This window comes from Equus przewalskii, chromosome 1 (genome assembly GCF_037783145.1).
Source record: "Equus przewalskii isolate Varuska chromosome 1, EquPr2, whole genome shotgun sequence".
In the NCBI taxonomy this organism is placed as follows: Eukaryota; Metazoa; Chordata; class Mammalia; order Perissodactyla; family Equidae; genus Equus; species Equus przewalskii.
In genome coordinates, this window is record NC_091831.1 from 163,120,402 (window position 1) to 163,192,490 (window position 72,089).

Genomic DNA, 72,089 nt, shown 5'->3' on the forward strand with positions numbered 1-72,089 from the left:
TGGTGTCTGGAATATGGCATGATAATAAGCCAATAAATGTTAGCAAAATATCATGATCATGTGGCTTTGTGACTTTAAAGCTGTTCCTGGTAGTATCCTAGAGGCTCTCTGCCTCTAAAAGCCACCCTTTCCTCATACTCCTTTCTGGCCCTAACTATTATCTGTACTTGCCATTACACAGAGGGAAATTGTCCCTCCAGTTTTCAGCCTCAGGTAATACCTGGGGGTTGGTTCAGGTAGAGTCTGAGGACTGGTTTAGTATCTCAAGACCATAATCTCCTGGTGACCACAACTTCCTGTCTGAGCCTGCCTCCCTGTCTGTAATCCATGTAATTCTCTTCTCATCCTTGTCGCTAAAATGACCTTGGATAACTTTCCCACTCTTCTTTTTTGCATTCTGTCTCACTGTCTAATACAATGCCAATTGATTTGACTAAGATGACAGCTTTGTCATTTGGAAAAAATTTTTTACATGTTTCCATAATGCTCTTTCTAAAGCAAAAAGCAATTTTGTCATTAAATCCTCAAAGTTCTCTTTAGTTCCATTTCAAGATGGCTTTCCCAGAGCCAGATGAAACTCTTCAAAATGACTTCTGACAGCGATCAAATGACAGTGTCATTCCTGCCACCATGTTGTTTCTAATCTACAGAGAGAGAGTGACAGACATTAAAGAGAGATTTTAACTACCTTCACCAGAGAATTGTTAATTTTGTAAGGTTATCAAAACCCCCCAAATTAGCATTTTGAATTCTTTCTTTTAAAATTTTCACTCTCCAACTTAACACACACTTTGGGAGCAAGGGTTATATTAGTTTCTTATGTCCAAATAATCAAGCCTAAACATCTGTTGACACTAAATTGGACCACCCTATATTTGGTTAGTGGTATGGCAGAGGAGCTCATTTTTATATTAAAAAAACATGTCTGATGGTTAATGGATGTGATGGTTTGTCTTTTTCTTAAACATCTGAGAAAATGCCTTTAAACTACTGTTCCTTTTCAATTTTAGCTGATAGAAATGTGCAATTAAAATTTTACTTGAGTATTTAAAAAATACACTTAAGATTAGTATCCACACAACAGACCAAGCTATTTGGAATTTTTCTCTTCAAGTGTTTTCTCCATTGTTTCATTGATGCTGTAGGAAAAAACCTGGGCATCTGGGTGCACCACACTTGTCTCTGCTATCTGGCTCAGTGTAATCTACTAATGAAAAGCTAGGCTATGATGGTACCACTACTTTCATAGAATTTCACAGAGGAAGATTAATAGGATTTATGAATATTACCATCTTGTATAGACTAGTGAATCTTTTATAAATGAATGACACTCATCTAGAAAAAATGTTTAACTTCATTTTGTCTAGTAGTGTGAGTAATGCTCAAAAGTCCCTAATATTTTGGAAATCTGATTTCATCCAGTGAGGAGCTCTAGGGTTCTACCCATACGCTTGTGTGTCTCAGGCTTGTGGGTTTCTGCGAATGAAGAGAGGCAAAACAAAGGCTGCAGAACTAAGTTGGAGGTAACATAATAGTTAGAAACTTTTCTTTCAAGACACTAGTAGTTAGAATGATCAAAGAATTTTTCTCTATGATTTCATTTCACAGCATTTCACCATGGGTACATAGGTATGGTTTTTGTTGTATTTACCCTGCTTGAGTTTTATGACACTTCTTGAATCTGGGCTTGAAATTTTCCTTATTTTTGAAAACTTCTCTGACAGTGTCTCCTCAAATATTGCTTCTGTCCCTTTTTTGATGTCTGTGCCCCTGGGACTCCAATTATGTTCACACGTCACCTTTTCATTGTGTCCCTATGTCTCTTACTCTTTTTTCTATCATTTCTAATCCCTTTTATCTCTGTGCTTCAATCTGTGTATCCAGTGCACTAATCTTTTCTTCAGCTGTATCCAATTTGATGGAAAGGAGGCTTTTTCTGAGCAATTGTACTACATGTCAGGCATTATTCTATGCATTGGGGGTACATTAGTGAGCAAAACAGACAAAATCCTATCCTTGTGAAACTTACGTTCTTTTGGAGGGAGACAGACTATAAACAAAAAATATCATAAATAAGTATACTGTGTAGTATTTAGAAGGTGTTAACACTATAGAAAAATAGAGCAGGGTGATTGTCTCAAGTCAGGCCTCATCAAGTGGTGACATTTGAGCAAAGGCTTCAAGGAGATGAGAGATTGGATGACAAGGGGAAGGGGGAAGGCCAATGCAAAAGACCCTATATTTTAACAGGATCATTGTGGCTGCTATTGAGAATAGATTGTAGGAGACAAGACTGGGAAAAATAGATTAACTAGGGGCTCCTGGCTCTGACGAAATGATCCTGGCTCTGAGCAGGGTGGTGGCAGAATAGGTAGTGATAAGGGACTGGACCCTAGAAATATTTTGATTGTAGGATCAACAGGATGTGCCAATGGACTGGATGTGTAATGTGAGACAAAAAGAGATGTCAATGTTGACTCCAAGCTTTTTGCCAGTAGCTGAGATGGGGAAGAGATGTGAAGGGCAGTCAAGAGTTGCATTTGGGCATAGTTATAAGACATTCAAGTGCCGACATAGTTAGGCAAATCACCACACTCTTAACCGCTTTACTCAGTTTTATTTACTCATTGATCTTATTTTTTTCATGTGTTGTTTATTATCTGTTTCTCCTATTAAAGTATGAGCTCCAAGAAAATGGGCATCTTTTCCAACTTGTGTACCATTGGATCCTAAAATGTTGCCTGGCAAAAAGTAAATGCTCTATAAATATTTGTTGATGAATTAACAAATGCATGTAGTTTTCCAAATTAGAAAGTAGGAAGATGGATATTTGCCATGGCTAGTTCTTCAGGGTAGTTGTGAGGGTTATATCATGTAAAAACACGTAGATTTTTAAGCATAATATAGACGGAAGTTCTCTATATGTTTGTGACTTTTAAAATTAATGTTGACATCTCTATGACTTGGGAAGCAGGCTGGCATAGTGACTAAAAGCCTGGCTTTGGAGCCAGGGAGACCTCGGTTTGAATCTCAGTAGAGCTATTTTCTAGCTGAATGACTTTGGGAAAATTGCTTAATTTCTCTGTGCCTCCCTTTCTTCTGCAACTTGGGAATAATAATATTATCCCTACAGGTTTGCTGAGACTATTCAATACAATTATGCTCAGAAAGGGTGTGGGCGACATAGGAAGTGCTCAAAAGTCAGTTACTGTTATTATTCTGTCTCCTAGTTGGTATAAGTGACTGAATATTCACAGCGTTTTCAAAGGCCTCATTTTATCTTATGCTGTTTTACGTCGTCTCTGCACACTTCATGTCTTCTCCAATGCATTTTGTTTTTTCTGTTCAATACCTTCACTTTTATCAGCCTTTTCTTTCCCAAATTAACTCCATACGGCACATTTTTGGATGGTGATATTTTCAAAGGATTAGTAGGAAGGATAGTTAGGGGAAAAAGTAGCCAGATATGTTAGGCAGTAAAATTGAGCAAAAGTCAGTTACCTGACTTTAAACTCAGGATTAGGGATTTTCATTCCTGAACCAGTAAACATGCTGGAAATTTTATCTTAAGGAGAAAGACGTCCTGGAGGTGAAGTTCTGTCCTTTTGCTTTACACGGTTACGGATGGAAAATCAGCAAGGTGCTACCATAACCCAGAAGGACTGAATGCAACATGCATGTTCTCCCTGTGAGTGTGTAACTTGTGACCCTCTTCATGCTTGTTCCCAGAGGGCTGTCTCACTAACTGTCTTACACACCAGTGATGAAGGAGTGAGCGGAGGTGAGAGGAGGAGGGCAGGAAGTGAAGGCTGATATACTGTCAAGGATTAACCTGGCCTGAGCAGGGCTCTTCCCCATTGGGAGTCTGCCTGGAAAAGCGCATTAGAACTTTCTAGAGGATGAGCTATAAACCACCAGTTATAGCTGTATTAAACCTCTAACGACCACCTCCAGTGCCGCTTTTGTCGTTCTGAAGGGAAGTTATTTTTGTTTAAAATTTGGGGTAGTAAAATCATGCACACTGCAGTGTGTACATGAAGCAGTAAAACGAACTTCAGCATATAACAACTTGGTAGAAAGTGGTGAATATCAGACAAAGTATTTGGCAACTTTTAAGAAGGTGTCAGTCATGGGGCTTTAGAATTTAAACAAAAAAGTGCTCTGTCCTGCAAATGGTATTCTGGTGAACTCGCTAGTGGGATTCTGAACATTTCTCGGGTGCCAAGGAAGACAGGATATGGGGGCTGGGCCAGTACACACAGCTGGGACGATGGTGCTCCTGGTGGGGGCTGGCTCCAGGGCTCGTGGGTCTGCCTGTCTGTCATGTCCTGCATGGTAATGAAGTTGTCTAGACACAGTGAGGTCAGCTAAGGTGTGGTGGCTTTTTATACAGCACTGCGGAGTGATGCAACAGATGGCATTATGCCAGAAGACAGAGTTCCTGCCCTGAGGCGCTGATGCCCTCGGAGGGGGGCACAGGGAGCAGAACAAACACCAGCTTGCCCTGCGCTCATTAAAGTCAAAAAACCTGACAGGGAATATGGAGATACAAGGTGATACAAGGAGAGAATTTTACCTTCAACTCTGAATCTCTTAACTTCTCTTGTCTTGGGATAGATACTCAGTGTTACTGGCATAAAATAGATAAAAGAATAACTGTTCTGTTGGCTACATAATTGGGCACTGGAACTTGTGACCCCACTTGTCCTTTTCTTTCCTTCCTCTGACCCTAATCTACTCCATTTTACTAAGGCAAAGGCAAATCATATGTGGGTCCATTAATTTGGGTACAGGTAGTTGGCAGGCTGGCATTTCTGCCGTTTACTTAGGACAGTGATGACTGACTTTTGGGGGTTTCTGAGTTCATGTTGTTTGGTTAGAAGAGAAGAAAATGATCATTATGCTGCTTCCTCCTAAGGAGCTGAATATAGTCCACTTGGGATCAAGGATCTATGGATGTGCTTAGAGTTGTGTGAAGACCCTGAAATTACGCACACTATTTCAACCTATGGGTATGTTTGAGCTTTTCTGGAGTGTTTTTAGCTTTCAGCATATTTTCAAATGTGTCCACAAACCTATAAAGGTTAATGACTCTGGTTTGCATACCCCTACACACTCCTTTCTGCCTGCCCAAATCCTACCCACTTCCAAAATCCAATCTCGTTGTCCATGAAATTTCCCTAACTATTCCGGCTCACAGTGAAAACTCCCATCCCAGAATGTTAATGAAAAAGAAAATCACACTGTGTTAAATGCCCCCAAAGAGAGTTACTGATGTGTTAGGGGCATGATGGGGGGTGCGGCATGATCGGGGGGTCAGGAGAGGCTTCCTGAGGAAGTGATGCTGGAGCTGAATTCCAGAGGGACGGCAGCAGGGAATGAGGCAAAGAAGGAGGGTAAAACGTAGATGCTTCATGCATGTGTTAAATTGATGAAGAAAGTTGATTTGGTTATGATTCTTGGAAGAAAATTCTCAGATATTCTTCATGATAATGGTCATTTCACGGGTCTGGGAACTATGGGTACAGCCAGAGAAGCTTGCCTAGAATTCTCTGTGTGGATTCTGCCTACTTAGGGTACCATCTCACTCTGAAATCAGAACTATTTTATGTGACTGTGGTTTAAGTTGGTAGTTTCTTTAGATAAATGCCCAGAATCCTGAGATTCTGAATTATTTCAAGGGATGGGGCCTAGGCACTGGTACTTTTCAAAAGCTCTTCAAGTGATTTTAATGAGAAGCCCATATTGAGATCTACTATTGTAAGGCCATCAAGAAAACATTAACGGGGGCCTGGCCCAGTGGCGCAATGGTTAAGTTTGCACGTTTCGCTTCTCAGCGGCCTGCGGGTCCGCGGGTTTGGATCCAGGTGTGGACAAGGCACCACATGGCAAGCTATGCTGTGGCAGGTGTCCCACATATAAAGTAGAGGAAGACAGGCACAGATGCTAGCTCAGGGCCAGTCTTCCTCAGCAAAAAGAGGAGGATTGGCAGTAATTAGCTCAAGGCTAATCTCCCTCAAAAAAAAAAAAAAAAAAAGCCATGAACAGGATTTTAAAAAATGATAACATCCAGTGTTGACAAGGGCATAGGAAATGGATACTCTCACATACTGCTGTGGAGAGCTTAAATTGCTATGAACTTTCTGGAAGGCCATTTGATAATAAATTTCCAACACTTTAAAATTTTGAATACTTTTTTGCCCCCAGCAATTCCATTTCAGGGTCTATGCTAAGGCAATCATCAAGTATTTAGACCAAAACTTGATACTAGAATGTTCCTCAGAGGGTTTCTATGACAGATTAATTGGAAACAATTTAAAAGTTTGGCAACATGGGATTGGTTAAATTAATTTTGATATCAGTTTTCTTTATAATGATATACAACTATTAGAGATGATATAGCAAAAATGCTTAGTGATGAGAAAGTGTTCAAGATATAAAGTGAGAAAAGCAGGTACAGAGTCATATGTATAATGCTAGCACTAAAGAAAAAGTTGGGAAAATACACGAGTATTTAGCTGTATCACTGTTAAATAAAATTGCAGGTACTTTTTAAAGTGTTTTTTGTTTGTCTAAATTCTCTAAAATCTTGACAGTCAGTCTGCATTATTTTCATACAGAAAAGTTAGGCTTTTAACAAGAACATTAGCAAAGGAATGCAGGCATTGTTAGAAGGACAGACGCGGTAACTCATGAGACGTACCTCAAAGGACGGAATGAAAGAGAAGTCCCAACTGGGCTGAATACCAGACAACATGGGTGCTTGATAAACATGCAGAATCTTGGATTCCTCGTTTATCAGAGTCTCCAGGTGGCTCAGCTTTTGGGAATTCCCAGGAGAGTTTAGCCTTAACTGCATCTCAGCGGTCTTAGTTAGCATGCCTTCCCTTTCCTAAGTCTCGTGTCTTCTGAAGTAGTTTCAGAGAATCTCAGGTGACGTGGGTTTATTTTAAGGAGTCCAGGGAAAGTCAGTCTCACATCCTTGCTTCACAAGGATTTGGTTGTGGTTTGGCGCTCAACCATGTCTACACCAGCTGGCCTCATGGGTAACTAGAACGCCATCGAGGGCACAAAGCAGCCAGGGTGGCGGACCCCACCCCTAGAAACAGGTGCCTGGGCTCCCCCTCAGAGTATGTTATAGTCACTCGGCTCAGCTCTGTCCAGGCCACTGCATTCACTTCATCTTTTAAGTCAAGGAACTTCCACTTACTTCTTTCTTCTCTTCCCCATGACTTCCTGTGTCCCATTTGCTTCCTCTGTCTTCTTTCTCTTCCCCTGTCTTTCTCCTTCTGCTCCTTCTACTGAATCTCTCCTTCAGCCTCCAGTACTGAATGCTGGGCAGTCATCCTGCCAGACCCTGTCATGCACCTCATACCTGTCTAGAAGCATCTGCCTTTGGGTCAGGCGTCCATCCACGGTCCCATCCTCTGGGGTCAGAGTAGTGAGGCTTTTATTACAGAGCATAGACACATTCATTCACTCATTCATTCATTCATAGAAATGCTATTGAGCAATTACTGTGTACTAGGCACTGTGTCGTCCTCTCAGAAGCAGTTGTAGCTGTGGCAGATCCTCAGAGCGTTTTAGAACTTTCTCTGGTATTTCCTTGTATCCAGATTCAGCATTTAGACATTAGCAGAAGCGGCTTATTGATTCAAGAAGGAAATGGTCACTGAGGAGGGGAGCCACGCTTCTTTCTAGAACTCTCTCCTCCCTCTTCCTTGAGACTTTGCTCTGCTTATCCACTGATTCCTCCTGGGGAGAGGCTGTAAGCTGCTTGCTGCTCATTTCCACAGTGGCCTAGCTCCAACCTGGGAACAAACACTCCTGTCTGTGGTTCCTTCCTTCCAACCCTCCAACACTTCAGTGGTTTGATTGTGGAAGTGATAAGGGATGTGCTCCCTCTCACTTTCCCTGTTTATTATATTTAATATCATAATGCAGAGAAGTTTCAATTGCACATTTCTGCTCTGCAGTCTAGGGTACCTCTAATCCAGTGGAGGGCTGAAGATCTCTTCTTCCCTTGGGGCTGTCAGGGTGTCCACACCAGCTTGAGGGGACTGGTGGCCCAATGAAGGGAGAGGCCAGCTATCTAGAAGAGAGAACTGCATGTGGAAATAGACACCTGGGCCCTCTCTCCATGCGCTGAATCTGTGTAGACCTTAGCAACCCGATTCTTTCTTTGGGGCAGTATACGCTCTTCACATCTCTTCACATCATAGAAGCTGGAGGCTCAGAGAATCAGTGCCTCGTTATCAAATCTTAGCCCACAACTTGTGCTTTTTGTTCTTGAAGCTTGGAATTTTATGACAGCTGGGCTCCTTGCGGCTCAGGGGGAGGAGCCTGTGGAACTCGACCTCCTTCTCTGAATTGGCACTACCTTTGGTTGTGGCCCATGCAGCCTCAGAAGACATCCTTCTACAGAAGCCAAGGCTGAATTCCTTTTGTAGGAAATTAGAACCTGCATGTCCTCTTCTCAGTTCCCTTCTGAGCTCAGGATTGGGAAAGCTCTGGCCCACGCTCAAATTGTTGCTTTCCTAAGAGATGTGCAGCCAGGCACACAGGGAGCTACCAGGACATTCTTCAGAGGGGAGGCTCCAGGAAGCAGGCACAAGAAAACACCTTTCTTTCCCTAGGAAAGGGCAGGTGTTCAGTACAAACGTTAGCATTTGTGTCTTGACAGTTCCAGATTCCATTCGTGGCTTATCCATTTACTACCTAGTGATCTGAAGCACGTTTCTTAACCCATCTGAGCCTCAGTTTCTTCATCTGTTAAATGGAAAGAATAATAATACCTCTCTTGTGGTTGAAGGGATTTTCTGCTACGTTATCTAGCAGATAGTAGACATGTAGTAAATGTTAGCTATTTTATTATACATAGCAATAGTAATTATTATGATTCTTAATACCAATTATCTTTATTAATCCTACTTGTAGTGGGATAATTTGAGAACCTTATCACTGCCTAATTTATTTTATCCAATACCTCAAAATATTCTTTTTGTTTATAGGTTTCTACCTTAGAATGATATATCACTTACTCAATACAGTAATGCTGGCCACTGAATGTAAACTATCTCTAGCTATTCCTTAGTTTTAATTTTTTCCCATAGAACTTAGCACTGGGCGCATTGTAAATTTATGAGTTTATTTATTGATCAGTTGTTTCCCCACACCAGAATGCCAGCTTTAAGGGAAATGACTGTATAACTCTTAGAATGTTACTGGTATGTAGTAAGTTGTTCAATAAATTTGTGTTGAATGAATGAAGGGATAAAAAAGAAAAGAATGAATACATGAATGAATGAATAATGCAAGACCTTAATTTAAGTACCATAGGTAAACAAAGGTAAATTTGACTGGCTTCTTCCCCTAAGGATCTTGAAGTCTAGCAGCAGTCTATGAGAATACATGAAAGACCAGTAGAGGGGAGTAAGTGATGAATGCTGTGATGGAGGGAAGGATAAAGCTGTGTGTAAGGTCAGGAGAGAAAACGGTAACTTTCAACTGGAGGATCCGAGTCTGCTTCATGGAAAAAGGGTCTTTGTGCTGAGATTTGAAGGGGGAGGGGAGCTGTGGACTGGAATGGATAAAGGGCATTTCAGGTGAAGGGACAGCAGGAGCGAAGTCAGGCAAAGGCGACGTGAAGGACACTCATGGGTAGCAAATAAAACACATCGTTTTTTTTACTAATGCCACCCCACTTCTATGCTCATTTCCACCTTCATCCCCGTTTGAATCATGCATCATTCTTCCTGTAGGCTTAACTGAAATTCCACTTTTTCCATTGAAGCTTTTCATGACCTCTTTGGCCTCTCTGAGGTTTACTTGATATGAATTTTTTATTGTTTTATCATTCATTTGGGGCTCACATTGTATCTGGATTATTGTCACTTATTCTCTTTGTATGTCCTAATATTGGATTGTGTCCTAATATTGTGTGTCCTGCTGTATGTCCTATCAAATTAGACAGCAGACAAGCTCTTTGAAGGGCAGGGGACAGGGACCTCTTCCTGTGAATTCTAGTGTGTGTGTTTACATGTAATCATTCCTGGGTTGGTTGACGGATTTAGGAAAGTAACAAAAACATCTTGCAAGAAGTCTTTCTTTTCAACTTCTGGGCAGAATTGCTGCCTCAAATTCTGTTCCGTGAAAGTTCGGGCAGACCTTGAAGAGCCAGCCTCTTTAGAAACAGAATATTTTAGAGCTGAGAAGCTTCCCTTTTGCAGGAGGTCATTTTATGGATCATGAAACCGAAGGCCAAAGAACTTGCTGCTTTTCCACATCCTGAAGCTAGTTTAGAGGCTCATGATGATATTTGGGGCTTGAGAGCTTGAAAACTATTGTAAGACTTGATGTTTTACATTAGCCCAGGGAAACCTACTGGGAAGCCAAAACACAAAGCCTCTTAGATGCTCCTGAGTATGAAGAATGTACTCACAAGACCCTCTCCACAATGAATAAGACTGAAACAAGCCTTTTGACTAATAGAGGGTTATTTTTGGAACTTGAGGCTGGAAGAGAAATTTGGATCAGGGATCTGAGTCATTCCCTGTTATTCCGATTAATTACCACAACCTTGCTTGAGAGAAACTGACTATTGCTAAGTAATAAAAATAGAAAAGACCCACAAAGGGAAGTGAGTAATTGTTATGGAACCTGAAGGCATTTAGGAAGATAAGACTAGATGGAAAGGAAAATCTCACAGAAAAGGAAAACTAGCAAAAAATGAAAACACTCTGATATTTTTATAAGCATATGCTTAGAAATCAATCAAATAAAATCTTTGTTTGCAATTCAAACATTTATTGCAGTTCCACTTATTTCAATTCATATAGCTTATCAGTAAATTTCTGAGTTTTTAAAACTTGCTAAATCATGACACTTTCAAGTGGAATAGGCCAGTCTTACCCAGGAGATTAAAGGGAACAAAAACTCAGACCTGTGAATTCTCTTCCACACAGTAGTAGTTATAATGGTGGCAGTAGTGGACCAAACAATTGGACCTGCACCATGAAAAATCAGCAGACAAAAGGATAAAAAGCAGTTGTAGAGCTGTGACTAATGGTTAATTTAATTATAGTTAGTCTATGCTAAGAGATAACAGTAAATTGAACTGCAGGCTCTTGCACTAACTTCAAAATTGTTGAATTTTCTTCTTTCTTTTGTTTGCTTTCATCCTCACCTCCTTTTACACTCTAGCTATTCTTTTGCTTTACTTTTGTCTTTCTCTTTCTAACTTTACCTGCACTTTTGTGTGAATATTTTTTCTCTTTTCCTTTCTATTTTCCCACTCTACTTTTTTCTTACTGTTTTTTTGTCATATCTCTTGATTCTCTCATTATTCCTTCTTTCTTTCTCTATTTGAAAAACTAAATGTCCATAATAAAATATATTTAGGTATCGATTATTATTTAACGGGGTATGATTTTTCATACTTTAAAATAAATTTCGTTTAAATTTACATATGCATCTTATTTTTGGCCTCTTCAATTCGTTGACTTATTACATTATGCCCATCACAGAACTTCATGAGCGATCACCACATCCCAGGGGCTGCAGCTGATGGAGCTAAGAAGATGTGTGCTTAGTCTTCCCTTGCCTTGAACTGCCCTCAGTGTATTGAGAGAATCAAGCTTGGGAGCAGATATTACAATGCAAGAATATCAAGTACTGTAATACAAATAGGAACTCTGGCTGTGGCAGAGAGGAGAATGAAGAATGTCCTCTGCCTGGGGGTTGTGAGGAAAGTTCTCTAGAAGAGAGAGAGTACTCGAGGGGAGTCTTAAAACAGCATAGGGCTGCAGGTGGAAAAGAGAGAAGAGGGTATTGGCTTGTACTTCCATTTGACCTTCAGCTGATTTTACTCCATGGTTGTTAGTGGCCTTAACGAAAAAGTGTTCCAAATGATAAGCATTTGAGACCCTTCAGGGCCTTTTCAGATTGTGCCTTCTGGGAGAAAAGACATGCAGATGACTTCTGAAAGGAATAAGAGTTTCAGAGAGTTCTGTTCTGGGTTGCAAGGCAGCTGCAGGGCATCATGAGGAGACAGAACATTCTCACAATTTCTACTAAAGCAGAATTTTCCAAACCCGTCCGGAGAGATGTTAATAGATGTTAAGAAAAATAGCATTCTGTGGTCAAATAGTTTGGGAAATAGTGAGGTTAAAACAAATGTTACTGCCACAACTAGAAGGACCTGCAACTAAAATATACAACTATGTACCGGGGGGATTTGGGGAGGTAAAGCAGAAAAAAAAAATAAGTTGTGTTCAGGACTGTTCTAATATGCTAATATTCACCAAAAATCTTCCAAATGGGAAACATTAGGAAACATTTTCCAAACCGATTTGACCTTGGGCTTTTGTTCCCCCATAGATTGGAGTCCAGTGCTCCTAACACAAAAGCCCGTGGCTCTTCCTCTAAATCAAGTCACCAGCACTTTCCTAACCACACAAGAGAGATGTCTTTCCTCCCTGCCTCCTGCCTGGAGCCGCTGCTTTAGGAAAATACTAGTAGCTCTTTGAGCTGTGTGCCTGCCCACAGCCCAGAGAAGAGAGAAGAATGGGGACAGAACTGGTTTCCCAGCTCCTTCCAAAGGTTCCCTCCTAAGCACTACCTGGATGGAGCCCTGTACACGCTGTGGGGCCCTAGGCAAGCCTCATACCTTCTCTGCGCTGCTGCTTCCTTCCTCGGCGCTGCTGCTTCCTTCCTCGACGCTTCATCCAAGGCAGTTAAGGGAATGCAGGTGTTGCTAATAAACCCTGGAGATGGTACCTTTCCCAAGGACATTTGGATTTGATTCGGGAGCTAGAAAAGTGGTCTTTCAGAGCCAAAAGAAGAAATCTTCTAGAGGTAGAGTTTTAGGCATCTTTTCAAACAGGAAGGAGCTTTTTTGGAAATAAATGGGTTAACAGTTAGGAGGCCCCAAGTTCCTGTAAATCAACTGTTTTATCCGTCTACCCTTTTACCTGGCCTTTGTGTGAACTTTGTTTTCCCAGACTCTGCTCTGGAAAGGGACGCTCAGGGTGGACTAGCAAGTCAGACAAGGACATGGAAACCCAGTTAGCACTCAGCCTTCAGAAAAAGGCCATCTGGAGCCTTGATCTTGTGTCTTAAAAAATTGGCAGCTTTCTTCCTAGAAAACTACATTTGGTGGTGGTTACGGAATTCATCCAATGCAGCTTGAGTTTTATGGAGCTCTAAACATTTAAGCAATATTCAGGAAAATAGCAGGCTGGAAATGTTTCTGGGCAGACCTGTGGCTGTAGTTATTTCCTCACCATTCCTGAGTCCTAAGGAAGAGTCTTCTTGACTAAAAATGGGAGAAGAGATGAACTTAACAACCAGAGGAGGACCTTTGGCTTTGTGGAAAAGATCCAGGATTAATTAAATGCCCCATTTAAATTATTTAATACAACTTATATAACTAAATTTTTATGGATGGCACCTCTGACCTTCATTGCATTATGTCTCAGCAAGATAAGCTTTTAGAAAAATAACTCAGTGAGGAGAGAATGTAAGAATTCTTAATTGCAAAGAAGCACAAGTTCTTTGTTTTGAGGACAAAGGGTTAAGAGGTTGTTCTATATTTTCTTAAGAGTCTTAAAAGTCAGTCTGTATTGTATTTGTCAGAGCCTCTTAGTCCATCTGCAAAGCTGTGGTCAGCTCCAGCTTTGGAAAATAGATAGCCCATGGTCAGGACCAGGGAGTTGGGGTTGAAATAAGACAAAATGGAAGAAAATAAACTTGAATGGAAAACTGGTTTTTACTCTTTGTCACTCTCTGAAATATCTATAGTTATACACAACTATGAATTCTTAAGAATACCCAGACTTGAAAAAGTGTGTTCACTAAATATCATCTGAAGAATGAAAGAAAGGAATTCCATCCACCCTCTGCAGTTTTCTGCTCTACAACCTACCCTCAAGGATTCTACGTTTCTTGGTTACCATAATCGCATCCTGACTGTGCCCTGGCCAATAGAGCTGAAATGTGTTCCCCTGCAAAGTGTGAACAAGGTTCTTGGTTTCCTGAAAACCCTGTGTGTATATGGGGAGCAGGGGAGGAGACAAGGAGGGATGAGCAGTATTTGGGGGGTTACCCATTCAGCCAGGGAATATTGAGTGTTGTAAGGGAGCTGCAATGACTTCAAGGCTAGTTGTGAGCTTCACAGAAGCATCCTTAATGCCATTAGGGACACAGGAAGATGAGTCAGTTCCGAGGCCACCAACTCATCAGTTACAGAGACAAACCTGGGTTGGTGGGAACCCCAGCTGTTTCACTGTGTCCAGCTTCTTCTGCTTCTAACCACAAACGCCATCAGCCCCCACCTCCACACAGCTCTAGTTGCGTGGTAAGGAGTGAGAGGAGCTAGCCTTCATGGGGACTGGGGATGCTCACTTCCCTCTTCTTTCGTTACCTTAGTGACATTGGAAGTAGGGTCCAGAGTGGGACGTAGGAACCGTATAGACCTGAGACAAACACATCCACATGGGAGAATACAAGCTGTTCCTCTTTCAATCAGGACAGCAGCAGGAACGGAGGCACTCTGGTGAGAGACAATGTCTTTTTCTTAACTTGCTGTTGCTAAACTGATATGTTATGTAAGCATCCAGCTTTCTACTAAGATGGCATAGGGCAATCGCATCAAAATAGAAGAGGACCAATTTTCGTCATTTGTTGTGAAGATAGGAAAGAAAAACTGTTCACATTGACTACTGATAAGAAAGAGTGCCATCTAGAGGCCCTGCTTAGAACTCCACTTCAGTCTCAAGAATCATGCTTCAGTGCGACCTTGAGCTGTGTTATTCTGTAAGTCTGGTGCTCATGATTGATAAGACGGGGAAGGGAGCAGTGGGCATAGCCATATGGTAGTGGAGTCAGGTGTTACGAGAACTAAATTGTGTTGACACAGAGTGAGGGCCCAGCCTTATTAATTCCTAAATAATGCCCTTTATCTCTCTTTCCAGGGACGACTCTAGTCAGCTGAGAGCTTTTGCACTTCGGTGGTTTGCTTCTAGGCTTTAGACTTAAGTTTCTTTTTCTTTTACAGAATTAAAATGCTTAGAAATTGTATTTCTTCTTTTGTGTTTGGAAAAAGTAAAGTTTTGGGGGCCAGCCCGGCAGTGCAGCGCTTAAGTGTGCACATTCCACTTTGGCGGCCCAGGGTTCGCTGGTTCGGATCCCGCGTGTGGACATGGCCCCACTTGGCAAGCCATGCTGTGGTAGGCGTCCCACATATAAAGTAGAGGAAGATGGGCATGGATGTTAGCTCAGGGCCAGTCTTCCTCAGCAAAAAGAGGAGGATTGGTGGCAGTTAGCTCAGGGCTAATCTTCCTCAAAAAAAAGTAAAGTTTTGAGGTGATATATGTCCTTAAAAAAACCCCTAGGTGGGGCTGGCCCGGTGGCATAGTGGTTAAGTTTGCATGCTCTGCTTCACCAGCCCAGGGTTCATGGATTTGGATCCCTGGTGTGGACCTACACACTGCTCATCACGGCAAGCTATGGTGGCATCCCACATATAAAATGGAAGAAGTGGGCACAGATGTTAGTTCAGGGATAATCTTCCTCACAAAAAACAAAAAAACAAAAAACGAAAAAAACCACAAATAAGCCCTAAGGGGAGAAACTGTGGAAAATAAAAAGCAACATGGGAGGTCCAAAACCCTCTCTAATTTTGCTTGACACATTGAATTGGTTCAGTTTATAGGCCACGATCCTGAGGATTAGTTTCTTTCCCCCATCTTGAATCATACCATTCAATAGTATCAAAGATTTTCCCAACTCACTGCTAATGTTCACTCTCCAATCTTCAGACCCACACTGAGGCACAGATTTTGATAAGAGATCTAAAACAAGTTTGAAGTCAACACAGCATATCACCATTATCATCCTACAGACGTGTGATAGGGTAAAAACCACATAATGTTTCTTGGGAAACCAAATCGGTGATGATTTCACCATCACTGTGATGATGTGATGGGTTACTACCTGAGATAGTGAGTGAAGAAACACAAATGAAGTTGGGAACAGACCTTGGAGTCTGGAGTCCCTGACTAAGAAACTACTTCTAAAATAAATTGCTTCCCTTACAACAGAGGAAACGGGCACGCACACATTTGACTTTAATGTCTGCAGTGTTGGATTTTTCTGTTGTGACTTTAACATAAAAAGTTAGACCAACTCCTTTGTTCTCTAGAAAAAATCTGGCTCTTCTCTAGTATTTGTTTCTGGATTCTGCTGTAATAGGAGAGCTGCAATGAAGCAGCGCAAACTCCAAAATCTTCAGTGACAATACTTTTAGAATTTGTTCAGGATAATCCACAACCCTTGAGATGGTAATTAGTGGTATTCAGCTTACCAGTGACACATGAAAAAATGATCGTGTCGTTTGTCTCCAGACTTCGGTAGACAGTCGTAAAAGCTCAAAGTTTGTTTGCCTCATTCTTTCAGTTAATTAAAAAGAAGGTTTTTTATAGCCTCAAGTGTAGTGTAATTTATGATAGGCCTTTCTCTCTCCTGTTTTTAATTACCATCTTTGCATGGTGATGTTGGACTTTTTACCTTTTATATGCTACTTACGCATAGTTTCCTGAGACCAGCTGTATGGTTGTTAATCAGAAAATAACGAAATTTTATGTGTTTTAGTCATCTTCAGCTAGGCAGATGAGTGGAACTGCCTGATTGGGGCTTATTTCCCCTTCTTTTTTTCCCCAGTGAAAAGGAAAATTTTCCCTACCAAATAACATTTTCCTTTTCAAAACATATCATGTATGGAAAGTTAGGAAGCCTGAAATGAGAGCCCAAATATAACTTAAAATTCTTCTGTCACTCTGGCTATTATATGTAGAAGGTAGAAACTTTCAGGGTTTTACTGTGCTCTGAACAGAGCTCTTGACATTTCCAATTCACTGAATAATTAAATGAATGAATTTCTTTGTTTACTGATCAATATGAAAAGAACGAATAGCAACATAATTCCAGGGGGTGGAGAAAAGAAAAACAAGAGGTAAAACACTAAGCAAAACAAGTTACTTAGACATTTTGGAAACACAGACTTTCAAATAATCAAAACACTGGGGTAAATTCCTTGCTGCCAGTTTTGCACAAAGAGCGTTAAACAGGTGTATGCAGTCAGAAGTCAGTACTGCCACAGCTTGGCCATTGGCTTCCCTATTCAGTTCATGGTGGAGCTGGGAAAAGCATTCAGAAAAGAGAATAACAACAGTCAGTCCAGGATATAAGGATGCAACTTTTTAATAGATATGTGCTTTCCTCTTTATTCCTTCCTTCCCTTAATAATGAAGGAGAAACACAAAATGGCAGAGGAATTTACTCTTAATCCTCATAACAATATCCCAAAAGCACTCTTCTACAAAAGAAGGCTCATAACTCTTCAAGTGATAAATGCATCTGATTAGTTTTTCATTTAAAAAATTAGGATAACGCTGTCCACCTTGCAAGTTACTCTGGCAAGCAAGTAGAAAGATTACATTTTTAATGTAATCATCACAACCTACAGATACTATTTTTCCATCTTAGAGATAAAAAATTACTCAGTAAGTGAGGGAGTTAAAAGTCAAATCAACTTTTGTTTACCTGCAAGGACTTTTCTTTCTCTTGCTCCATGACTGAGATGACAGGTGTGAGCACAGCTGGAACAGTTCATTTTCTTTTTCCTTGGGAAGGAAAAATCAAGTCAAGACTTCACCTTACCTAAGCTTTGCCAATAAGCTCACAAATGTGAATCCTCTGATAGGGAGTGGAGCTGTTTGGAACTCTCGAGTGGAGCTGGGTGGTTTAGAGTCTCTCATGCAGATTTGCTTCATGCCCACAGCTACCTGTAGATGGGAAGGGTCATTAGTCTCTTTTTTCCTTCCAGCGAATCTTCAGGCCACTCATGTGCTTTGAGGCAACCATCACTGCAAAGGCATTCTTGCCTTCAAATGAGAAGAGGGTTAGCTTCATTCTCTACAGGTTTATGAACAAAGTTTTTATCTTCATGTGTCTGTCATCATGGTACCAACACTCCATTATTATCCTAACTGTGTGGTTCTAAAATCAGAGAAAACCAATCTGAAATCTGTCCTGTGGCTAGATCTCAGGGAGCTGTGCTAAGAATTTCAGTCTATAGTTACTTTCTTAATAAACTCATGGGCTTGATGGGAAGAAATTATGGTGGTAGAGTTTTTATCTTACCTTAGATTCCAACATTTTTGAACACGAATTTTAAGACCAGTTTTTCTGCAAAAAAGGATGTTCGAATTTTCAGATCAATTTGTTCTGCAAAAAATGCCAGCTGGGATTTTGACAGGATTTCATTGAATCTGTAGATCAACTTGGGAACATTGTCGCCTTAAAAATATTAAGTTTCTCAATCCATGAACATTGAATGCCTTTCCATTTATTTCAATAATCTTTGATTTCTTTCAGCAATGTTTTGCTGTTTTCAGTGTACAAGTCTTTCACTTCTTTTGTTAATTTTATACCTAAGTATTTATTCTTTTAGATGGTATTGTAAATAGAATTGCTTTCTTAATTTACTTTTTGGATTAGTTGTTGCTACTGCATAGAAATACAATGATTTTTTATATATTGAGCTTGTATCCTGCAACCTTGTTGAATTTATAAATTGTCCTAATGGGTTTTTTTGTGGATTCTTGAGGATTTTCTATATACAAGATCATGTCATCTATTAATAGTGATAATCTTAGTCCTTTCTTTCCAATATGGATGCCTTTTATTTCTTTTTCTTGTATAATTTCTCCAGCTAGAACCTTCAGTACAATGTTGAATATAAGTGGCAAGGGGGACATCCTTGTCTTCTTTCTGATCTTAGGGGAAAGTATCCAGTCTTTCACCATTAAGTATGATATTTGCTGTGGATTTTTCATAGAGGCCCTTTATCAGATTGAGGAAATTCCTTTCTATTACCACTGTGTTGAGTGTTTTTATCATGAAATGATAAAAAGTGGATTTTGTCAAGTGCTTTTTCTGAGTCTATTTAAGAAGATCACACACCTTTTTGTCATTCTTAGTCTATTTCCCTGGTGTATTGAATTGATCAATTTTCATATGTTAAACCAACCTTGCATTCCTAGAATAAATCCCATGTGATCATAGTGTACAATTTTTTTTATATGTTGCCGGATTTGGTTTGCTAGTATTTTGTTAAGGATTTTTGTGTCTATATTCATAAGGGATATTGGTCTGTAGTTTACTTTTCTCCTGATGTCCTAGTATCAGAGTAATATTAGCCTCAAATATTTCCCTCAAAGAGGTCAAGAAGTGTTCCCTTTTTCAGTTTTTGGAATAGTTTGTATAGGATTGGTGTTATTTCTGCTTTAAACATTTTATAGACTTTACCATTAAAACCATTTAGGCCTGGTTTTTCTTTTTTGGAATATTTTTGATTATTAATTCAATCTCATTACTTGTGATAAGTCTATTCATATTTACTATTTCTTCTTGAGTAAGATCTGGTAGCTTGTGTTTTTCTAGGAATTTGTCTATTTATTTAGGCCATCTAATTTATTGGCATACAACTATTCATTGTATTTCCTTTTGATCATTTTTATTTCTGAAAGGTCAGTAGTGATGTTCAGTTTGCATTCCTCATTTTTGTAATTTGAGTCTTTTCTCTCTCTCTCTTTTTTTTTGTCAGTTTATCCTAAACTGATTTTACAACCCATAAGTGGGTTTTGACCTGCAGTCTGAAAAATGTGACCTTGGGCACATTAGGGAACCTCTCTGGCCCTCTATTTCCTGTCCATAACATGAGGGCCCCATAAGAGCCTTTCAAGTTCTAACATTTTAAGATTCTATGAGATTTTATTCTAGAGGATTATGGGTTTGTTTTTCCATTTTTCCCAAGATGGAGTCCTATTTTGGTAACTGGTTCATCTAGAGCAGTGATTTCCGTAACATAATTTCCTGCGAGCAACATCAGCATCACTTGGGAACTTGTTAGAAATGTTAATTCTTAGACCTACTGAATCAGAAACTCTGGGGTGGAGCCCAACAATCTGTATTTTTAACAGGACCTCCAGGTGATTCTGATATAAGCTAAAGTCTGAGAACCATTGTTCTAGAACAAACTATCTTCTCTGAAACAAACAAGTTTCCTACATCTCTAGTCTTATGATTTGAATGTTCCTGTTTCCACAGCTCTCCTTCCCATCCCACTCCCCATTTTTTCATGGGAGAAATCATTCCTGTAATATCTCTGGGTACCGGGACTGTGTAGCAAGGCACTTCAGATAAAGCAAAAGTAGCTCCAGTCTTTCCCAACCTAATGTGTACAGAGGGCCTGCAGCGATACCCCAAGGGTCTAGGGAAGGGAACAAGTCTGGTTTAGAGAAGAGTTTCTGTGTCCTCTAGTGGAAAAGACCGCAGTTTCTCTTCTCTGTCAGCACTTGCTCACATCTTCTGTCCCGATGGATGCATTGGCGTGCTGGACTGCTTGGTGGTTGTTTTTTGTAGCTACACAGTATAAGAATTTTCACTCTTTCGTTTTCAAAATATTTTTTTTTTTCGCTATTTCAGGTCTTTCCAGGATAGATATAACCCTTCCCTGGGTCAGAAAAATCCTCTTAAGATGTCCACAGGTAAGCAGGGGTCCTTAAGACTAGCGCACACTAGTGTTGGAGCTCCGTAGGCTGAGGTTTCTCTAAGACATCTTTATATTTCTCTCTGTGTTTATCCCATTTCACTTCCTTGCTTGACATATTATATAGACTGTAAGTGAAATTTTTATATTGAACAGTCCTAAAGAGCTAAAGGAAAAGGATGATATTTAGCTCACAATTCTTTTTTTTTTTAAAGAGGAAGGCTACTGTATTCTGTGAATTTAGCCACTTTGATTTGTTAAAAACTATTTTTCTAACTGCTTGCACAGCCCTAAGATATTATTGTATAGTTGAAAAGTCGAGAGACCTAGATTCTAATCTGAAAATTGGAAAATAGTAAATTAACTAATCATTAGCTTACACTCTTGAACAAATCGGAAATCATCTCTGATTCTCAATTTCTTTATTTATGAAACAAAGATAACGTCTTCTCAATCCTAGTCACAGCATTGCTGTTGGAATTTAAATAAGTATCGAATTCAGTACGTACGGTGCCTCCTGTATGCTGGCAATAAGGATAAAACAAAATACAGGGGAAGGGGAACTCTTGTCCTGTTGGGTCAGATATTCCTATTGACAGTGGCTAGACAATGGAAAAATAACAAGTAAACAAAAAAAAAAGGAGTCCCACGGGGAGGGGAGAGTAAGCCAACATCCCTGAATCAAGGGTGTGCCTGGAGCGTTCAGGGAGCAGAGGGGACCAGAGGACCAAGAGTAGAGTTAAACGGGGGAGTGGCAGAAAGTGAGGTCATAGTGGTGACATAGGTGGGGTGAGAGGACATGTGGGGCCTTAAGGTGATTGTCAGGTCTTTAGCTCTTACTCTGAGTGAGCTGGGAGCCATTACAGAGTTTTGAGCAGAGGAGTGACATGATCCGATTAATTTTTAAAATAATCTCTCTGACTTCTTTGATAAGGAACACATCACTGGGGGTACAAGGGTGGAAGGAAGCGACCAGTGAGAAGGATGATAGTGGTTTTCTGCAGAGAAGTAGCCAAGAAGGTGATGAGAAGGGCTCAGGTTCTGGCTGCAACTTTGAAGGTGGATTCAGAAGGCGTTGCTGATGGATTGGATGTGTAATTTGAGAGAAAGACAGGAGTCAAGGATGACACCAAAAGGTCTAGAGTGAGCCACTGGAAGGATATAGTGTCCTCTCCATTTATACCTTCCCTCTTAATCCCCACAACTTAGAGCAGAGATCTGTACCTGTCTTCTTTAAAATGACATCTGTCACTTGCTTCAGGTCACCCTCGGTCATCCAAAGTTTGTATCTGAGTGCTAGCCCCGCACGCTTCACTGTGGAAAGTGCTTCAGCAGGCAACTAAGTAAGTTTGGGAAATGCTACGTTTTATATCTCCTTCAGAAGCTTATCATAAAGGCTCTGAGAAGATCTGCAAAAAAAAGACACCTATTTTACTTTAATTTACTATAGCCTTCCTTTATTTGACTTGGAAATCTCTTTGACTAATTTACCTTCTACTTATGTTCCCAATGACTTACTAAGATACATGTTGAGAAATACTTCATTAGACACCCTTCACCTCCAGGACATCCTCCAAGCCTCTTATTAATTGCTGCCAATGAATTTTCCCAAAACACCCTTTTGCCATCTCATTCCCTTCTCAAAAGTCACATGGGACCCTCTTTGTAGGATTAACTCTGGGCTCCTCGACCCCACATTTGTCTTTGTCCGCAGCCCAGCCCCAACCTTCCACATGCAGTCCTGGTACTCAAGCACTCTCAGTGGCCTCCAACTGCACTGGACACATTCTAGTCCTTTCTCTGATTAATCTTGGTGGGCCATCGCACACCTTCTCCACTTAAATAACTTCTATTCATCATCGATTGCCCAGCAGCTGCCCATGACCCCACAGGCTGTAGCAAAGTCTTTTCCTATCAAATCCTGCAGCCCACACTGAGCATGTTATTCATGTGGTCCTTAACAGATATTGCCGTGTGTTAATATCAACACTTTGAATTGTGTGCTTTTATCCCAAAATATATTTCCTTAAAAGCAGGATTGTCTCTTGGTCTTCTTTGTATCCCTTATGACACCTAACCTAGGAACTTCTCTACTATGTTTATAGACATGTTTATAAATATTTGCCAAACACAAGTGAGCCTGAATACTTTGTAAGAGTAGAGTAACAGGATTTACTATTTTCCAGTTTTATCACACTTTGTATTTGCCTCATCCTGACTCATACCCTTCCATTTTGCATGCCGGTGGGCTTGCATGGATTTCAGTGCTGCATTTCTTCACACAGCATACTGGAAAAGCACTGACTAGAGCGGGCTCAGTGTGAGGAACACTGGAACCTCAGCATCTTTAGGTGGTGGGAAATAAGAAAAATTGGAACCAGGAAAGAACAGATAGCTGGGGAAATTGAGGGAATTGTAGGCCTGGTCTTCATGGGAAGAGCAGCCAGTAGTTGTGTGTATGGTCTGTGAGCCTTGGCAAATGCAGGCTGGCTTCCACCAGTCACTGTGTATTTGAGTGAGGACTATTGCTGGTGGGGCTGCAGCAATGAGGGATTCTTGAGGTCAGGCAAGCTGCCCTGTCATGGCCTGGGGGCTCATCCATCAGAGCAGTGCATCTGCCAGGACCACGGGATGTAGGAAACAGGATTCAGTTTCTTCCTAGGGAGGGACTTGCAGGTGTTAGACAAGATGTCTCAGATAAGCAGGCCAGCCAACTCTGCTAATGAGGACTTGGATGCTGGACAGAACCCCTGGATGCACAAACTGGGCCAGCAGCAGCAGTTAGAGTCAGAGACTGGCTAGGTGTGCCCAGAGCTCATCGCAGGGAACAAGTCATTTCCTAGTGTTTGGAGGCAACCAGGGAAGTGTGCCACTTACCTCTTTCAGACTCAGTTTCCTCTTCTGTAAACTAGGGAATTTAATACTTACCTTGGAGTATTATTGGGGCAATTAAATGAGATAATATACATAATGTGCCTTGTTTAGTACTAGGCACACAGTAGGTCCTCAAGAAATGTTTCTCTCCATTCCATCTATCTGCCAGTGGGGCACTGAAGATCCTGTTGTAGTCAGTGTTAGCTCAGAAAATGGGCAGACTGAGCCTGTAGGTAAATCTGTCACAACAAGGGCTGTCCAGGCCTGGGAAAGTTGGCACAGAGAGTAAGAGAGCTGGTTGATAGCAGGCCCTGGGCTCAGCAGGATCACTGTATCCTTTGGAATCAAGCAAATGAAAATAAGCTAAAAGAGCAGCCAGAAGAGAGTGTTAATAAGTGATACAAATAACAAGCATTTTAGTGCTTACCAAGCGGCAGCTCCTGCTCTGAGCACTTTACTTTTCCCAACAAACCTACGGGGTGAGTACTGTCATAACCCCATGTCTTCATGTGAGACTGAGATGTTGGAAGTCTAGGTTTTGCAAGTAATAAGGAGCAGGGCTTATACTCAGACCAGAAGGGAGAATTCCTGATGGTTTGGGATTTTGGACTCCAGAATGGATGACTAGAAGGGATGTTTAAAGCTTTCAGAGCAGAAAAGACTATTAGCTCTGGGAGAGTTGGACTCAACCCCGCCTGAAGATAGAAGAATGGATCCCATCAGTGGTTCCCACAAGCCAGTCTTCAGCCTCCGTGAGTCTCTGCAGCAGAATCACCCAGAAATCATTTTAGAAATAACATTCTCAAGGCTTATCCTTGGAGGTTGTTACTCAGAAGGTCTCGGTGGTCCCAGGAGTCGGTGCTTTAAAAAGCTGCAAGGTGTTTCTGAGAAGCAGCTGCCCTTGAGCCCCTTGTCCAGGTGGCTTTACGAGTTAGTCCCAGGTCCCTGGCTTAACCACACCACCTTTATTCTCATTTCGCAATTTAGAAAAGTAGGCTGTGTAGTTGAGATTAGCTCAGATTGGAGGAATGATTGCTTTTGGCCCTGGTTACCTTCCAGAGTCAGAGCCTGCAAACTGCATTCTAGTGCTTTCTAGAATTTCTAGTGCAGGCAGTGCTGAGGATCACACAGGCAGCAAGGCCACTGGCTGACCACTGGATGGCACCCCTGTCCTTCCTGTTCCTGCAGGCTTTCTGCTTTGCTTTCACAGCTCTTGTTAGAGTGCTCCTGCGGCCTCTTGCCAGGGTCTGTCCTTCACAACAGTGAAATACTGTCACTGGTGCCCACCAAGCCTTTGACCAGCAGGGGTGACATTTCAGTCAGGGAGGCCCATAGTATATGGACAGAACAGGCACTTTTTAAAGTGAAGGAAGCTTTTCCCTTTTGCAAAAGCAGCCTCCCCTGTTTCATTCTGGGCTACACTCACAGGTCATGCTGTTAGACAGAGAACGAGAATGTTAAAGAAAAGTCCAGGAGGAGTCATCAGAAAAGCATTTTCAGCACTGAAAATCTCTGAGCCTATAATGCAGGTTAATGGGAAAATAAAACCTGTTTATATCCAATTTTAGGAGCAGTTGTGTTCAGTGAACAGGTTATTTGTTTGTTTGTTTGTTTTTTATTTACTGCCCCCTTGTGGAATCACATTAGAAATTTAATTGTCCAAGAGAGAGGAGCAGAGTCCAGTAATATTTCTAAGATGCACAGAGTTGTGGGAAGTTAAAGTTTCAAAGAAAGGTGCTTTGAGAGGGGGTCATTTGCTTCGCTCAGACAAACACTAAGCAGATTCTGTCGTTTGGCTTAAATTTGTACACCGTTCGCATGATCAGAGGTCATACAGAAGCTTGACGTTAGAAAAAGAGAACATTGAAACGTCTCAGAAGCATGCCTTCCTGCTTTCTAGTTTTTTAAAATTTGTATTTAAATATGTGCGTAATGTAGAGATTTAAAAATTATTTTGTGTTTCTGACCTTTGTTTTTTCTCCTCCATCTTCTCATATTTTATTAAATTTTTGGCTTTGCTTGGAAGATACTGTGATCATGCTGGTCTTTCTTTGCGTTTGTCTTGCTGACAGGCTGTCGTTCTTACTAGGGTCTTGTTAGTGTACTCAGAGGAAGGCCAAACCTGATTCCTGGAATTGAACCTCAAGCTAGCCATGGAGACACATGGCTAAATCCCGGATTTAGAGGAAATCTCAGCTCTGGGGGATGTATGGTATTTGGTGGAACAGAGAGAGCTGGACAGCTCCCAAACCTGCTATCCATGTAGCATTTTACAGTCTGCAGTTTCTTTGGTTGGTGTTTTCTGTTCCAGAATAGCAACAGAGAGAACACCTAGCAACCAAGGGGAAATATTTCATACCTCATCTTTTCTCTGCCTTAAAAAAAAAGTTAAATTCTTTTACTTCTCCTTTCCCATCTCTCTCTTTCAATACCTGGGCAGTTTACTTACCACATTAGACTGCATACACGTGCATGCTATGAAAACTGATCTTATTTACTGTCCCGTCAGAAAATTTAATCTACAGCCCCTTTGCAATAGCCAGCACAATCAAATCACAATCCAGCTCATCCTCTGGAGATCATGGAGGGCAAAGAGTCATCTGACGTTTGTGTGTCTGTTTCCCTGCTGTGTATTGTAAGCTCCTTGAAGCTGGAAACGGTTTCATTTCATGTTTGTGAGAGGACTAGCTCACTTTGTATAAAGTTTAGAGATGGTCGCTTGGATTGTGTCTCTGTGGAATCCTGTAGGTTTGCGACTTGATTTGTGGCTGGCGGATAACTTTAGAAAAGCCTGAATATTTTTTTTGTCATAATGTGTATCATCCAAATGCCATGTATTTGAAGTCCCGGAAACTAGGATATCAATTAAATAGAATGCTTTTTGAGGTTTTCACGCTATGTAAGCTGTGACAGAGGAGGTCTTGTGTAAGAAAATAATTAAGAATTATTGAGCACTCACTATGAGCCGGACACTGTTTCCGTTTAATTCTCGCCACAGTTCTGTGAGGTCAGAATGTTGAGTTTTCACCTTTGTGGTGGTTCACAGAAGGCATCTAATATAAAAAAGCAAATCTATCTTGCATATAGAAGGACACTTTGCCTCTCAGTCAGATGCCCAGGGGGTACCATTTAGCTTAGAGAATTCACTGGGGTCCAGGCTTTGCTCCTCTAATCTGCAGGCCTTAAGGCTTTGAACAAGGAATCCACTGCAAGGAGATCTGGGCTGACTCACATTAACTCGATTTGGGTACACTCAGATGCACACGCATACACAACGTCAAGTGCAATGGTTGTTTCAGCCTGACCCACCTCTCCGTCTTCCTTAAAACAAGCCATGAGGGAAGCAGCGGTGGGGTGAGTCTGGAATCGGATCCAGGGTGAGTTTGATGATGTCAGAATTTTGAGGGGGCTTCAGGTCCTCTCTCTAGCATGAAGTGGGTCTGGCCAGACTTTTCCCATCTCAGACAATCCTTGGGTGAGCACTCCCAGTGTTTGTCCATGTTACTTTCCTTTTAATTTCTATTATACTTGCAAACGTCTTGCTGTTCACATGCTCTTTCTTCAAACATGGTTTAATGGAATTGCTTAGATTTGTGCTTAACTAAATTACAATCTCATTTCAGCCTCACTTCACCTCCACTAGCCTTAGTTGGAGTTTTGGACATTCATGATCCACTGCCACATGTTTAGGAAAGTTTATGGTCTGTTCCCATAAATGGCTGATCATTACTGTGGTATGGGGACTTTGCGACCTTTTACCTTTCGGTGGGCAACTGTATTTTAACGTTTTTCGAGACAACTCTTGGTATTCCCTGTGATAAACATTGGTATTGCCATGCTGTATTTCCTCTTACGTTCTTATCGAAAGGCAATGGCCCCTTTAAAAAGAATTGTCTGTATTCAGAGCAGGTTAATCTTGCTATGTTCTGGAAACCTGGCAGAATCATTAATAAGGGAACCAGTTGTGTGTGGATTTAAATTAATCAGTAAGCATCCAGCAGCTAGAAATCTAAGGGGAGGGGAGAATCTTTCTCCTTGAAAAGGGAAAATATACTCCCCTCTCATTGGGAACACACACACACATACACACACACACACTCACACACACGTACACACACACAGAGTTATGGAGAAATAGGAATATGGTGTGGCCAAAATCTTTTCTCTCTTGTGGTTTCTGTCAAGCTGTGAGAGAGAAGAAGTTTAATTCTCTGAAAGATGAGCTGTACCCCAGGAGAATGATTTCAGATTTTAAAGGAAGGAGAGACCGAGGTGGATTATATTCACCATTGTGAGGAAAGCTTTTTGGACCTCAGCTCCAAGAGCACAGGGCGCCGCGTTCAAGGTTCCATATCAAATGAGGTGAGCGCAGAGCTGCGGAAGTAGGGAAGAGAGAGAATGGACCAGGCTTTGGGGAATTGGGTTTCCAAAACTATTGCCAGGCCCTTTCTGGGAAGGGGGAATGATGGCAGCTAAGACCAATTCTAACGCAGTTGTTTTGTTTTCTCTCTTTAGTTAAGGCAGATGGAAACCAGAAGCACTGAGAAACTGTGGGAGCTTGACACTGGAGAAAGTTGTTTGGGGCCTGAGATGTTGGAATAAGTTCCATACAAGCCAAAAAAGATTCAAGACAAATTAGAAAGCTGTTTATTTTGAACTAAGCCATAATTGGTGGAGATTTGCTGAGACATCCAATTTACCTATTTGCATTGCTATATATTATTTAACCCTAGTACTCCTTAATATCAATGCTTAATTGTTAATATTAATTACTCCTGTTTTTATTTTAAATGTATAAGTTAGTTGGAAAGCATGTGGTAGCCTCTTTGGCTTTGGTTATTTGATATTTATGGAAAATTTTTCATATGAGTCATGAGGGCATTGCACAGTGGGTAAAACATTGAACAGTGTGCCAGAGACCTGCATTCTAACCCCACCACTGCCCCTTACGAGAAAGGTCACTTGGGACAAATCCTTTACCTCTTTGAGCCTCAGTTTCTCATGTGTAAACCTGGGATAAGAAAAATGTCTACCTTGCTTGGGTCACAAGGTTATTGTGATAGTCGAGTGAAATAAAGTCAAATCAATTTAGAAGTGCCCAGGAAATTAGAATTACTATAAAAATTCAGTTTTGTATTTTGAAAAAATACTTTTTTTTTGGTGAGGAAGATTAGCCCTGAGCTGACATCTGTGGCCAATCTCCCTCTATTTTGTATGTGGGATGCTGCCACAACATGGCTTCATGAGTGGTGTGTAGGTCCATGCCCAGCATCCAAACTTGTGAACTCCGGGCCACCGAAGCAGAGCACAAAAACTCAACCACTATGCCCCCAGGCCAGCAGCAAAAAAATGCATTTAAAAAAATGGATTCACAGCTCTGCCACTATCTCTGTGATCTTGGAGAAGTTGCTATAGTTCCAGGGACCTCAGTTCCTTCGTCTTTTAAATAAAAAGAGAAGACATGTCAGCCATTCAGTGAACTATGGCCATGAGACAGGAGCAAGGCTAGCTGTGAGGTTTACACTGTCCTCTGTTCACCCCGTGGCTTGAGGCTATCCTGGTGGAAGACACAGATCCCTCGGTTCATCAGAGTCACTCCACCTTTATCTGATTTAATTAGTCTTCTGAGTAAACTTTTCTTTATCGAAAGGATTCTGCAGCTAAACAGAAAAATATTTGGAAACCATTAGATTAGATCATTTATAATTTCCCTTCAAAAGTCCACACTTGTACCTCTATTATCATTTTTGCTGTTGTCGTTATTGTCAACATTACAGAAGAGATACCACCCCCACTGGTGGCAGCAGTTAAAGGGCAGACACAGGACTCAAGAGAAGATGTCAGCTCTTGGAAAACTGGCTAGCTTTGCAAATCTAAGTGAATGCAGGGGTGGAAAACCCCCCAAGTCTTTACTGAAGTCAGGCCAGCTGAGTAGCAAAGGTGGGCCGCCACTGGAGTAAGAAGGTGAGTATGAATCAGCGTGCGCTGATCACCTGGAGTCTGTTGATGACATCATCACGTTGAAGGAATCAATGTTTCCTCTGGGTGCATCCTTCCCGAGGTGCTACCTACCAACACTCTCTAAGGCTCTCTTGACTCTGTAGGATGTCAAGTTTCCAATGCTACACTTTGTAAACTAACAAGACATCTTCTAATCTTTTTAAAAGATATTGACTTTACTTATGTTTGTAAATTTTATAAAATTGAGAAAAGCTTAGCGTGGATAAAAGACTCCACAAGTAAATGGCGAGTCTGTAGGTAGAGCCTGGTGGTAGGAGGAAGAGGAAAACTGACAAGAGGAATATTTATAGTAGGTCTTATGTAATAGTGTGTAATTAATCTCCCACAACATTCTTACCTACAAAGCTGGGCTGAGTTAATGGCCTCAAGTCTCCAGGGTCAGACAAAAGAAAAGCTTGCTCTGTGTATGTATCTATCGATCAATCAATCAATCAATCCATAGTTAGATAGGTATAACTTGGTTAAAATAGCGGCAAATAGGAGTTGAAATCTCTCTCTACATATATATATAAGGAGAGGGTAAAACAATATAAGTTTAAAGAGTAAACTTGAGCATGTTATTATTAATTTTAGCCATATATCCTCAAACTATCAATTCTATTTCAGGTAGCGTTAACCCTTGCAGGTCAATTACAGATTAGTTAACATACTAACGTGGAATTTACTAATAGGGCACTTCAGTGAACTAAATGACTTGCTACTGATTTAAAAGATTCTTCAGAGTTTTCCAAAATCCTCCAAGAAATTTCCAACTTTTTCTCTTTAGAAGGAGTTTACCCACGCGTGACGTACCTAGTGATTTTTCCTGTAGATTGCACTTCTCCATCATATTTACTGCTTCAGCTCCTCCAATTCCAGTTTCCTCAGGCTGTTGTAGACAAAAGTGACGAGCTTGATGCTGATGTTATTGGGAAATGATTTTGATATTGTATTAATCTGAACAATGTGCATAAAAATATAGAAATTTAAAATATATTTGAAATTTTCTTTAACATTTCTCAATATCATATAACCTGTTTGTATTAATTGAAAATCTTTTCTACAGTTTTAATATACAAAAGGATGTTAAATACTTGGATGAAAATCATGGCAAAGCAGTTAAGAGTAGAAGTTTTCTTGTTTATTAATATCATGTTCTTATCTCTTTCCTCCAGTCCAACACAGCCTATAAGGTTGACATGGTTGTTACTTTAAATTGCTTCTTAGTGGCTCTTGCTCTAAGACTTGCAATATCTATTAAAAATCTTAATGAGGGGGGATTACAAACCTTCTTGGCAAAGATAAACAACATAAATGTTCGATTAAAATGGATAAACTGAAATGGGATTTAAAGCTGGGATAACAGAGCCAGCAGGACAGAAATTTATTTCATCTTGAGGACAAACTTCTACCATATCAATATGGAAGTCTGGCCCTAACTCTTAAAGAAAGTGGGCCAATTTTACTACATGGAGGAGGTTATTGGCATAGCTATTCTTTTAAGAAAACGTGTCCTATGTGCTTTGAGCAGGGATGTTGCATGTTAAAAATTTGCTGTTTCCTAAGTTGCCAAGGTTTTGAGATTTAATGCACTATTTTATTTCTGGTACTTGGAGAGCATATAAAGGAAGATAATTAATGTTTAATCAGTTTTTATTTTCCTGTTGATTTTAAGAAATGATTTTGAGCTACATAGCATGAAAAACAGGGTAGACACAAGGAAAGATCTCCTGAATGGAGCCAAAGTTTGGCTTAACATGGTTGTGTGTAAACACATATACATATATGAATAATTTAATAAATATAATCATATTTTACATGCTGTGTTATAATCTGCTTTTTATCATTATTTTATGGAATCTTCATGTACCAGTAAACAGAGTACTACCTCATAGTTGCCTGTTACACGGTAGGTACTCAATGAATACTTTTTAAATGAATTTTTTATTGGCTATGAAAGGCAGAGTACATATTTAGTGGGCTGCATGATTTAGGCATCATTATACCTTAAAATAAAGACTAGGAGGTGGGTGGAACATGTGACTTCCAATATTCTAGAAAGCAGGTTTCTAAAAACTGGTATATATACATATATCTCATAAGAGCCTTCTAAATCTTTGAAGCATCTGCCAGCATTCTTTCATACTGATGACTGTTTAGAATATATTTTCTTCCGCGAATCTTGTGGTTAGGTAGTTGGAGGGGCATCTGAAGACCCAAGATAGCTTCCTAGTGGTATTTGCGGCAATTAGTCAATCAGTCAATCAAGTTGCAGAGGCAGGACTGGGGCTCGCTTTGATCTGTTTATGGTAATCAATGTTACCCATTCTTTGGGGCTTAGCTCAAGTCATTTATGGATCCCATTGATCCTATTTCTTCTTCCAGGACTTCAGTCCAACAATTTTTGCTCACATACTACTCTCTATGACTTCATTATTTGTCTCCTGCTTCATCAACCTCACACAGCTGTGCGTCAACCACACAAATCTACATAAGGTCTTCTAAAACACAGTGTTTTCTCTAAGCATTTTTTTTTCTTTCTCTTGAATGACTTTCCTAACTCCCCTCTCTTTTTGGTGAACTCTCAAACACGTTTCAAAGGTTGGCTCGAATATCATCTCATCTTGAAAGTCTTCTTGGGACCTCCCTGGGTAAAATTAATCATTCCCTTCTCAGTGCTTCCATATCACTGGGATATGTCTCTTTCTTAAAAAGTTTTTTAAGATGTATCATAGTTCTGTGATTATTATTTGTCCCTGTTTGTCTCTCTAGGTGGAATTCATCTCTCTATCCAAAGAACCGAGCACAGTTCCTGACAAATAGGGGATACTTAATATAACAAGTATATGGCTGGGCCTCCATGGAGAACCTCTGCTCTTGGGCTGGCATCAGCTCTTAATTCTTGAAGTCTTCAGAAAACAAATCTAACTTCAGGAAGCATTAGCAGTAATATAAATTTTATTAAAGATGTTCAGGGAGTAAGCGGACTAGGGCTTTATATCAAACACCAAATCACTAACAACTTGCTTAAAAATCTTCAGCTTTTTTCTTCTTATTTCTTTCTGTCAAACTTCTCTGCTGCAGGCTCCAGGCAGAGAGGACACATCAGAATCTTCAGGTAGGTATATAATGGTGTTGGTGTTGATGACTGGTGGATATAAGTTGTATATCAAATGGGCACAGATTTTAAAAACTTAAGACTGTTTATAAATGGTCACTTGATAATTATGCATGAACATTCAAGGCCCTCCATGACCTGGCCCCCAACTCTCCAGCCCCATCCTTTGTGGTTCCCTTCCTTGCCTATTCTGCTTGTGGTTTGTAGGGCATAAAGGATGTTCCATGACACTGTTTCTTCACTCATGCTCTTTCCTTTTTGGGTAGTGCAGTGCCTCCCATCTTGGCCTGAATAATCTCAGCCCATCTTCAAGTTCTTTAAGAATCTTATCTAAAAATTTCAAGTGCTCCTTCTCTGTGCACTTATGTATAAGGGAGCATGAGTGGGAGAAACTGCTCCACAGAAAAAGAGAAAAGCATGAGCAAAACATCATCATGACAATGAGCATGTTTTGTTACAAACTAGAAAGAGAACATGGAGGTAAGGGAGGTGCCGATATTGACATACCCTGCTTCACAGTCCCGCTGGTCTGCGCTCTTCTCAAAGGTGGACATACCTTATGTATGGTATATAATAACTGCTTAGTAAATGTGTGTTGAAATGAACTACTATCCATCCCAAGTAGCATGTAAACTTTTTCAAGGATCACAGCTTCCGTAACTCTCAACTCTTAGCACTTACTGTACTAGCTACAGCTTCATTATTCAACAAATGCTTTGTGATTGATTTTATAATTTTTCTCTCTTTTTTTCTACCAAAAATTGCAAACCATGTCAATAGAGCTAAATCTCTAAATTTAATTTCCATAATGTAAAATGTATTTGAATAGCTCACAGGGAATTTAACTGTGATGGGTCAATTCAAAATTTGCAACTGGTTATTGGCAATCTTTGGCCTTAGTTGGACCAATGCAAACCTGTTATTCAGACTAAATCCACCTTGTCTTGCTCTATTTTTAGATTATTTTGTGGGGATTTATTGGTGATCAGGGCATTCAATTTGGTGCACTTAGAAAAGTTTGTCACTGTTTAAACAAATAGGAAAGTTGTTTATTCTGTATGGCTGTGGGAAAATCCTTTAATCACTTTGGAACTCTGTTGTATTATATACAAAACCAGAGATTATATACCTCTATAACTGCCTGAACCGTATGACTCACTTAGGTTCCGTTTAGTTCTAAATATTTGATTCAGCTACCTTGATTATCTACATTAGGGATCCGCAAAGTACAGCCAGTAGGCTAAATTTGAACCACCACCTGTTTTTGCAAATTCAGTTTTGTTAGAAAAGAACCATTTCCCTTTACGTATTGCCTATGGCTGCTTTTAGTGGCAGAGTTGAGCGGTTGCCAGAGCCCCAGAGATTGTGTGGCCCAAAAGACTAAAATATTTACTCTCTGACCCTTTGCAGAAAAAGCTGGCCAACCTTGGATCACATCCTATTATAGTGATCTACGCTGATTAAATACATCGATCAGATAGCTGCTGCTATAGACTGAATGTTTGGTTCCCCCCTCTCCAAAATCATATGGTGAAACCTAATCCCTAGTATGATGATATTTAAGGGTGAGTCCTTTAGAAAGTGATAGGTCATGAGGACTCTGCCCTTGTAAAAGGATTAGTGCCCTTAAAAAAGACCTCAGAACTTCCCTTGCCCCTTCTGCCCCGTGAAGACACAGCAGGAAGACAGCCATCAATAAACCAGGAAGCAGGCCCTCGTCAGACACTGCCTTATCAGAATCCGCCACTGCCTTGATCCTGCACTTCCCAGCCTCCAGAACTGTGAGAAATACATTTCTGTTGTTTGTAAGTTACCCAGTCTATGGTATTATAGAAATACATTTCTGTTGTTTGTAAGTTACCCAGTCTATGGTATTATAGAAATACATTTCTGTTGTTTGTAAGTTACCCAGTCTATGGTATTTTGTCACAACAGCCCAAATGGAATAAAACAGTTGGGGTTTTATACATTTTCCCTCTAGTCCACAACTGAAGCTAACTGTAATAAAGCAAAATAAAATTAATTTTAAAAAGCGAATGTTTGATTTACATAACAGAATATCTCAAAATTTTTGACGATTGGACTTTTTATATCTATCTGCATTCTAGTGTGCAGACGGTTCTGGGATGTCATGACTTGATGTTCTCTTTTTGTAAAATTTGAAGAACCAAAAATAATATTCTTTATCATAAAGGCGAACCTAAACAACTTCTTGTCTCTCCTCTCATGCATAAGAGTCATTATCTTACAAGATTCTTGACTCTTGTTGAAGCCTCAGTTCCTTTAGCCTGATGCATGGACTATGCCGTGGATAAACCATCAAAACTAGGAGATCCTTTCCTCTGTTTTATCAGAGATTAGATAGTGAGAATATCAGTTTTGCCTGTTATCCACATTAAGATAAGTATGAAGAGTATAGGAGAAACTATAACAAAATCCAATGCTGGGAAAATAGCTGATACTTATACCCCCAATCAATGGTATCATTCAACTAAAATTATAAATTCACAGTCAAACAACAAATGTCTGCTATGAGCTATCTCTCTTGGATGAATGTTAGGAATTATTGCAGAAATTTCACTCAGTTGCATAATTTTTGTATCTTTGAAAAAGTATAGTATTTATTTTCGTTGTATTTGACAACCTCCCCATGTGATTATGCATTCTGACTTTTCTCCTTTTCAGAGCCCTTGTAAGACTGTGTAATTAATAAAGCTTATCCTCCATCACCATTTACTAAAAATTGAACATTTTCAATCAGTGGACCTAACCAAACAAATAGCCTTAGACTCTTGGCAGTTTTTTTTTCCATGTTGGCAGAATTTTTTTTTTTTTAATTTTTACTTAAAGAAAAACTAAAAAGAAAATGGAAAAAAACCCAACTCATCAAGGTGGCAAAAATAAAAGCTTTCTGGGGCCAACCCTGTGGCCAAGTGGTGGAGTTCATGCTCTCCACTTCGGCGGCCCAGGGTTTTGCAGTTCAGATCCTGGGCGGGAACATGGCACCGGTCATCAAGCCATGCTGAGGTGGCATCCCACATGCCACAACTAGAAGGACCCACAACTAAAAATACACAACTATGTACCAGGGAGCTTTAGGAGAAAAAGAAAAAAATAAAATCTTTGAAAAAAAAAAAGCTTTCTGATATTTATAACTATTATGGTGACACTGAGGGGTGTTTAATTTGGAAGTCAGTATTTTTAAATGGAAAATCTCAGCATTTTATGGAGGTCACATTTGCCTTGATATTTTCCATTGAGTCTTCTTCCTTCCTGTGTTTGAGTCGTGGAAGAATTCCCAGTGCGATCATGCATTCCCTTCAACAGCTTTTTTATCCCCCTCAATAATTGATTTGCTCTTCTTTTGGGCAAATGGATGAGAAATGAGAGGGCCTGGAAAAAGAAATATTAGATCCAAGAAAAAATATTGTTAAAAACTGAGTTAATATTTGAAATGCATTGAAAGTACAATTTGGAATTGGTCTTAATCCCCTAGCCGTTCCCTCCTATTCAGCTCTGCCTTGGCAGGTTGGCCTTTGTTTGTTTAGAGGCTGGCATGATGGATGAGCTGGGATCAGGCCAATATGTTTAAGTAAAACCTGGGAGTTCCTGGGTTAGCGGAACACAATTCATGTTACGCCTTGGGAACGTCCAGCAGCTGTACTGCTATTTGCACCATCAAGGAAACTGATAAGCCCAAATCACATCCCACTTTTATTTTCAAAAGAGAAAAAGAAATAATTTGAGAACACTCTCCCAAAATTTGAACCCAGTTCTTATTTAAGCAGAAAACTTGGAATTTCCTTCGGAAAAAAACAGTAACGGAAACACATGTAGAATTTATAGTGAAGAATACTCTAGGCTCCAAACTCATTACAGATTTTCCCATCTGGCCTGAGATGGCAAAAAGAATTACCTTCATTTCACAGGCAAGAAAATAGAGGTGGAGAGAGAATAAATGATTTCAGCAAATTGGAAAGGGAGGAAATTGAGCTTTAGTTTCCTGGCATTCATTTATCTATCTTAACATAGTAAACTTCCAGCATGGGTAGATTTTGTTTTGTCGTTGCTTTGTTGTTGTATGTGTTTACACAGCCCAGATGTCATTGAATGCATGGATTTTACAACATTCTCACTTGGGCAGCTGGTTAATGATTGAAAACCTACACTGGGGCCACCCATTCAGTCTTTGCATACTTCTGATTATTAGAAATTCGCCTTTAGATTAACTAAAATCTCTCTGTTTTATCTCCCTTTCAATAGTTCTCATAGTTCTGCTCCTTGAAGCCATAGGGAACAACTTTAATGTCTGTGTCACGTCCATTGGAATATGTGAAGATGGTAGTCATATTCCCTTTGGGTTAAAATGTCCTATGCTCTTCAACGTTTCCTCAGTCAGTTTGGGCTTAAGGCTTATCTGTATTGTTTTACCTTCCTAAGTGTGTTCCTTTTTAGCTGAAATCTATTTAAAAAAATTCAAAGTCCAAAATAAAAATGCAACGCCCTAGGAATTGTCTGAACATGGAAGTGTAGGCTTATAAATTTCTTTATTCTAGATTGTGTGCTTCCGTGAACATCACCTTGAATTAAAAACCTCAGACCTCCTCCTGTATTTCGTTTACTCTCACTCTATTCCCACATTCACAACACTTCTGATACCAGATGTGTGGGGTTTTTTTCCCCACGCCAAGCAATTCTGTGACACCAGCTGAGTGTCCTTACAATTTAACTCAGTTCTGACTGTCTAGCTGGAGATAGCATCAGATTCCACAGGTTAAGGGCTCAGTCTCATGAGACTGCCCCACACTTCAGATGTCAATCATGAGCAGTAGGTCCCCAGGTTACCCACAACTTCTGTCTAACTTGGCTACTGCTGCTCCCCCTTGGACTCCATTATTTGCTAGAACAGCTCACAGAACTCAGGGAAACACTTAGTTCAATTTATCAGTTTATTAAAGGATGTGATAAAGGATATAGATGGACAGCCAGATGAAGAGATACAAAGGGCTAGGTCTGGGAAGATCCTGAGTGAAGGAGCTTTTGTCCCTGAGGAATTGGATGTGTTACCCTCCTGGTGTGGATGTATTCACCAACCTGGAAGTTCCCTGAACCCTGTACTTTTGGGAATTTATGGAGGCTTCATCACTTAGGCATGATCAGTCATTAACTCCATTTTTTCTAGCCCCTCTTGTCTCTCTGGAGAATGGAGAGTAGGACTAAAAATTCCAAGCTTCTAATCATAGATTGGTCTTTCCAGTGAGCAGCCCCCATCTAGGAGGCATCCAGGAGCCCACCCAGCCTCACCTCATCAGAACAAAAGATGCTCCTAGTGCTCTCCTCACTCAAGAAATTACAAGGGTTTCAGGAGCTCTGTGCCAACAACGGGGACGAAGACCCAATATACATTTCTTATTATAAATCACAATATCACACACCTAGTCTCACTTTTTTTAAGAGATAATGTTACTTTCTTTGCTCAAACTCAGTTTATTGTCAATTAGAAACCATAAGACCTTATCCTATGTCATGCTTCTGCGACATCTTTTCAGGCGTGATTGTTTTTCCAGTCTAAAATGCACACAGATTTATCTCTGTTGAACTTCATTTTATAAAGTCCAATTTCTTGGTCCACTCCAACAAACATTTTGGAGTTTGATTTTAATACAGTAGTCCCACCTTAACTGAGGTTTTGTTTTCTGGAGTTTCAGTCAACTGAAGTCTGAAAATAATAAATGGAAAATTCCAGAAATAAACAATACGTTAAGTTTAAAATTGCACGCCATTCTGAGTAGAGCAATGAAATCTCGTGTCATCCCCCCCCATCTCGCCCAGGACATGAATCACCCTTTGTTGGATCCCCAACCTTCAAAATCATCTGTTCCCGACCATTGACATTGTCATGGCTTGATGATCCTCCTTCTGACATATCATCAGATGATCAGTAGTAGCCTAACAGTTGGTCACAATGCCTGCATCATTCACCTCACTTCATCTCATCATGTAGGCACTATCATCTCACATCATCACAAGAAGAAATGTGAGTACAGTACAATAAGACGTTTTTAGAGAGATCACATTCACGAAACTTTTATTACGGTATATTGTTACAATTGTTCTATTTTATTATTAGTTATTGTTGTTAATCTTTTACTGTGCTTAATTTATAAATTAAACTTTATTATAGGTATGTATGTATAGGAAAAACAGTACATATAGGATTCAGTACTATCCACAGTTCCAGGCATCCACTGGGGGTCTTGGAACGCATCACTTGTGAATCAAGGGGGATTACTGTATTCAGCATGCTTATTATCCATCTTGAGCTTTGTATTATCTGAAAATGCAGTGAGTTACCATTCCAGACTCAGAAAACAATTTTAAGAACTGACATCAGAACTAAAGAGAAGAAAGCCTTCTTACTTATCCATGTCAATTGCTTACTACCATTCGGGTCTGGATATTTAAGAATCGTAATCTTCCACCAAAGATGTCCTTGTTTCCAGTCCAATACTCCAGGCTTTTATTAAGATCATGTGACTGACCTTATGAAATCCCTTGCTAAGTCCAGGCATGCCATGTTCGTGTCTGCTATGCCTCCTCCATGCTAAGGCTATCTAGTCTAATAATCCTTTCGAATAAAGAAATTAGATCCATTGGCCATAACTTGTTGATAATGAACCTAAATGGAGTGCGGTAACTCTAACTCTAGTGAAACTTTATGGAGAGTGAAATGTGGTGAGGACTCAATAAAATTCATTGATTATGGCTCAAATATTACCTGAAGTTTTGTTTTTTTAAGGATTGTTCAATCAGCTCCCGAAATTTTCTATTTACATGCTTTGATTTGGGAGAAAATTAAGTGTATAGGAAGTCGATGTTACAATTATTTTTAAATAATTGCAGTGAAGTTTTCACAGATTTTCTGGATATTGGAAAAGCTATATCTCAAACAGGCAGAAGTATAAACATCTCGATCGGAACTTCTCGGTACTGTTGAGGTACCCATCCATTAAGAAAACAGACAGATGAAATCTGTGAAATCTATCTGACTCACAGGAAGTTTGTCAAAGAATTTCTAGGAAAGAATAAGAGGAAATGCTTTCAGTTATCAGAGACAGATTCCTATTATCAGCCTTTACATTTCAAAGGGCGTTGGGGGGATTACCACCTGCTTTATTTATTTTTTCTCTGCTCATTATCCCCTGACTCAGCAGATGATTGCTCTGTTCTAGTGGACATTAGATAGAAGATAGAATGAGTCTGAGACTCTGACTAACGAAAACCAAAGAGCTATATAATCTTTGGCAGAATCCTTAGATGATACAAAGTCCACCTTTCAAACAAGGTCCTGACTCTCTCTGTGATATCCCTGACAGACGGCTATCCAACCTCCACCTGAGTGTCTTAGTAATTGGAAACTCATTATTAGTAAAGGAACTACACTATTTTTAGAAAGTTCTAAGTACTAAAAAGTTCTTTTCTTTGACGAATGAAAATCTGCTTCCCTGTAGCTTTTTCTACTCCTGGTTCTGTTTTTTTTTTTTTTTTTTTTTTTGGTGAGGGAGATTGTCCCTGAGCTAACATCTGTGCCAATATCCCCCTATTTTGTATGTGGGATGCCACCATAGCATGGCTTGATGAACAGTGTGTAGGTCCACACCCGGGATCCAGGCCCAGAAACCCCGGGCCACTGAAGTGGAGCACACGAACTTAACCACTATGCCACTGGGCCGGCCCCAAGTCTGTCTTTTGTGTGAAGACAGAGTGAGTTTAGTGTTTCCTTTACCCGGCAGCTCTTTAGATTTTAAAGGTGGCAATCTAATTTTTTTAAAAAGTTGGGTATCTCAACGTAGACCACAGATTTCCTCCCTCTGCCTGGGTCCAGAAAAAGGGTGGTGGAGGGCATACGGCTCCCATGGAGAAAGCATAGTAGTAAGACAGTTGGACTTGACATCAACGGACTTCCAATTTACTCCTAGTTCTTCTTTTCAATGTGATTTGGAGTCTCTTATCTTTATGCCTCAGCTTTAGTATTTGTAAAATGAGACTCAGGGTATTTCTGCTAATTGCTCCAGAAGAATGTTGTTGGGATGTGAGGAGAGAATGAATGCTAAATATCTTTTAAAAAGTTATGTATTTTGTAAATGTACATGCTTAAAACTTCAGAGAAAACCAAAAGAAGCTGTCTGTATGCCTTTGGCCATTGGTCTGCATTCTCTGCCCGGTTGCCTTCGCAATGCCTCATACAACAGAACTGTTTCCTCTGGGCTCGCTCTGTCCTAACTACATCTCCCCTCTCCTTCTTTTCATCGCCAAGTCTCCTTTACTTGGCTTTTCCTTGAGTCTCAGCCAAGAGATCTGAAGCCCTTCTTTGAATTGACCAGGTCCTCCTCTTCATCCCCAATCAGCTGTCACATTTCTATTAGGAAAAAACTTGTTAAATTTCAAATCATAGCTCCTATTCTGTTCAGTCCCATCCTGCTTCATTCTGATTTCAGTGTTCACAAATATACTTAATCTCTAATTAAATTGAGGTAAAATGCAACCTTCTTGGGGTTTGCCATATATCACCTTATTCTTTCTTCTACCCTTCAAACCGCTTACTCCTGCTCTATAATCCTTGCTCCAAATCCTGCTTTTATATTACAGAAAAATCAAATACCTACGCCTTCCCCTGCTAAGACCTTATTTTTAGTTTTTTAGCCTCTGTAACTGCTCAATACCTAGTTCCATTTCCAATTTAAATCAGTCTTTCTATAAGAATAATGCTGCACTAGTCTTTTAATCTGCATACTGTGAATATAACCAAAGGGGTTTAAAAAAGTAAAAACCAAAAAGCTTTTAGAATTGTTTGGAGAGAAGTGACTGTACATGGAGGATCCTGAATCTTTTTGTTGAAGAAGTACAAAATCTGGCTGCCAGGCTAGAATCTTTGGGATGAGCCCAAGTTATCCAGGTCTTTCTTACCATGATCGCTTCAAAGGAAGAAAGAAGGCCAAGGCAAAAAGGAAAGTGTGTGTCCTAACAGACAGTATGTTTTTCCTCCCATAATATCATTACTGGCGATGGTAATCACATTGCTCTGAAAAGAAAACAGATTTCCATTTTATTTCATGGTCCTAATGAATAGATCTCTATTTATGCTACTACAAAGTCGTTTCAGGGTATGGCTCTTCTTTTTCAGAGTACTTAGAATAATGGATGATCTTTTCTGAAATTACTTGGGTATAATTAAATCTGTGGATTTTGCTGACGACTCTAACAGGCAGGCACTCAAGCTTGTTCCTGGGGGTTTATTATATCAATCCAACAGCAGCTCTCCTGTCTGGCTCTGCCCCTCTCGATGGGTTTATGAACTGATGGTACGTAGTGCCCTTTTCAGAACATCCTGGGTACAGCTGAGAAGGGTTGAGGAGGAAAAGGGGAGCATATTTCTATGGAGATGTTTTCTAGTTGTGCCTTTCTTATGTCTGAAGAGGTTTCATATGAGATAAATCTGCTTAGCTGGGTGGGAAACATCTAAGGAGAATCAGAACATCTGGGCATAATCACTAGACTGACCAAAAGCAATGTGGGGGCAGGGGTCTTGTCCTACTCATTTTTGTGTCACTGATACCTCGCATGGTGATCGGCATGTGGAAGGTTCCCAATAAGCAACTACTGAAGAGACTTGGGACAAACCACACCAAAACTAGGCACCTTGGTTCAGTGTTCAATTTCTATTTTCATAGAATCATAGGGCTAGGAGTTTTCCTGACCTTCTCTGTTTGGGCATGAATATTCCTAAATGAACACAGATGAAGTTGTCTACTCTAGTCTTAAAAAGCTTTTCTGTGTTGCTACCCTCTGTAGCAGTAACTATTTCTAATAGTTGACAGTTATTCAAAATACCTAACCCAAATTTGCCAGTGTGCATCAAAGTTATTCTTTTTTGTTTTCTCCTTCCTTCAGTAAATCTTTTCCTTCAACTATAACACCTGTAAAATTGCTTTACTAGAAAATAAACTACTGTCTAAAAGCCTTCTCAATTCTCTTCCGAAATTCTTGGAGAACAACAGCAATCAAAAAGTGGAAGAGGGGATAATAGAAACAGAGTATAGGAAAGAGGAGGAGAGGAGAAATCACGGCTTCCAGAGGACTTTTTCTCCCTTAGAATGAAATGAGAAGGAGCTCCTTCCACCATACTCAGCATGTGGTACTTTTGTCTCCGGCTCTATACTTCTTGTTAAGAATGGTGATTGTTCTAGGTGCCCGGTCTATGTTTCAGAGGCAAGAGAATGTCAATTCCTTCCTCAAATGCCATCATTGTCATTGCTTTCAACTTGACCAATGCTGAGTTCTGCACATCTTACTTAAATAATCTAAAATAGGACAGAGGACACTGGGAGTGTACTTCTGCATCACCACAGCAGGTACATCTCGACCCACTGACTTATCTCCACGGATCACCTTGCCAATTTCCAATCACATTACTGATTTCTCATTAGAGAGTGAAGCTTAATAGCCAAAGGTGACTCTTCTTCAATTTGACTCAGAAAATTAATTTTTCACTCCCTTACACCTTTTTGCTATGGTAAGCTCAAAATTTCAGGCAATTGAGAGATAATATTTGCTCACTCCAAAGCTGGGTTCCCAGGAGAAAGCCCACTTAGTTTTTGCTTTTGTCTGGATTTGATATCTATGTTTAGATCTCATTTGACAGAAGGAATGAAAGTAAGGAGTCTGGGTGAGATCCTTCATTGGCTATTCTAAGGTTTTATTTTGGGGTAAATGGGTAGGAATCACATAAGAAGAATGGTAGAAAAAGTTTAAGGTTTGGGGAAAAAAAACCTCTTGCGTAATATCCATTAACTAGGTCTTGTTTCATCACTTCTAGAAGGCATGAGATTGAACAGTTATTTGGCATGACCATTCATTTAGTTCTAAACTTACAGAAGTAATCATAAATATTGATTTTCCCTACATCACAGTGTGAATATGAGAAATGTCCAGAAAAGGAGTGCTACAAAAATAACAATGATATAGCAAAGTGAGGATTTCCTAGACTATTTAAGGATGGTGTCACAGGCATAAATGTTCTTGGTGACCAAGCCTGGACTATAGGGCAGAGGTGCATCATGCAGTTCTTGAGCCAGCAGCATGAGCAACTCCAGGGAAATTGTTCAAAATGGAAATTTTTGGTCCTACCCAAGACCTACTGAGTCAGAAACTCTGAGGATAAGAGTGTTTCTGATGTGAACTCAAGTTTGAAACCTGCCGAACTGGTGCAAGAGCTTTTGCATCATGTAGACTTGGACCTCATAGCACCTCTGTCACTTGTAATTTCCATGCTTGGTGTAGATTACATGACCTCCTGCAACCTTGGTTTTCTTATCCATAAGAGGTGATAACAACTCCTTCTAGGATTGCTGTGAATATTGTGTGGCTAGATAAATTAACCCTTATTTTGTACTTACTGTGTACCATCACTATGCCAAGGGCTCTGCATGTAATGACTCATTTACTTCTCACAACAACCTGGTGAGACATGACATTTTATAGGTGAGGAAACGGAGGCAGAGAGAGGCTAAATAATGTGCCCAAGCTCCATAACTAGTGAGTAGTGGAGACAGACGTGAACCAGTCAGAAGCCAGAGCCTTTGCTCTCGATCACCTGCCATTTGTAAGGGGGCTGACGCATAGTAGGGGCCTGACACATAGTAGGGACCTAGTAAATGTTAATTCTCTTTCTTACTTTATCTTCCTGGAATGCCATTGTAATTAACTATGGCGAATTCATAAATTGCTAGTTCAGTCTGGTTATATTAATAGGAAAAAATTTAACTTTGAGCGTAAATTGAAAACCAAATCAACAGAGATTCAAATAAACGCTTACAATATGCATAATTCTTGGGCATTCGAGGGAGCCAGTATAAGGAACCCTACAATCTTGACCTTTTCTCTCTGCCTTATGAGTTTAGCCTGGAAGAATTAATTGGAAGCTAGGTTTTCAAACTTGTCTGCTCCAGGTCCCCTTTACACTCATAAATTATTGAAAACTCCAAAGAAATTTTGTTTATATGAGTTTTATCAATCAATGTTTACCATATTAGAAATTAAACTAGAAATTGTTAAAATGTTTAAGAATAAGAATTACGTTAACATAAATAATTTCTTTTAATGAAAAATAAGCATACTTCCAAAAGAAAAGCACTAGTGAGAAGAGTGCTATTTTTCTAAGTTATTACAAATCTCTTTAATGTCTACTTAATAGAGGACAACCAGACTCTCATGTCTGCTTCTGAATTCAATCTGTTGCAATATCACATATCAGGTAGCTTCTAGAACACTCCCCTGTACACTTGTAAGGTAAATAGTTTCTTAGTATTATTATAAAATACTAAGTATACTTAGTATTATTATCAAAATAATTTTTTAGTAATAAATAATTATTAATTTCTTAGTATAAGAAGTAGTATTGTGTACTCTATTTTTTAGTATTATTTTATTTTCTTAGTATTATTATAAAAATAATTTAGTATTATAATTTCTTAGTATTATTACAAATAATTTATTAGTATTATTTAAAAAATAATAATTTTTTAGTATTATGATAAAAATAGTTTTGACCTCACAGATCCCCTGAAAGAGTCTTGGGACTGCCAGGGGTCCTTGGATTATACTTTGGGAACCCTCTGGGCTAGTTGACAGTTGGGTGGGAGTGCACCATTAATCCAGAATACGCATACTCTAAATCTTTCTCTTTCCTCTTGATAACAATTTTTGGGCACTAGTTTATTAGCAAAGAATTAACCAAAGTGAAGTCATTTACATGGAGCTATGCCAGGAACCCCAAAGAGACACGATAAAGTAACACAACTGCAAAATTCAAACAAAATTTATTTTGATTAGCTTATCACTATAAACTTTGACATCTGAATAAAACCATTTGCAACATCAACGGAAATAGAGCAGAAATAAGATAGTGAGAAAGAGGATAGGTGAGTTTCCAGGACAAAAAGTAGGATTGTGTGTGTGTGCGTGTGTGTGTACTCATTGCTCATACATGTTACAGAATGCCTGATTGATATGCTGTGCTACAGCAACCTGTGTTAGGGGATATGTAGAAGTTTAGTATTTCTGAGTCTTATTAAACAGTGTATACTTGAATTCCTTAAACAGTGAGTTTAAGGAACATCTGAAGCTTACTAACAGTAAAGTAAATCTATTTCAACAAGTATTATTTAGGCTCCAATCTTTGTTCAAGAAAGTGAATAGACAGCTTCCCTTAACCTTCTGGAAGCTTATTTTTAGTCATCAGGGATGATGTGAATGGAAGATGATGTGATGGTTTAAAGGGAATGTTCATCCACATTTGCTTTATATGTAAGCAGTCTGCAGACAGATTTAAGGCAGTAATTATTAGTTCTTTTACTTACTGCTTCACCCAACCAGGAATTGTACTGTGTCAGTGCAGGGGATCAGAATTGGCCACCCCAAAACATGTCTCTTTGGCTTGATTATTTTTAAGAACAAAAGATTCTGTTGGAAACTTTGACCTTACCCCTAAGTTCCTAAAAGAATTCAAGACAAAAGGGCTGTCCCAGGACAGGTCATGACCAGATAAACTCTGGGTATGATAGACTGGGAGGATCCTTGCTAATCCCATTTCTATCAAAGTTCTCTCTCTCTTAGGGGTCAAATTGTCTATAGATGGCCCAGAAAACATTTGTTTATCAAACATTTGCTTTTCCATCTCCATGTAAATTGCCTTCCTCCCCTTTGAAGTCTCAAACCCTTACCCCCAACATCCTCCTTTGTCCTTAGCTGAAGATGGTATTTAAGGTGGTGGCTTCAGCCATTTTGGTGAGTTACTCAGTTTTCCTGGGTTTCTCCCATGTATACGTGCTATTAAACCTTGTTCGATTTTCTCCTGTCATTCAGTCTCAGGTCAATTTAATTCTTAGAGCAGCCAGAAGGACCTAGAGGATAGAGGAATAGTACTTCAACCCCTACATGGAGAAGAAATATTTAAGTAAATTCACCACAGCATCTTTGCTATTTCATTTGCTAAGTTTCTTAAACTTCATACTTTACATGTGAATGCAACATGCTTACCAACCACAGTTTTGATGTTCTTAAGAAAGGAGGAGTATGATTTGTTATAAAAGTATAGAAAAAGTTTGCATACTTTGTACTATACAAACATATGATATCCCAATTCAATTTCACTGCCACCGTTGAGTCTGGTAAAATTCCAATAGGTTAAACAGGATGACTCATGCTATAATGATGCAGAGTTTAGCCAGAAGTGGTACATAAAATATATACAATGAACATAATGTTTAGTATAGTATAGATTATATTTGGCATGTTCGGTAGGTAATTTATAAGCACATCTGAAATTTTATATCATCTCCACCAGATGGGAAATAAACAGTAACAGGAGCTGTTAATTTTTTTTATTATACATTAGGAGAAAAGGAGTAATAATGTTAGGAAAAACATATTGAGGCTAAAAAACTATATAAAATGTTTTTAAAACCCATTCTAAAATCTGGAGGAAAAAAAGAAATAAAAAGTGAGTTGAAATGTTTCAACATCTGTTATCAGTAATGGCAGCCCTAAAAAATCTGTCGCTGTTAGGTAAGAAAAATATTTTCTGGTTAAAATACAGCCAGCTGGTTTTGGAGATGCTGGGAGCAAGTATTTGCTGAGTAGAGAAAGTGAAGAAAAACTTTACAAACTCAAGTGTGAGGCAAATGAAGACAGTTCAAGTCTTAAATACTGGTTTAGATTTGAAAGCACTTGGTTGCATACACACACACACACCACACACATTGTCTTTTGTGGGCAGAGCATTTTGAGGTGCCCATTCTGGGTGCTGCCTTGAACCCTGACTGAACCACGTGAGGAAGCTTTCCCTCGTATCACCTTTATTCAAAGTGTAGTTCAGGGTCTTCACTCTCTCTTTCTAAGTTTTGTTGCTTGCTGCCTCCAAACTGGTGTACTGGAGACGAATCTTTCCTGGCTGTGCTCACCCCTCCACAGTCATCCTCTTACAAATAGATGTGGTCATGTCATTCCCAGGCTCACTCAACTTTGCTGGCCCTGGTTGCTCCAGCAAGGCCTGTCAGACTCTTCATTCTCCCACCAGCACGCTTCTCCCACCGCATCCTCAACCACCCTCACTGCATCCGCCTAGAGCCACCACATTTTCCACAGACTGAACATTTTTAAATTCCTCTGTGCTTTGCACGTGCTCTTCCTCCAATCTGGAGGAAAGTGCGTCTCCATGAACTGCTCTATCTATGGAGATCCTGCTCCTTTCATAAGATATTGGCCAAATATTTCTCTCCTGAAAAAATCTCCAGGTCTCTCAGGGCAGGGTCCCTCTGCCTCCATCAGTATTCTTGACAAGGGGACTCTACTCACAACGTTATGGAAATGCTTTTTATATTGTGTATTCATTACATGTTTACAGTTTTGTTAAAAGATAAACTGAGGCATATTAAAAATTTTGAGGCAATTTGACTGAAAATCAATTTCAATGGGCAGTGCCAAACTGGAAGTCCTTAGGAGTACTCCACCTCCAGGAGCCTGGGGAAAGAGTTTTATAGAGAAAAGGTGGAAGCAAAGAAAGGAAATTACTGATTGGCTGTACGTAAAGCTTAGTTGGCTATTTGTGATTGGTTGTCCTTAGGTTTCAATTTTGTATCCTTGAGGCATTTACAGGCTTAGAGTTTCGTTTGCTAGGGTAGCCCACCAAGGCATTAGAGCCACCTCAGTCTAATGGCCTTCTTGTTTAATTAACTTAACCCTTTTCCCTGGATTGTGGGCTCCTTCTGGACAGAATCTTATATTTTCATCTCTGTAGCCCTACAAATGGCATTTCCTTGGTGATCAAGAAATGTTTGTTGATTGAACAATTAACTGGTGACAATATCTGAACTGCCTTTAGCAGCCATGGAAGCCTGTCATTCCAAAATCAGAACTGAGAGAGGAATGGAAATATGTGTGAGAGAATAATCGAGGTGGTGGTGAACAGATGAAATGGAGAGCAAAGGCCAGCTGCCATTCTAAGAACTTATGCAGAAAGTCAGAGGAAACGAGGAGATCTGCGAGAAAGGGCGACGGCAGAGTGGGGAAAATTCCACAGGAAAGGGAGGCTGAGGACAAGCGAAGAAGAACAAGGCCTCTGGTTTATGCCCAAGTTCCTTCTCTGAAGGACAATCTGATAGAGGCCTTTAGAATTAGAGGGGGAACACAGTATTGGTAAATTGTGCTTAACAGTGCCAAGTGCTTTGTTCTTGTAAAAGGTGATGGACCTGGCAAAGAGTTAATGCCCTTTAGAGAAAGGTGATAAGAACAGATAACGCTAATGTAATTTTTCATCAGGAGAACAAACCGAGGGAGTGTTCCTGAAGGCAGACGGGAGGACAGTCCCGTCTCCTCTGCGAAGCTCCTTCGGTTCGGTCAGTTGCTCCAGCCTGACCCAGGCTGCTTTCTGAGGTCAAAGACCATATCTACCTGCCACTGGGGACCACAGAAAGCAAAGGGCCTGAACTGATGTCGTAGGGATTTAAAAAAGCCTGCTGCCTCTCACTTTTGGGGCTGGCTAGTCAGAGGGCTGGGTTCCAGTCTTGCAGTGTCTTCCATCCCCCAGGCTTCTGAGTCCACCCTCGTAGCCTCTGACCTCCCGCCTGCCTTCCTTGGTCTCTCTGCCTCCATCAATAGTTTGCCTGTCTGTACCAGCAGCAGCCCAAGCCAATCAACTCAGCGCCTAGAGACTGAGCGTGCTAAGTCTCCCTCCCCTCCAACCACATCATCTTTCTCAAAGAAGATGCATGAGAAAGGAAACTGTTAGCAGAGAGGAAGGAAGAACTAGCAATGGGCTTTCCAGTCTTAACTGGTGGAAGGATTTGCCCTCTAATTATGCAGTGTGGCTAGTATCCGCATAAGATTGACCCTGCCTGCTATCTTTACATGGCTAGTGTCTGCATGAAGCTGACCCTACCTGCTATCTTTATGTACAGTTCACACGGGTGCTGAAAAGAAGAAAAAACATGCTCACACATGGGAAAGTACCGAACAGTTCGAGCTAGGATAAAATGTAATCCAGTCCACTCTTATTTAGCCGGCTGATGGGATTGTGCTTAACTAGGATGAAAAGTGAGAGCACGTGACCAGCTCAATCACCACTAGGGGATGGAAGTGGGCTGACCTTGGCTTATGTGAGAGGCTTGGGGTCAGTGAAGGGGATTGACAGGCCTCTGCCCGCAGCCCTTTCCTCACCCAGGCCATAATGAAGCTCAGAGGAGTTCAGCTCTGCACAACCAACTGAGCTACGCCTCTCCCACCACTAATTCCTACGAATCTAGAAAAGGTAGCTGGGGAAGCAATTAGAGAAGAAAAAAATGTTTTTCGTAGTCTCATTGCCTTTTTTACAAAATCAGGGTTTTGTTGCTTCTGTTGTCGTTTTTTCCAGCACAGAGCCAAAGGAAATAAAGCAGTCCCAGACTTTAACATCAAATTTCTGCTTTCAAATTGCTAGGGGAGAAAATAAAGTATAGATGAAAGAGCCGACATGTGCATACCCAAAACACACGTTTCTAGTGCTGAATCTTCGTACGTATGCATTTGTTTTTTTCCATGTCATATTAATTCTCTTTAATTTAACAAATATTGACCATATTCTGTTTATAAAACACAGAGCTATAGGTGTGGAAAGAAGGGAAAAAAATAGCTCTGCAATTCTGGAGCAGATCTGGTGCAGCAGGAGCCATAGATAAGAGTCTCCAAAACAAGGATTAGGGCGAGGATGCATAATGGTAATGTGGGGGACTGGAATTGGCCACCCCAAGATATGTCTCTTTGGAACAAGGATTATTTTGCCTGGTTACTTTTAAAAACTGCAGACAGGAAAGAAACTCTGAAAAGTACAGTTTACTTACCCTTTGTTAAGAGATGTTTACATTGTAAAGGAAATCTCCATCTGCAAAGGTGTCTCCCTCTCTGTACAGGAAGAAGCGGGGATGACTTTGTCTCTGGAAACTCTTATCAATGCAGAAGGCAAGGACTTAAATCTGCATAATAACCTGACCCTGGTTTACTGTACTTGTCTGGTAATCTCCCGTAGCTGATGCGCCCCACCCCCAACATCCTCCTTTGTCTTTAGCTGAAGATGATATTTAAGGTGGTGGCTTTGGCCATTTTGGTGAGTTGTTCAGGTTGCCTGAGCCTCTCCCATGTATACCTGTTATAAAGCTTTGTTTAATTTCCTCCTGTTATTCGGTCTCATGTGAATTTAATTTGTTCTCTGGCCAGAAGAACCCAGCTCTGGTAGAGGAAATGTCTTCCTCCCCTACGGTAATTATGACACTAAAGTGATTATCACACACTTTTTGAGCTCATCTTGTATCTTCTCAGCTTCACCTCTTCCCAGAAACTTTTGCAGGGACCATTTCTCTACTGGCTTCAATCCACTTTGCACAAGAGCTGTCTGTCAGTGCCTAGCCTTGGCTTGTGGTGCTTGCTTCTTGCCCTGGGTCTTACGTGAAGCAGTGGCATAGGACACTGCAGGAAACCACTGACTCATGTTTGGAAATGGCAGGAGAGTTAGCAGGGGTTGGACTCAGGGGCATCTTTGATCAATCAGGAACAGAAACCCATGGATAAATGCTTCCCCCTATTGTCATCCAGGAAACACAAGTCTGAGGCAAGTTCCATAAGGTTCTCCAGGAGGTTCTGTAGAGTCCATCCCATCCCTTGCAATGGTAAGCAATCCTGCCTTTGGCTTTCCATCCTTCCTGTATTCCTGCTTCCTGGGCTTATTTCCCAAACAATTTATATACACGTGGGCCTTTGCTTCAGGCTATACTTTCAAAAGAAGTCAGGCTAAGAAAAATAATATGATTTAATATTTTTGAGCATTTCCTTTGTATCAAGCATCACATTGAACACTCTGTATGTGATAGCTGAGACGATTCTTTCCAGATCTCTCTTAAGGTAGGAGGAAGTAGTATTCTCACTTTACAAATAAAGAAACAGGTTTAAAAAGCTCAGTAACTTCAGTGACAATGCCATGTTCTTGGTGACAGTGCCAAAATTTAAATACAGGTTTAATGTCAAAATTCTCACAGCAACAACAAAAAACTTAAAGGTGTATGGTTAGTGTGGTGGCCATTGGGGTGCCCTCTCCATCATCTGTTCCACTCCTCTGTGTATAGCCAAATGGTTTGGATGGGCTTGCTTTGGCCTTCTTCCCCAACTTCAGGGGTGTCCCATGATTGGTCTAAACCTGATTAATCCCACCATCCTTGCCATAGTGATTGCTTCAGACGTGTCAGAACACAGCATTTCCCAAGTCACAGTGCTAGGTTCACGCAGGAGCCCATCACCCAAGATGCTTCCATCAGAGGTCTCTAATGGCATAACATCGAGGTGCTCAGAGCTCAATCTTTGGGCCTCTTGTCTATCCGTACTTGCTCACCTGGTGACCTCATCTAATCTCATGGCTTTAAATACCATTTATATGCCAAAACCCCCAAATGACTATGTCTAGCCCAGCCCTCTTCTTGAAACTTTAGACTTCTTTGTACAACTACCTCTTAGACATTTCCACTTGGGTGTTTAATAGCCATATAAGACTTAACATGTCCAAAAGTGAACTCCACATCTCCTTCTTTCTCATCTCAGTCAATGCCAACTCCAAGCTTCCAAATGCTCGGACCAAAATTTTGGAGGTATCCTTGCCTTTTCCCTTTTGCTCATAATTGCAACCATTCATCAGCAAATGGCTGGCTCGACATTTAGAATATAAATGGAATCTGACTGTGACTCTGCCTTGCACTGCCACCACCCTGTGAAGCCACCTACCATTTGCCTGGCCTCTTGTTCAGCTGGCTGCTCTGTAGTCCCACAGCCTGCCTCCTACTGCTCCCATGAGAGCACTTACCTTCTTTGACACTTTTTTTAACCTTTGCAAAATGCTTCCCTCATTCTTACAGAATTAAGCAGTTATGAATTCAGGGCTGATAAGGTATAACTGTCATCAGCATCTCAGTAAGTCCCTTGGGGCAAGGCAGTTTTTTGGTGATTGTTGAAATGCCCTGGAGGCTTATGGAGTGACATTTTAAATGACATCTGTGACAGAGAAGGGGAAGCTGTTCCTATCTTGAACTGACTCATCCTGAGAGGTCAAATCATTGCTTGGGACAATTTTTATATATTCACCTATGACTTGAGTACCTTGATATAGGGAAAGAGCTCCAGGCCACAAGTTAGGAGAAAGGATGTTAGTTCTGCTCAATTAACTTTTTCCCTTGGATAAGTCACTTGTGTTTCTGAGTTATTTAGTCTCCTCATGTGTAAAATGGGATAAATAATACCTGCTTACATATCTCACAAAGCTGCTATCTGTTTGAAATGATGTGATTTATAAATGACAGGTTTATAACTGGTTCCCATGAAATCCTGTTAAAAGATGTATGGGAACTCCTGTGTCCCCTGAATTGTATGTAAAATTTTGTCTGTGTATGTGCATAATGTACTTTTTCTTTTTTCTGGAAATAGAGTCCATAGTTTTCATCACCTTCTCAAGATGACCCAAGCGAGATCAAGATCTTCTGGTATAGGTGCTTTGTAAACCAGAAAATACTATTCACATAAAAGTACCATCTGTTGGACTCCTTACATCATCCTCAATGACCTCATTGTGTATGGGGATGGGAACTCTTTAGTAAGAAATTGTGACTTTGGCTTTGAAAACCAACAATGAATCAGGTTCGTGTGTCCATAGCTCGTTAGTAAGGTTGGTAAACATGGCTTGACAGAAAATTTTCCAGTATAGATAGTTGAACAATCCTGACGCTGCTCTAATCTAGACCTGACTATGCTCTAATCTAGACCTGACTATGAAGTTCTGAAGGCCATTGAGGTAACTATTACTAAAATATCTTATTGTGATTCTCAAGACACAAAAGGTTACTACAGTGAAAATTTCCTTCCAGTCTAGTTCACTCCTCCCACCCTCCTTCCCTCTTTCTTCTCTTCCTCCCTCCTCCCTCCCTCCCTCATTCCCTCCCTCTCTGCCATCCGTTCTTCCTTCCCTAGACATTTACTGAATGCCCAGTGGGCCTTGAACAGCACTGTGCTGGCACTGGTTCCTGGAGGAGGCTTGTCCTGTGAGTGTGTAATGGGTACACCCTGGTCCTGGGAGGTAAGTGCAGACGGGGAGGCGGAAGCCTGTCTGGGAGTCCAGCTCTGCTATTCAAATCGTTCTCTGACCCTCTGTCGGTCACTTAACCTTCTGTGCTGCTATTTGCTCATCTGTAAAATTTCTCTCCCTCTTGGGCACAATGTGAGGATAAAAGAAAATAATAGGTGGCAAAGTGCACTGAATGGTAAAAGTCTAATACTAAATCAAAGTATTATCATTTTAGAAGTTTATCTCTGAGTAGTGCTGACACTGACATATGGAAGTTAAAGCTGTAATTAGGGGCCTGCTTCATCTTTAATCCACCAATAATAAAGTGGGCTCCAAGCAGTGACCCAGTTTCAGGTACTCGAGGGTTATTTGCAACTTTTCTTCTTTTTCTTGGTATAAGTACAAGAACTCAGAATCTTTCAGGACAATTCCAATATTAACCAGTCTGCATTCTTGCTTCTAAGTATGGGTTCAGAGAATATATTGTTAAAACTATTAGGAGCTTTATTAATGGTTGTAGGCATGTGTGATGGTTTTATTTAGTTCAACAAATCTTGACTGGGGCCAGTTATGGGACAGACCTTGGCGATACAGAGATGGGAAATATACATCCTAGACCTGAGGGAGCTAACAGGCTAGTAAGAGGAGACATCTTAAGAAAATGTGTTCAAAATGATGGGAATATATTTATAACAGATCTCCTTTAGTGAGCATATACCTCACACTAGAGATTTTCATAAGTTATCATTTTTAAACCTTCTAGCAACATAATGAGGTAGGTAATTTTATACCCATTTTCAAAAGGCACACCTGAGCCTCAGAAATGTTGAGTAACTTGGTCAGCATCACAAAGCAAATAGGCTTCAGCCAGGACACAAAGTTTGGTCCATCTGACCTCCGGATGCTGTAGGGGAGCAGAGGAGAGCACTTTGCCCCCAGGGAGGCAGAAAGGCAACTAAAGGATTGCATTGAAGACTAAATCTAGCAATGTACCTGCCTAGTGCTGGGGGGTGGGATATGCTCCCTTTATTGATGCAGTTGGATTACATCCTGATTTTGGAAAACCAAATAAATGTTTATCAAAGAAGCCCTCTCATCATCTGGATAATTGCAATATATAAAAAGGTATAGGTAACCTGAAAGTTTTCATTATCCAAATCCCAAAACTTTTTAAATCAGGGGTTGGCAAGTGATGACCCATGGGTAAAATCTGGACTGTGACCTGTTTTTGCATAGCTTGCTAGAGCTAAGGATGGTTTTTATATTTTTAAAAGATTATCTAAAGAAAAAAAAAAAAAGAATGTGCAACAGACACCATATGTAGCACACAAAAGCCTGAAATATTTACTGTCTAGCCCTTTTAGAAGAAGTTTGCCCACCTTTCCTTTAAATTATAATAACTGGGGGCTGGCCCGGTGGCGCAGTGGTTAAGTTCACACATTCTGCTTCGGCGGCCTGGGGTTCGCCGGTTCAGATTTCGGGGGCAGACCTATGCACCACTGATTGAGCCATGCTGTGGCAGGCATCCCACCTATAAAGTAGGGGAAGATGGGAACAGATGTTAGCTCAGGGCCAATCTCCCTCAAAAAAAAAAAAAAAAATGTAAGTTATAATACCTTGTTTATTTCCTCAGGGAAGGGCACGTCTTCAAGGAGAAGAAAGGCCTAGTGGGCCCTGGGTATATGTTTTCCACCAACTGAGTGGCTGTGGGAGCCGGGGAGATGCACCACTCAGATGTCCCTTCCGAAGAACACTTGCTCTCTCTTAAGGAGTGCAGTCCGTGTCTGTGACGCCTCCAGGGTGTGCCTCAGCTGTTAGGCTGAGGCCCTGCTATCCTGGACAGTGATGGGTCCCAGAATATGCCACCCCAAAATATGCCTCTTTGGCGTATGGATTATTTTGAGCTAAAGGATATTGAGAACCAGCAGATGCAGGAAAAGCTCTAAAACCAGGCTCCAAGTGTTCCTTTTGTAAAGGAAATTTACATTTGTAAAGTAAATTTCCATTCTATCTCCCTGTCCTATACCAGGAAGAGGACTTTTAACAACTTGTCCGAGAGAAGGCACCAATTTAAATCTGCATCACAAAGCTTACTAAACACCCCTGTTTGCCATACTTTTCCCTGAACCCCTTCCTATAACTTGCCTCCCCTGCCCAGAAGTCCGACTGCCCTTTGCCTTTGTTTAGCCTAAGATGGTGTCGAAGCTCAAGTTCTAGGCACCTCTTTGGCTTACTCATCACTGGGTGCTCATGTGTAGTTATGTAATGCACCTCTTAATAAACTTCTGTTTGTTTTTCTCTTGTTCATCTATCTTTCGCCAGTCTAATTTCAGGGCTCCAGCTGGAGAACCTCAGATGGGTTGAAGAAAAAGATTTTTTTCCTCCTATAATTATAGCAGCCCCAGCCAATGTCTGAACATGACAGGTGTCAAATGGGTTATCCTGGGATAAACAGCTTTCCTTCCATTTAGCATCGGACTGCATATAGAAGATAACCAAGTTAGGAAAAAAGGTATCAAGATAAGATCACTTTGGGATAGCAAAATATAATTTTACTTGAACTTTGTATGACAGTCAGTTGCATAAACTAAGGCGGTTAAAGGAGCTGGGCTTGCTAGATTTAGCAAATGAAAATATAGGATACCCAGTGAAATTTGAATTTCAGATAAACAACAAATCTTTTAAATCATAAGCATTTCTCATATGGGAGAGCCAGAGTAGACTGCCTTTAAGAGGAGTCCTGCATTGGGTGAAGAAAAGGAAAATATTTTAGCGTGACTATGTCCCAAATATTGGGATCTACTTGTACTAAAAAAATTATTCACTATTTACCTGAAATTCAAATCTAACTGCATGTCCTTTATTTTGTCTGACAGCTCTAGTTATGGTGTTATCTGCTTAGAGAAAATCTATTGAAACACAAATCATGTCTCAATTCTTCAGAAGGACTAGTGTTTTAAGGTTAGATGGGACTTTGAGATTCTTTAGTCTAATATGTTTATTTTTAGATGAGGGTAAGAAGTGTCTTGTTTGGGGTCATGAAGCAGAACTACGTCTAACTTCCGAGCTCTCTGATTCCCAGTTCAGAGCTCTTTCTACGCCATTACTCAGTCCCCTTCCAAAAAAGACATGTTTCCGACACCTGCGATTCAGTACTATTTTTTTTTTATGTGTGTGAGGAAGATTGGCCCTGAGCTGACATCTGTGCCAATCTTCCTCTATTTTATGTGGGATGCCACAGCAGCATGGCTTGATGAGTAGTGCTAGGTCCGTGCCTAGGATCTGAACCCGTGAACCCTGGGTGGCTGAAGCAGAGTGCAAGAACTTAACCACTACACCACTGGGCCAGCCCTTCAGCGCTATTCTTTTGAGTTTCATTTGCTTCCTCTTCTTCTTCGCCCTTTCTTATCAAATAGGTCTTCATTATGAAATGGTTGTTTTATTTTTGTTGATAGAAATCTGAATAGTTACTAGGCTTTACAAAGTGTTAAACCTGTCTGCTTGTGCCCATACATTTATATTTCTATTTTCAAGATTAAAATATTTATTGTAGAAAATTCAGAAAGTATAAAACAGTACAAGGAAGAAAGTAAAAATTACCCATAATTTACCATGTTTGTAGATAGCAACTATAGACATTTTGGTAGGACCATTATTTTTCTATTTAAAAAAAACCCCACAAAATTGAGGTGCAAAATTATAGATACATAATTATAACCTATATCTATCTATCCATTATAATTATGTGAAATACACATTACATATTTTATTATTTTATATTTATTTTTCTTTCTTTTTTTTTTTTTTTTTAAGGATTGGCACCTGGGCTAACAGCTGATGCCAATCATTTTTTTTTTCTGCTTTATCTCCCCAAACCCACCCTGTACACAGTTGTATATCATAGGTGCAGTTCCTTCTAGTAGTGGGATGTGGGACACCACCTCAACGTGGCCTGACGAGCGGTGCCATGTCTGTGCCCAGGATCTGAACCCTGGGCAGCTGCAGCGGAGCCAGTGAACTTAACCACTCGGCCACAGAGCTGGCCCCTTATTATTTTATATTTATTTTTATATATTTTAATTTAAAAATTATAATTATATATTGTTACATATTTTATATATTCACATGTATTGTATATTTTGAATATTTCTAAGATATATATAAACTATCTATATATTTTATAACCTGCTTGTATAAGTTAACAAAATCCATATGTATCTTTCTTGTTATTAATATTTTCTATCACAGGATGCCTAATGGCTGGATAGGGCTCTATTGCATGGATATACTATGTTTTATTCAATCATTTCCCTATTGAAATATATTGTTCCTTTTTCTTTTTTTCCCTGATAGTAATTGGCTCTCCAATGAAATTATTATAGATAAAATTTTGCACACTTTCCTGATTGTTTTCACAGTTAGAGGGTAGACATGATTGCTGAGTTGTAGAAGGAGCTTGTTTTAAAGGTTATTGATTTATGATACCAAAGTATTCTGCAGAAAGATTGGGCCAGTAAATAGTTGACAAGGAATGCATGGGAGCACACCTTTCCTGCACCTTTGCCAACCGTAGTTTTTGGAAATTTATTTAAAAAAAGGTGTTCCTAAGAAAAGTAAAACAATGACATAAGGTTCTCTAACTTTCGTTTCATTGGTAACAAAAGAGAGGTCAAGATTTTTCCACGCATTTATAGGCCATCTGTGCTTTTTCTACAGTGAATTGTTCATTTTTCTTTTTTGCTTGTATACTTTTTCCCCATTGGAATGTCCATTTTCTTACCAGCTGGAATTAAAAAAAAAATTAAGATTCTTAATCTTTTGTTTTATTGCATGCCAATAATAATTTTTCCTAGTTTGTCATTAGCTTTTTAATTTTATTTATGAATGTTTTTATTGTGCCAAAGTTCTGAGTTTGTTTATAATTAATTCTATGAATTTTTCCTCATAGTCTTTGAAGTTGTGCTGAGAAAGACCTTCCTTCGTTTGCAAAAATAACTACTCATCTGTATTTTTCTTCATTTTTTAACGAACAAATTGAGCTGTTTGCATTTAACTCTTTATCCCAGCCTGAATTTTTTGCTGTGCGATCTTTTTCTTGATTTTTGTGATCTGAGCATTTTAAACACATTTAAAGAGAAACAAATCTGCAATGAAAACAGAGTTTTTCGCATACAGTCATTTCCTCCATTTCTGCATAGAAGAAGTACATATGCAAAGAATACTAAATGTTATGACCCCCAGTGAGCTCCCAGGAGACAGCCTTCTTTAAAGTCTTGTGCTTCAAAGGACCTGCGAACAGAGAAGGCTTTTCTCTTCCTATTGACCTATTATATTTGCATAATATTTTCTGATGTCACCTAGTAGACGAGGGAAGACTTGTTATGGCATCAGAAGGCAGAACTAGGACAGATGGGTGAAAGTCACACAGACACAGAGCTCAGCTCAAAGTAGGGAAGACAGCGCTGCCTGGAAGTCATTGTTTTGACCTTCTGGTCCAAGTGGGCTCAGAGGCTGTGTGTGCCTTTGCTCAGAGAGATGCTTTTCTTAGGATGCTTTGTGGTGAGAATTCACGGACAGGTACTCCATCATCATGCGAACGATGTCTTTCAGTTAAATAATTTAAACTTCACTGTTCTACTTTCTATTTATTATCTCCAAACTAGGCACTTAAAACAACTATATTCTTTTACTTACAATTTTGTGGGTGGGGAATTAGAGGGAGGGGCTGGCTCATGGCCGAGTGGTTAAGTTTGTGCCCACTGCTTCAGAGGCTAGGGGTTTGCCGGTTCGGATCCTGGGCACAGACATGGCACTGCTCATCAGGCCATGCTGAGGCGGCGTCCCACAAAGCACAACCAGAAGGACCACAACCACAATATACAACTATGTTGTGGGGGGCTTTGGGGAGAAGAAGAAAAAAGAACAAAGATTGGCAACAGATGTTAGCTCAGGTGCCAATCATAAAAAAAAAGGAATCTTTCTTAAAAAAAAGGAACTAGGCTGGGAGCTCAGTGAGGACCGTTGACCTCAGCTCCTCCATGGAGTCTCTCGAACATGGTGGTCTCAGGGTAGCCAGACTTCTTACATGGCACCTGGCTTCCCCCAGAGCGTGTATCCCAAGAGAACCAGGTGGAAGCTGCTGGTGTTTACCGATAGAGCCTTCAAAGTCACATAATGTCCCTTCTATTGTAGTCTGTTGGTTGAATCAGTCACAAGCCCATCTAGATTCAAGAAGAAGGGATATACACTCCATCTCTTATTGAGAGGAGTATAAAAAATTTGAGACCGCTTTGGAAAACTGCCCCATGTATGGACACATTTCCTGTTACGCTGCCTCCTGTTCACCCGTGCTTCATGTTTCCTGGCTCCTCATCTCTGTGGCTCTACTCTGCTTTGTTCCAGGCAGAGATATAGTTAGGGGTGGGAGTTTGCCAAAGGGGAACATATGATCTCTTTCTGTTTACAGGACATTTCAAGCAAACCATTTGGAGAAGTTTTTACACTGAGTTACTATCTTTAAATTTGTTGAACATCAAACACATAATCACACTCTAATTTCACTACGTGTTCATTTATTTCCAGACAAACTCTGTGCTGGGGAGAGAGAGTGAAAATATGTCCCATTGTCACCAGGCTCCATTTAAATTTAATATGCCAGGTTCTAAGGTTGCCTTTGGTTGCTGGCCCATCAGTCTCTGGGATGACAGGCTGAATCTGCTCCCCTGCATGGCTTTCTGGGCTGGACTCTCAGTGACCCCAGACTTGGGTCACCCATTGGTCAGCACTCTTGGTGGGCAAGCTTCATGAAACAAGGCAAACTATACAGGATTCCTTCCCTAGGTGGAACGGCCTCTAAGATTCTATACTCCGTTATACGATCTTTTAGAGGCTAGATAGGCTAAATAGACAAAAGCCCAATCATGTAAAGTGGAGAACACTGTTACAAATGAGTTTAATTCGAGCAGCATTGCCATAACCTGGAAGCTGAGGAGTCAGGCAGGCAGCCCCTGCATTTGCTGTCTGGCTGCGTCTGCAGAGCTGTTGTGCCTGCTTTAATTAGGGCACGTTTACAGTTCCAGAAGGGTATGAATGCAGCATCTTATTCGTTGGTTTATGTTCCAATAACATCCCAATGGCCTAAGGTTTATTTGCATCAACTGCTCTGGGATGCGGATGGCTTTTTGATTGTTACCTTGCCTGGTGCAGCCTGTCAGGGACCCATAGCCACGGAATGGGGAAGCAGTGGAGTTGTGTAACAGCAGCTGCAGTGCTGAGCTGTGCTGCATCTTTTAAGGGGATGGCAACCAAGACCACGGGATCTGGCCTAATGAGACAGTGAAAACTGGATGTGGTGAGTTACATCTCCCTTTTTGACTTACTTTAGAAGCCCTCCTGCTGTTCAAGTTAAAAAAAAAAAAGCAAGAGTAAATGAGCAGGGCAGAAAACTCTAGCTATAAAATACATTGTAAGTTCAGTTAACCATTTTGAAGGTCCATTTCTCTCAAGGAAACATGTTTGTCAAATTTTTGCTCTGTGATATGTGGCCATCATCTAAGGATCAGACTTTGCCTTTATACGTAAGAACGCTCCTATTTACCCTTTTGTGTCCTGATTTATCCATTTGTTCTCCCATAATATCATACCTAGCCCCCAGCTTACCTAAGCGTGGAGGTTATTTCTTGCCCTAAACAGAAAAGATATCAAAGCTGTCTGACATTAGCAAATGTTAGCCCAACATCGAGGCCCTTCTCCTGAGGACCTCTCTTATATTTGTGGATCACAGCTCCCAAGACTCCCTCCTTATTTGCAGATCTTGATGCTGTGTTGCAGTGGAAGCCTGCCCAGTGCTCCTGCCTTTGCCCTCCTTTCTGTGAGTTCATAACCTATTGCCACTATGTCTCAGTGTGACACCCAAAGATGCAGCCACTGACCACTGTCAGCTGTCAGATGATATTGTTTAGCATGAAGACATTCAGGAATACTTTCCTACCAAAGTAATGAAAAACAGAGTCAATGTATTTCTTCATAGAAGCCAGGGATGGGTAGGATTGTGTTTGATATCCTATTGAGGTGCATGGTTCATTAATTCATTCAACACATATTTACTGAGTGCTTGATATGTACAAAATGCCGGAACAGTGCAAGAAAATTTGACATCAGAAAAAGTGCTATGAAGAAAATGTAAGCAAGACAATGAGATAGAGAGTGAGTGAGGCCCAGGGGTGAGAAACAATTATAAATTTGGTGGCCAGAAAAGGCATCTCTAAGGGACTAGAAAGCTGCACAACGAGAAAGACTAGCCAGGCAGAGATTTGGGGCAAAGAAAATTCCAGGTAGAAGAAATGTGTAAAGTTCCTAAGGAGGGATGGAGCCTAACAAGTGCAACTGGGCACAGGTGCAGTGAAAAGAGGTAGAGAGATGGGCAAGAAGATCGTGAAAGGCCTTGTAGGCCAGGGTGAGGAGTTCAGGTTGTGTTCTTCATAGTTATGCTAAACCATTACAGGGTTTTAAGCAAGACAAGGGTATAGTCTGATTTTATGTTGGGGCTAAGGCTGGAAGCACAGATGCCAGCTCAAAGGCTAGAACTGTGTTTCAGGTAAGAGATGATGATGAAATGTATGAGAGTATAGTACCCCTGCTAGAAAGGATTAGTCAAAGAATGGATAAGACTTGACGGATTTAGATAGTGAATGGAAGAGAAAGAGCAAGGGAAATGATGGCTTCTAGGTTTTCAGCTTGAGAAACTGAATAAGGCAATGCCATTTACTGAAATAGGTAGGACTAGAGGGGAGGCAAATTTGGAAGAAATGGGTACTTGTGTTTGGAGTCCTGTAGAAAGGTCAGATTTTGGAATTGTCAGTTTATCATGGCATCTAAATCTATTGGAAAAGATGCAAATAGTTCTTCAATTAAAGTGTTATAAAGAAAATCTGAAAGACAGGGGTAAAGAAAGAATTTCTGAACTTAAAAAAGAAGAGTCTGAGGTGACAATGCTTCTGTTGTAGAGAAGAGCAAGAAAAGAAGGAATGGATCCACCTGAGCAGCGAGGATTGATTGGAGCTAAACAGACACACGAACCAAAGTGAACACCTGAAGGGAAACTAGAATGGACTTCATCATAATTTTTTTAAAACTACATGTAAATGTACAGCTCGGTGTGCATATCGTATGTATATAACCCAGTGCATTTTCACAAAACAAAAATGTCTGTGTAACCAGCACCTGGAACAAGAAACAACACTACCAGTAAGAAACCCACTCATGCTCCTCACTATTCAGAAAATGACTTCTAATAGTGTAGATTAAGTTTGCCTATTTTAAAACTTTATATGAATAGAATCATACAGTATATATATTATTTTGTATCTGTCTATTTTCACTCAATATCAGGTTTGTGAGATACTCTACTTTATTTACCCATTCTACTGTTGATGAGCATTTGGGTAGTTTCTGGATTTTGGCTAATATGAATAATGCTGTCATTACCATTCTAGTATACATCTTTGGTGAACATATGTACCTATTTCTGCTGGGTATGTAGCTAGCAACAGAATCGCTCAATCATAGTGTAAGCCAATGTTTAGTCTTAGTAGATACTGCCAAACATTTTCCAGAGTGGGTGTAGCAATTTACACTTGCATCAGTGTATGAAAGTTAAGGTTGTTCCAAAGCCTTGACAACACTTGGTATTGTTGGTCTTTTTCATTTTAACAATTTTGATTGGTGCATAAGTGGTATATCATTGTAGTTTTAATTTGCACTTCCCTGATTAATCAATTTGAAAACACTTTCATATTTTATTACCCACTTGAGTTTTCTCTTCTGTGAAGCGCCATTTCAAACCTTTGGATCATTTTTCTATTGGATTTTCTATCTTTTTCTTACTGGATTTTAAGAGTACTTTATGTATTCTATCAGTGTTTTATCAGATATGTATGTTGTGAACGTCCTTTTGTTCACTTTATATGTTGCCTTTTCACTCTCTCTTAATGATGTCTTGTGATAAAGAGAAGTAATTAATATTAATATAGTCAAGTCTTTGCTTTTGTCCCTTTATGGTTAACTTTTTAAAAGTTAACTTATTAAAAATCTTTGTCTACCTCAAGGTCACAAAACTTTTTCTCATATATTTTCCTCTAAAATAGTTTTTGATTTTCTTTTTACATTTAGATGTACATTGCATTCAGAATTGGGGGGCGTGTGTGCATGTGTGTGGTGTGAGGTATGGATCCATGTCCAGAGGCACCTAGGAGTTCCTCACTAGAAGAGGAGATTTAGCAGATGTCCAGAAAAGGTCATCTGAGTTGTTGCCCAGGACTCCTGTTCTTGAAATCGCTTGGTAAGACAGGTGAGTGCTGCCTACAGGCGCTTTCTGGAACGCAGATGAGATGATCTGGGAATTGCCTCCAAAATACTTCTAAATCTCCACTGATTAGAATAAGCAGAGAAAAGAGCAGAGAGAGGCACTCAAGGCTTTTTAAACTAAGCTCAACTTCGGCTCCTCTGCTTGCTAGCCAATTGATATTTTGTCACCAATTTGGCTTACTCTGAGGGTGCGTCTTCAGAGGAGGCAATCTAGGAAATATGCCAATCAGTACAGAAGTGCTGGGTTCTCTCTTCTTCTCCTGTTCTGAGAGTTTGGGGCAAGCATTTGAATTCTTTTGCCTTCTTGTACCAGATTGTAGCTACTTCTTTTTAGAAACTCAATTTTGTGGGACTTTCTAAAGATAAATGAGTCAGTATTTCTAACACTGCAAATGAAAAGGAGATCCTAAACCAAAGGATCATGGGTATTATTAGTATCGTTGTTAGTAAATTCTATCTCCTTTTGGAAATTGTCTTTTCCCTGTTGGCTTCTGTTTTAATATGCTGGCTTTCAGGACTTTCACACTACTTGTTTGCACAGTCAGTGGAGTTAATGCTTCACATTTAACATAGGACTTTTCATCTTCAAAGAACTCTTTAAATAAGCTAATTGAAAAGACGTGAAAAGAAGAGTATAAAGTTAACATTAAAAAAAAGCCATCTGAACATGGACCTGGAAAGATAATGGCAAAAAGCAAATCAGTCAAAAACACATTTATGAGAATAAATTGAAGGTCTGGAGCAAAGTCTTCATGAAGGTCGGGTGCCAGTGAGGATCGTGGGCACGCCCAGCATGTGTGCATGTACGCTCTCTTGAAACTTATCAGTCAGGGTATTCAAACTCTGAAAAACTGCTTGTGCTACTGATTCTCAAATGTAAGACGAATCCATTGTCATTTTCTCACCATCTTGCTACTTATGGCCGCAATTGGCAAAATAGAAGTTCATTTCAAGGTTAGAGGTGGATGCTTGAAGAATTTCCAAACTCTACTCCTATGGAAAGTTGGGCTCCATTTGGGAGAGCAATTGGCCTGGATTTCGTAATTGTACTTGACCTTTTTGATTTCCTGGTTTCATTGTCTTGGCACCATGCATAGATATTTTTCCAGCTCATGATGGACAGAGATAGCATGCTTGAGTTGGAGAGCTCCAAAGATCTGTAGGTAATATGAGGCCAAGTACCTGCGTGGCTCTACCCCAGTGTCCAGCACAATGCCTGGCTCAGGGAATACATTCACTTGGTATTTGTAGAGTGAATAAATAAATTAATGAATCACTCTGGGTCCCTGGTAAAACTCTTGGATGGTTAGTATGAAAGGTCACCTGAACATGATCCTGTGCCCACTTGACCTCCTCTTTTTATGGGTGACTTTTAGAAAATATAACTCATTCAGCAGCCGGGTTTCTTCCTGTGTACTGTGAGCAATATCTCTAGTTCATTCAAGTTCCCCATTGCCTTGAAGCTTTCTGACATATACATGCTCTTTTCCTCCATCACAAGCTGGGGAGAAGACTTGCATGTGACCCCAATCATTTACTTCACACCAGCAAATAAAAAGCACCAAATAGGATTACAAAGTCCAGGTGTGCTGGTAACCCCACACAAAATATTGGTTTTCCTACAGAAGTCCCTTCTCTACCCCAAGCCATAAAACTTGGCCTCAGTGTCTCCTATGAGGAAAATAAAAAGCTTGTTATTAATAAAAGTTAGACTGTCAATCGTTGGTCATCGAGGGAAACGAGAAAGTTCTTCAAGGCTCTAATTCTTGTTTCCTGAATTTCACCTGACTTTTGGGGATCTCAGATGACTTGGGCCTGCCCCTTTCACGTAGAGCTTCTGTATACTTCCACCTGTGTAACATTCTGGCCATGTGTAGATCCCTGATTCCTTACTACTCCATAACAGAGCTGAGACAGGGCGCACGGGGAAGGGGTCGTTTTATCTTGTGCAATAAGGCAAGTGGTTAAGAATGTATCTGGCATCATGCAGACTTAAGTTCAAGTCACCGTCTGCCAGTTTTTAATGGTCTGACTCTGGGTGGATCACTTTACCCCTCTGAGTCTCAGTTTCTTCATCTATGGAATAGGGATGCATGTAATACCCATTTCATGTGAGCACTGAATTATATAATTCCAGGAGAATGTAGCATAGTCCTGGCACATAGTTAATGCTCCATAACTGTTGGATATTAATTTTATTATCAAATGCTACAAAATGACAGGAGATGGCAAAAGAGAGGTAAATACAAAAGGGAACACAAATCCAGATAATTGGGTTTCGAAGACATGGCTTACTTCCTGGGCTTCCTGGATTTGCCCCACTGTGACTTCTGGTATGCCCCTGTGAGTGGGCCACCGTCCTAGGACACAGCATCCAGGAGCCTGGGCCTAGACCCATGCATGTGGGACCAGCACATGACAAGATTTTCTTCTCCCTTCTGCCTAAAACTCTTCTTCTCAGTTTCATTTTCCTCACTGAGAAGCTGCCTGTTGCCAGATAATAGAAAGTCAGATAATCACTTGCCCTCTGAGGAAAGGCCTCTGCTGATGTGGGAGAGGTAAGGGTGGCCTTAGCAGGAAAATGACAGAATGCAGCAAAACAAGCCTAACACACATATAAGAGGTACGCATAAATAGGAGCAATAGGGAAATTTCATTATATCTAACACTTTTTTTCATTATTCTGTGATTTTCCCTATTACCTTCAAATGTGCTCTCCCACACACAATTGAGAGTTATTTTGTGTTCCATTCTCTTCCGGAAATTCCATCTGGGTAGCATCTTCCCTGGGAGGATAGGTCTTCTCCCTCAAACAGGAAGATAAAACCAGGAGACAGACTTTGGTGACTGCAAGAGGGACCTCCATGGCGTGCCAGGTGGAAGGAGGATGACTCGAGACTACTGAGCAGTCCTTGCTCCGGGTCCAACTCTGACACTCGGGGCCCTAAAGAAGAGGGGAGACACTTCCCTTTGGTGGAGCAGAGACCATGAGGATCTTTGGAAATCCTCGTGTTACCGCCCCGTTCCAGGAAAGGTCAGGGGTATCACAGAACAGATTTTCTTTGGAAATATTTTTTTGTGCTTATCTCAGGGAATATGATGGAAATAAGAAATTGAAAAAAATCCATCCATGACCTGTTGAGAGTGGCTTCATACAGTCAGGGCCTATAGGAAAGGAGAGCCTATGGGGAGGCATATTCCACAGAGGTTGAGGAAGAGACTTCGGCTTGCAATGGCCTGTGTTCTCATCCAGGCTGTGCTTCTTAGAACCTGTGTGATCTTGGGCATGTTCCTTAAATTCTCTAAGTTGTAGTCTTTAAAAGGGTGCTAGAAATAGTATCTACAGACGGTCCCCGACTTACGATGGTTCAACTTACAATGTTTTGACTTTACAATGGTGCGAAAGTGATATGCATTCAGTAGAAACCATACTTCGAATTTTGAATTTTGATTTCTTCCCTGATTAGCAGTATGTGGTACAATACTTTTGTGATGCTGGACAGTGGCAGCGAGCCACAGCTCCCAGTCATCCACACAATCATGGGGATAAATAACCGACACACTGATAACCATTCTGTACCCAGACAACGATTCTCTTTGTCACTTTCAGTACAATATTCAACCAATTACATGAGATATTCAACACTATTATAAAATAGGCTTTGTGTTAGATGATTTTGCCCAATTGTAGGCTAATATAAGTGCTCTGAGCATGTTTAAGGTGGCTAGGATAAGCTAAGATGTTCAGTAGGTTAGGTATATGAAATGCATTTTTGAGTTATGATATTGTCAACTGATGATGGGTTTATTGGGACACAACCCTATCATAAGTTGAGGAACATCTGTACTTTATAGATATCTACCTTATAGTAGAATAGTATCTATCTCATTTTGGTTCCATAAGGTAGTACCTAATAGTGTCTACCTTATAGGTTGTTATGGATTAAATGTATATAAAACACTTGGCATTTTTTAGTGCTCATTAATCTTAATAATTCCTCTTCACTTTCTGGGACCCAAGGGAGCTCCTAGCAGGAAGCAGCGGTCTTTAAAGGCTCAGGCAGATGCTGAGGGGGCCAGGCAACAGTTTTAACTTGAAAGTAGTATCTCCAGCTAGTCATGGCTCCTGTTCTGCAAATCCATGATAGATGCTGATAGATGATTCCAGCTTATCTCCTCTCTCCGGTATACTAGTCTTTAAGTAACTTCATCTCAAAAATATATTTCAGGGCCATGTAATCACAGGTGGTGTGATGTTTAATTTTATGTGTCACCTGGGCTAAGGGATTGCCAGATAGCTGGTAAAACATTATTTCTGGTGTGTCTGTGAGATTGTTTCTGGAGGAGATTAGCATCTGAATTGGTAGACTGAGTAGAGCAGATCACCCTTACCAATGCTCATAGACATCATCCAATCCGCTGGAGGTCTGAGAAGAACAAAAGGAAAGAGGAAAGGCAGATTCCTTCTCTCCGCTTGAGCTGGGACATCCATCTTCTCCTGCCCTTGGACATGGATGCTCCTGGTTCTGGAGCCTTTAGACGTGGACCGAAACTTATACCAGTGACCCTCCCTGTTACCGGTCTGGACTCGGACTGGGACTTACACTATTGGATCCACTGGTTCTCAGGCTTTGGGGTTTGTACTGGAACTACACCACTCGCTTTCCTGGGCCTCCAGCTTGCAGAGGGCATATTTTAGGACTTCTCAGCCTTCATAACTGTGTGAGTAAATCCCTCATAATAAACTTCTTTTTACCTATCTATCTATCTATCTATCATCCTGTTAGTTCTGTTTCTCTGGAGAAACCCTGACTAGTACAGGTGGAATAAATAAACCCAGGCAGATCTACCTGGCTCAGTCGACGTAGAGAGGACCAGGAAAAACTTTTCCATTTGTCCTATTAACAATACTTATGGGGTCAGTGTGGCTTAAACCCACCTATAAAACAAGGCAGACAGAAAAGAGCATCTTCTCCAAGATCAGAGCTCATCCCCTCAGTTTGCGACTCTGTGAGCTCAGACCCTGGGCCTTGCCTGCCTAGACCAGTGGAGCTTTTTGTATCTCCTGATCTGTCTCTCATTTGTGGGTTCAACTTCTCATTTGTTAAGTTCTTTGGCTTTGTCATCTCTTGGCCTCCCTGCCTTCCCATAGAGTTTGACCCCCTAGTTGATGTATCAATCAGAGTTCAGTTTGGAAAGCAGAAACCACTCTAGATATTTTAAGCCCCAAGTGATTTAATACAGGAATTAGATGCTTCCCAAACCATTGGGAGGCCTAGGGGAAGTGATTCTAACCTTGGTCTCCAGAGATGATTCCCAGAACACCTCTATTATCTCCGAGGCCTCCGCTAGAACAACTGATTCCAGAAGACACTGGGGAGATTGCAATCCAAGATGGAGCACCTTCTACTTCTGTCACCACTGCCCTGGGTGCCTGGCCCCTCAACAAGCTGGTGATGGAGGCTGGTTATCTTTGCTGATGCCTCTTCATCCCCAGGAAGCTGGAGCATGACACTGGAACAGTGTTGTAGTAAACCTTGACATTTTTATGGCCTTCTTGCCCCAAAGGACAATTTCTCCTGCTGTCTTACAGATCTCATCCAAGTGCATCTGATACGTGGACTCTAATTCACATCCAGCCCCTTGGTTACATGCTCCCATGTAACCAAGACTGGGAAATGCAGTTTATAGCTTTTCCGCCTCTGCAGTATAAGAAGGCACACTGAAGGAACTCCAGAAAGTCATTAGCTTCTACCCAGAAAGGAAGATGGAAGATTTGGGCAAACGAGGGATTGAGTTCAAGTTGTTCATCAACTAAAGATGTAGAGTAGAATGGTTACCAGGGATACAGAGGTGAGGGAATCAGTCAACGGAGACGAAAAACCGGCTTTGGGAAAGTGGGTGGCAGAAAGTTGTGAGCCTAAATAAACAGTATAGCTAAACGTTGTCATGATTCAAGCAACAGGGAGAATAAAAGGCATGTGTAGGCCCAGCAACTGAAATGAATATTGACGAAAGCCAGCCACTTTTGGAGTTGTGGGCTTCTGGGGCCTACCTCTTCCAGGGCCTCAACTTACCTAAAGTATGGGCAGGCCTGAGCCTGTAGGTAGAGGGACGCAGGCCCATTCCGCTGGAACAGGGAAGGGGAAAGGCGGAGAGCAAAGAAATCTGGACAGTCCCAGATCCCACCTGACCCTCAGAACCTCTCTGGCTCCCCCTATTGGCGAGAATAAGTTGGTACCTGTAGCCATACCCGATCCCTCCTACTTTCTGCGTTGCTTTCTTCAGGATGCAAGCTTAAATATCCTATTCCGAGGTGTGCATAGTTATATAAAAGCAATGTAACTGTGTTTGAGTGTATTGGGAGAAGAAATTAAACACAAGATTATATATAGACCTGACTCAGAGATAACACATATTAACTACTCCCTTATCAATAAAAGTAAAATACTAAGCACCTTTAAGAAGTATAACTAAAATTTCCAAAGCAGAGAAAATAATTTATACCAATTGTAAAACAATAGTAAGCATTAAAACACAGAAGATTATAAAAAAGAATTCATATATACATACACACACGTACATATACGTACATATGTAAACATGTGTGCACACATATACACAGAAATTATTTTAAATTAAGGCAAAGAACAACAACAAAAGTCCCATAACCTGAATTCTTAGAATTTAAAAGGTAAAAAGTAGCAAGCAGTTCTCACATGCCAAAAATTACTTCCTTGGCAAAATAAGGTCTTTTGTGAAAGGAGTTTTTCAGCGAACACATTTTAACAATTGACACCCCATGAGCAACATTTGTGAAAAACATTTTTTTTGCTGTAATTTGATGAAGCAGGAAGTGGAAATCGATAGGACGTTGCCAAATGCGTTCTTCGCTGATGCCCTGTCTTTCTCTCCTTTGCTCCTGTTCTGTAGTAGATAAGGGATGGGAGGAGCCCAGAACACAATACTGTATGGATTTGTGTTTTTTTTTTAACCAGCACAACAAGAAAAGCTACAGAACACTTTTAACTCCAGAAATGTTTTCAGCATGATGTTGTAGATTTGTTATGTAGCAGAACAGGCTGATTTCAAGCCCAAAGGTGGGTTGGGCGTTGATATGATCCCTGAGAACTTCAGGGAGAACCTTGCCCACTGGCGCGCTCAGCACTTCCTCTCAGCACTGCTGGTTTCCATGACAACCAGGCCAATGTTTAATTCAGTTTTGCAAATACCTCCCAAAGCCCATTAGGCCTAAAATTTTTTATATAGGCTCTCAAATCTGCCTTATTTCATCCGACTTTCCCACTGCATCCTCTCCCTTTAATCTTCCTCAACTGGTGAGGTGAGGAACACAAGATTTTGTAGCAGCAAATATACCTAATGGTCACGCAGAGACAGATGTTAGAGAAATCACAAGGGAAAGGGACTAAAGTAGTGCTTAGGTTGCCTTCAGGCCTGCTGCTGGTTGTCACTCACTATGTCTCATCTTGTTTCAGACCCTGGGCTGATGGTCCTGTGAGTATTTGCTTGAGTGTTCTGAGTGGATCCCCTCCAAGTGGGTAAAATAGGAAGTGATGATGCAATGCAGTAGCAGGAACACTGTTTTAGGAGTGGAGACCTGAGCTCTGTCCCCGAGCTTCTGGCTCTGTGACCTTGAACCACTATACAAGGAGGGACAGGTAGATGATCTCTGGAGGAACTTTAGCATTCTGTGACCTAGTGTGAGCAAGGCTAGTCTTTCCACCTTTGAATAAATTGGCGTTTCCCTCATGAAATATTCTTCCTGCTGGTTGGTGATTAAACAGACCAGTCTTAGTCTTGACTCATGAAGAAGATAGAAAAAACAATCTATTCCTGCTTAGAGAGAGCACTTCTAAGTATTCCATCAAAAGGGCCCACTGCGTTCCCCAGTTCCGAGCAGGAATGGAACTTTT

The 72,089-nt window shown here is 40.5% G+C and overlaps 1 long non-coding RNA gene across 1 annotated transcript; it reads left to right on the forward strand.

The window, feature by feature from the left end:
* The first annotated feature begins 4,472 nt into the window (after positions 1-4,472).
* On the forward strand, positions 4,473-28,120 carry LOC139084670 (uncharacterized). The gene is made up of 4 exons (XR_011542224.1): positions 4,473-4,553; positions 4,919-5,012; positions 20,548-20,609; positions 28,001-28,120. It is a non-coding gene; the product is annotated as an uncharacterized lncRNA (long non-coding RNA).
* Positions 28,121-72,089: the final 43,969 nt, after the last annotated feature.